Source organism: Pituophis catenifer, unplaced genomic scaffold (genome assembly GCF_029215685.1).
Source record: "Pituophis catenifer annectens isolate HBS135680 unplaced genomic scaffold, rPitCat1.0.hap2 SCAF_3, whole genome shotgun sequence".
Lineage (NCBI taxonomy): Eukaryota > Metazoa > Chordata > Lepidosauria > Squamata > Colubridae > Pituophis > Pituophis catenifer.
This window is the reverse complement of record NW_027256883.1, coordinates 109,475,498-109,547,586: the sequence shown is the minus strand read 5'-3', so window position 1 is coordinate 109,547,586 and position 72,089 is coordinate 109,475,498. Positions and strand designations below refer to the sequence as shown.

The window sequence follows — 72,089 nt, the reverse complement described above, 5'->3', positions numbered from 1 at the left end:
TGTGACTCAGAGCCTAAATATATTAGGGCATTGAGGGTTATTTTTCTGTTGCTGTTGTTGTCAAGGCACTTTCTTTTTTACTTTTCTGGGCTCTCAGCCTTGCCTGTCATTTTGTGCCAGCTGCAGCTGGCAGATGTATGCTGTGCCTTCCAATAGTGGCCTCATATGCAGCCAGTGGCCAAGACTGGGAGTTCCTTAGGAATTTGGAAATTCTGGGAAGTCAACATTTCAACGCACCTGGCGAGTCTCTAATGGGTTTAGAAAAGCAGATCTAAGACTTAGCAAAGGGGTCCTAATATTCTTATAATTCCTTACCAAAATTCTAGGAATAGGAGGGAAATGGTTAATCAGACACAGCTGTGTTTACATTTGCTAGTTCCAAATTAGAATATTGTGCCCAGTCAGACTGCATTGATATTTCTTATGCTTTAAGTAAACAGCAATACTACTTAAAGTAAAACTAGCATTTTTTTCTATGTAAAAAGCTACACATTCAATTTAGCTGCCTGGGTTTTGGTGGGGGGGTAATTGGGGTTATTACAAGAGCAAACATCCCTTTTTATGAAAATGTGATTATCATTTACATTTATTTTCTGCCTTTCCTTTGAAATTTTTATTATAAATTTATTTAAAATATTTATAAAACCACCCCTCTCACAATTTGTGTCTCTGGGAAGCATACAAAAAATCAAAAGGGAATATTATTATTATTATTATTATTATTATTATTATTATTATTAGTTAATCTTTAGTGAGATTCACAGCCTTTGAGGCTGGTTAATAGCTCAGCAGCTCGAGTCCTAACCAAGGACCTAGGAACTGTTGTTGTTGTTGTTGTTGTTGTTGTTGTTGTTGTTGTTATTGTTATTATTATTATTATTATTATTATTATTATTATTATTTAAGAATAATCGAGATGGAAGAAGGGAGGTTACCAAAGCTAGCGCTAATGGAGCAGATTATCTCAAGTAATAAAAATAATTGGTTATCAAGAGTTCTGAAGCAGGTATCTAGCTCTGGTATTCCTTTAAATTGGCACCAGTACGATCATAGGCAGATCCGAAATTGGATTGCAGAGATTTAAGGACATAAGTGCACAATCGGATATTGCACAGGTGACAGCAGTAAAAGTTTGCCCTGGTTATCGGCCAATAAACAAATTTTTAAAATAGAAAAATATTTTAACTGTGCCTTTGTTTCCCGTCATAAGGAGATATTTTACCAAATTGAGATTAGACCAACTTCAAACAAACATGCTTTGGGATAGGTATAAGGATATCCCTGTAAGTGAAAGAGTCTGTTTATGTGGGAAGGGGGAAGTTGAAACAATGTCCCATGTAATTTTTGACTGCCCCTTGTACTCAGATCTGAAGGAACATCAGCTGGGCAGGATCTTTTATGCCAGCACCCCTAAGTCTAAAGAGTGCTTCTTGCAACATTGTTTGGTAGGTTCAAACTTGCAGCTGGTGAAATGGATTGCCAAATTTGCTGTAAAATTGATGGAAAAAAGGACAAAGCTGGTGCAGCAGAATGTTGTAGATTGCAGGAAAGATCACTTGATTTAATAATGTAATTCTAATAGTAGTTTTAAGACTGATTGGGTAGATGCAGGGATGACATTGTAATATAATTTTAATCATATTTAATTTGTATTTTAAATTATTGTATTTTATTCTGATTTCATTCTAATTTTATTATAATTTTACTCTAATTTTATTTTAAATTGTGTTTTATTTCTATTCCAATTTCATTTTAAAATGTTTCTACCTAACTTTTGTAATAATTTTTTCTGGAGCGCTGCACTTTGATATGGCCCAAGGGCTAATCAATAAATAAAGATTGGCTATACAATCTTTGGTTGGAAGGGGCTGCAGACCTAGAGGCCACAGGAAAATGTGTGTGCAGAGGGAAGGAGACCAGCAGAGACACAGCAGAGACACAGAGAAGAGTCAGCCTGAAGTTGGACTGGAGCAGGCCAGAATGGCAATTAAGCTGGTGGATCCAGAAGCAAGAACTGCCCCAGAGCCCAGAGGCCTAGGCAGAGAAGTAGGTGGCCCAGATCAGAGACCAATGGTGTGATGGAGGGGGCCTCTTAACCTTATCTCTTTTACAATCTACTAGAACAAATGAGCCTCACGAGCAGTTTACACTAAACTGTTTTTATTTACATAAAATAAAACAAGGTCTATTCAAAAAGAATATTAGATGTCATTCTCTTTCTTAAGTGTCCTGTTAGCTCTCTGGTGCAATCGCTCTATGCGATTGGAGTTCGGGCTTTTCTTCCTCAGAAGGAAGAGGCTTTAGTGACTTCAGCTCTGCCTCTGATCCCGAAGAGAAAAAATGTCTGCTGGCAAGCATCTCCTTTTATACTGTCACAGTGACAGTTAGGGGAGGGCATAGAAAAGCCCGGGAGATTCAAAGCCAGGAGCTGCTCTCTGATTGGCTTATTTAATTGTCTAAACCAAAGGCCATTAATAGGCACAGCAACTGTGAGGGAATTTTTCTCTCACAAATGGGAAGGAGTGCAAGGCTCAGAGACCAGAGACAGGTTTGGAGACCTCCAGTAAGGCAGACCAGAGCTGGTGATGGCAGAACAGCTGACAGAGCCAGGGTTAGGCTAAGCCAGGCTGGGGCTGCAAACTCTGAAATTCCAACAAATACAGGGACCAGCAAAAAATTTAAGGGTGAGGCCAGACTCTCTGAAGAAGAACCCTGGTGGCAAAAAGCCTCCTCTAGGACTGAAAGGGAGAAGCTTATAAGGGAGTTGGGATGGGTGGGTACAGGAGTCCAGGGATCTCAAGGTGACAGTGGGTTGATCCCTAGAGTGAGCATAGAGGTTACCCAGGTACTCGGCTATTCTATGTTTGCTTCCCACTTGCCTGGGTATAAGACAGGCAGGGTAGGAGTGGTTCCCTCACTGACTGGCAAGTGGGAGAAACCATCTTGTGTTGAAAGGGTATATTTAGTAACTATACTAAATATATACTACATTATATACTACAACTGGGGGTTGTAGAGACGGAGGACTCTTGGCAGCGCTAAGACCTACTTCAGCTTGGCACCTCACTGGCACCCTGCCATCAACTACTGGGGGTAGAAGAGGAAATAGGCAATTGGCTTATACAGGATAGAGACAGGGGTGGGTCCTAAAATTTTTTACTACCGTTCTGTGGGCGTGGCTTATTTTGTGGGCGTGGCTTGGTGGGATAATGTGACTGGGTGGGCGTGGCTTATTTTTTTTTTTACTTTTAAAAGCATTTTTTTCTACAACCTTAAGAGGTTGCAGAAAAAAATGCTTTTAAAAGCCTCTGACGATCAGGCAACTCAACTGGGATCGCCAGAGGCTTTTAAAGGCATTTTTTTCCTACAACCTCTTCGGCCAAAGAGGTTGCAGGAAAAAAATGCTTTTAAAAGCCTCTGACGATCAGGCAACTCAGCTGGGATCGCCAGAGGCTTTTAAAGGCATTTTTTTTCCTACAACCTCTTCGGCCAAAGAGGTTGCAGGAAAAAAATGCTTTTAGAAGCCTCTGACGACCAGGCAACTCAGCTGGGATCACCAGAGGCTTTTAAAGGCATTTTTTTTACAACCTCTTCGGCCGAAGAGGTTGTAGAAAAAATGCTTTTAAAAGCCTCTGATGATCCCAGCTGAGCCGCACGATCATCAGAGGCTTTTTTTTTACTTTTAAAAGCATTTTTTTGGCCGAAGAGGTTGTAGAAAAAATGCTTTTAAAAGTTAAAAAAAAAACAGCCTCTGATGAAGTGGGCAGGATAAGTGAGTGGCGACCGGTCCGGGGACCAGTTCGGGGGTGTGGCCAGCCAATGTTATTACCAGTTCTCTGAACTACTACAAATTTTTACTACCGGTTCTTGCGAACTGGTGTGAACCGGGAGCAACCCACCACTGGTAAAAGTCCACCTTATTGGGTGTAGGAAGCAACCAATTCATGTGGTTATAGGTAGAGGTAGAAACAGGAGCAAGAAAGTAGGTCCCTGATACTTAATACTGGTGGTATGTTCTAGCCCTCCAAGCTCATGCCCATGCACAGCAGACATTCAGACACCTGGGTCTTTGACTGCTGCTAATGAATACTAGGTTGGTCAACAATAAGGCATTCCTCATTTGTGACCTTATTGGAGAAGAACACATGTACCCGGCATGCATCACTGATACCTGACTGACACCAGAGGGGGGTGTTCCCCTCTCAGAGATGTATCTGACTGGATTTAAGGTTTGGCACTAGCCAGGCCCCAGAGTAGGGTAGCAAGGTATAGCAATAATCATTTGGCAATGTCTTTGGGCCTTTAGGGACTATACTCCCCAAGTTTCCAGGTGTGAGATTCTGTTCCTGAAGTTTGGTTTGCAGGATCAGTTGGGCTGCATTCCTCCTACATAGTCTCTCAGTGCCTGAATTACTGGAAGTCATCTCAGGGTTGGTAGTGGAGTTCCACAGGCTTAGATCCTGGGGAACGTCCATCTTTCCAAGCTTATTGGTCTGTAGTTCCTCAGTCCATTTTTTCCCTTTTTTGAAGTTTAGAACCACATCAGTTCTTTTCCAGTTGTCTAGTTTTGAAAGATATGGTTCAGTGGTTCTGAAATTCCATCTGCCAGCTCCTTCAAAACCCCAGAATATAATCCATCTGGTCCTGGTGATTTAAATTCATCTAGATTGGATAGGTGTTGTAGTGACATTTTCTTGTTTATTTTGAGTTGTATTCCTAATATGTTTTTATAGTACTACTAGCTGGATACCCATGCTTCGCCAAGAAACTACGTGATTGGGCTTGATAAATGGACACTTACAGCTTGAAAATTAATAAGTAGTTACGATCGGCCTCTCCTCTCCCCTTCATTCCCTCAGCCTTGCCCCACAGAACCCTATCATATCCTATCCCCTTCTCTCCCTCAGCCTTGCTCCACAGAAGCCTCCCCTATCCTATCCCCTGGTTGCTGTTGTGAAATTAAAACTGAAAGTGAAACTCCTCTCTTCTGCTTGTGTTCTGCATTTGGAAGAGATTTCTTTTCAGGTGGGGAGGGGGAATAGAACTCCTTAGCATCAGAGCATGGAAAAGATTTCTTTTCAGGTGGGGAGGGGTAGTAGAACTCCTTAGCATCAGAGAGCTGTTTGGAAAGCAAAACAGTATTTGCTGTGTGAGCAAGAAGAAGACAGGAAGGAGCCTGGCCATGGCTTAGCTCAAGTGTTCTGTATTAAAGCTGCTTCCTGCTGTGAAAGTAAAACTGAAAGTGAAACTCCTCTCCTCTGCTTGTGTTTTGCATTTGGAACAGATTACTTTTCAGGTGGCGAGGGGGAGTAGAACTCCTTAGCATCAGAGCGTGTTAATCATAATATAGGAAATACTAATGCTCTGATGGTCATTTCAAAAAATTTCAAAAAAACCTATAGTTAGGTTGGTCTATTTTTTTCTTTTGCATAAAGAGAGATGCAAAGAATGAGTTAAACAGTTCCGCTTTCTCTCTGCTGCCCATTACCTGTTTACTATCTTCTCCCATTAGTGGACGGGTCGTTTCCTTGACTTTTTTAATGGTTCTTGTTTTGGCATTTTCTGTCTTCTTTCTTTGTTTTTTAGAAAAAATTATAGCCATTTTTCCATTAGCAGATTTTCTAGTCCACTTCTCTTATTGATGTCTTTCAAAATTTTCTTCATTTATTGGGTGTTGCTCTGAGGCAGTATTTCTCAAACTTTAAAATGTGTGGACTTCAACTCATAAAATTCCCCAGCCAGCCTCCTCTCCATTATTTCTAAACATTGAGTTACAACCTATACAGGAAATACTACATAATGCAACTTTTAAAAACCGCAAAAACAAGGAACTGTGCTATTGCCTGAAGATACATACTGTAGAGCAAGAACTATGGGCATGAAAATATGTTCCACTTGACCCAGAAGGCATGTGGCAGAACCAGTTATTTGAAATACTATACACAGGATGTAAAAGTAACCAAAGGACTTAACCAAAGAATTAACTTTGTTTTGTGTATGTTTTTCAATTCAAATTTTCGAGTTGTAAGAAGTTGTTATATGTATGATAATGGTTTGATTCCATTTTTCAGCATTATTTGAAGATCCTTTATTTAGCAGCTATCGAGTCTTGTATGTGTGCATGCTCATGTGCCTTCAAGTCAGTGTTGACTATTAAAGTCCCTGCAGTTTTATTATTTGTTTGTTTATTAAAGGTTTTTTTTCAAATAACTCAAGGCAGTGAACATATCCAACACACTTGATTCTTCCTATTTTTCCCACAACAACAATCCTGTGAGGTGGGTTAGGCTGAGAGAGAGTAAATGGCCCAAGATCATCCAACTGGATTTCATGGCTAAGGCAAATCTAGAACTCAGGTCTCTGGCTTTCTAGCCTGGTGCCTTAACCACTAGCCAAACTGACTCTCATCTATTAGTATATAGTATGACTTAGGGGTTCCAGATATACTCCTGAGCAGCTCTGGTTACACTATAAATGTCATGTTTTCATAAATCAACTCATGTCAGGTTGATTTATCAAAACTGTACAGCTATATTCACCCACTATTCTTCGCCAAGTTGGAGACCAGTGCTGACAAATGACTGATATCTTGAGTAGCTTTGCATTTTCATTTACCCATAAATGGGGAGAATAGCATGAGATTTTGGTTTTGGAATGTATTGTAATGTACTTACACTCTAAGGATTACAATTATTGGGGCCTAGCAAAAGTTTGATTTCACAGAGGGCCATAATCAGAGTGACATCAAGAACAAAAAGCTGTATGAACAAGACAATTACAGAAAAACATATACTGTATCTAGCTACCTTTGTATAAGAAATAAAACAATGGTCATTTTAATACATTTATGTTATTGAAACACATTACCTGTACTTTAATTTTTTTTTATATTGTAAATTCTCCTTATCAGTCCAATTACAGTATGTGTCATAATGGTAATCTAGTAAACATATACACAGTGAAACTATTTCATGCATGAAAGATTTTGATAGCAGTACTTTTCTAAAATGTAATTGGTGGCCAGTAAATAAACTACAATGTACTCTGCAATCGAACATATCTTGAAACTACACAGAAGCAGTAAAAGAAAGTCAGATAAATCTGAAAGCAATCGCACACCAGAGTCCAATTACCATGTCTGTATATTTTCTTAAAACTCATATTCTCTCTAAAAACATGTATTTATTATTCAAACTTATTAATTTAAGTTTATTAATTAATCAAGTTTATTAAATTAATAAATTTAAGTTTATTATTAATTTATTAATCAAATTCTGCAGCAATTCCAGGAGTCTCTGCCATACACAAAACAAGAATATGCATAAAATATAAAACCTACACATGGAACAAATAAAACCTCCAAACATAGGGCATGGCATCAGGCCCCAAAGTATTTTTCAGAATGCAGACTATGATGGTAATCCTTTGCGTGAATTTCCACACAAGCTGGGCCCCCGCATTAGGATGTAGGTGCACAAAGAACTGAATGTACATACTACACAACCATGTATCGAAAGGTTCTGCTCCTGTGTTGAATCACTCTGTGCACATAACTGCAATCGGGAGGAGGATGTCATTTGAATGATGTTAATGGAGGGGCAGAAATTTTATCCGAAGAGTTCAAAGAAGATCAATTGGATTGTACATGTTTGCACTTTGGAGGGAACAGAAATTATCTATAAAGGGCCATTTGCAGTTTTTTTAATAGTCAAGAAAAAATAATCTTGGACTAAAGCTGAAAAACCTTGAATAAATGCTAGTTTATAAAATGTCACTGGTGAATGATTCCATTGGAAATGTTTGCTCATTTCCCTGTTTTGCTAAATATTGGTTCAGAACACTGTAGATTTATACCAGTTCAGAAAGAATGAGCTGTATTTCTTGAAAGAGTAAAGTCATCCACACCCATTTACCTCTTTCATTTGTAAGTACACAACAGAGCTGGAGTGATAAATTTTAAAAAGACAACTTAAATAAATTTTTGGGTCTATTTTTAGTCAATCTACATCTGGCCAAGTTTATTTTTAGAATTTAACTGGCCTAATTGGAGGAGGTGGAGATAGGAATGGGATTGTGAAGGAGACATTTCTAGAAAATATTCTAAAGGAATGCTGTTGAGAGAAAAGATTTTCCATTACATATTTTAATTTCAGTTAAAGAGACGAGAGTGGAAAAGAACACTGGTGTGAAAACATGAGAATGCCTTTTCCCAGCCTTTCTAGCATAGATTTTAAAATCTTCAGAATAAAAAATATTTTTCTTAAGAATAATTTTATGCTACAAAAGTAGAGTTTTATGTCAGACAAAACTTAGTACAACAGCTGAAGTCAGAAATTGTACTTATGATCTGGAAGAAAGGCCACTTTGTAGGGAGCTCATTCTATTTGCATAATATAAAGGATCATTTCAAATTAGGACATTACATTGGAGGAAAATGTTAACTATATATAGCTCCATTAAGTAATAATTAACCATGTATCAAGCATTAATGTCAGTATATTGCCAAATATATAATCCAATTTGTTGTAGCGTGGGAATAACGAGAGGCACAAGCAAGCTAGTGACAACAGCTCTTTAATTCAGGGTGAGACTTCAGCAAAAGAACACAGGCAACAGCCTTCCTTATATACTTTTCAGAGGCGACCAAGAACCAATCAGAATTCACTTTACATTTGAATTTCCCGCACAAAATAGATACATACATAACACCCCTTCACTCCCAGAAGGCACTTATCCTATCTATTTACATATTTACATACAAAATCACGCAGGTGACCAGGGCGTGTCTTAATCCTGGTTGACCTGCGCAGTTCAGTTGTTGGCAAGGCATCGAGCCAGTCGGAGGGACCTCCCATCTCTCCCGGCTTCGCCAATGGAACCTCCTGGATTTCTCCGGAGGTGTGGCTATCTCCGGCTGGGAGTGTCAACTCGCTGGGGCGGCGCTGGAACTCTGGGTTGCCAGATAAGTATTCCGGCTTACTCAGGCTTGAGGTAGCTGTGTCAGGAAGACTTTGATAGTTAGGACAAGAGTTTTCGTTTGGTAAATGTTTACGCAATTGATCTATGTGTCTCCTCCAGATTTTACCATGCCCTATATCAACTGTGTAAGACTTTGGACCGGTGATTCCTACTATGGTTCCCTCTACCCATAAGGGCCCATTGGTGTAGCTTCTAGCAAAAACTGGTGTTCCTACTTGGAATCGTTTTAGTCCTCCCCCTTCCCCCGTGAAGCTATCGGAGGAGTTATTGGGATGCAGTCGGTCAAGAATGCATCTTAGCTTTCGGCCCATTAAGAGCTCGGCTGGGCTGCGGCCCGAGGTGGGGCACGGGGTGGCGTGCTGCACCGCTAAGAACTCATCTATTCTAGCCTGCCAGTCCCCTGCATTAAGCCGGGAAAGAGCTTCTTTGGCCGTTCTTACAAATCTCTCTACAAGGCCATTCGAAGCCGGATGAAAAGGAGCAGATAATGCATGTTTTATGCCTAATTCGGCCAGGTAGCCCTCAAATTGAGTTGCCGTGAATTGGGGCCCATTGTCGGATACCAGAGTGTCCGGCAATCTGTGTGTTGCGAATAGTTTTCTGAGTACTTTGATTACGGCCTCAGAAGTGGTAGATGGCATCAAGGCAATTTCGAGCCACTTAGAATATGCATCTACAATAATAAGAAAGTTCTGGCCGTGGAACAGGCCAGCGAAATCAATGTGAATCCTCCCCCATGGCCCCTTTGGTTTTTCCCATTCCCGAACGGGAGCTATGGGAGGATCTGGGCGGGACTCCTGGCAGGGCCTGCACTTCCCCACCCACTCAGTAACATCTTGGTCGAGATGTGGCCACCAAACATAACTACGAGCTAAGCCTTTCATGCGAACAATACCAGGGTGTCCCTCATGCAACATTTCTAGAACTCTGTGCCTTAACCGCGAAGGAATGACCACCCTGTCTCCCCACAACAAACAACCCCCCAACATTGACAGTTCATTTTTTTTTGTTAAAGTACAATTGAAAGTCACCACCGTCCACCTTGGTAGGCCAACCCCTCGTTACCCAGCCCATTACAGTGCGCAAGACAGAGTCTCTGGCAGAAACCCTCGCCACCTCGTTTGAGGAGATGGGGCCCGGGGAAACAATGTCAAGAAGTAAAACCGGGGCTTCCGGAGTCGGGTTGTCCAACAATTCGGGCAAGGGGCATCGGCTGAGGGCATCAGCATGTCCTAAGGTTTTGCCCGGCCGGTGGAGCAGTCTGTAAGAATAAGTGGCTAAGAAAATGGACCATCTGGTCATCCGGGGGGAAAGAGCAGCCAGGGTCAGTTTATCTCCAGCCAAAAGTCCCAAAAGAGGCTGGTGGTCCGTAATGAGTTCAAAGGTGCGACCAAACAAATACTCGTGAAATTTTTTGACCCCAGCTACAGCCGCTAATGCCTCCCTATCTAGCTGGCTATAGTTCCTTTCAGCACTAGACAAAGTGCGAGAGTAATAGGCGATGGGCGCCTCTAACCCATTCGGCAGTCTATGGCTTAAAACCGTGCCTACGCCAAAGGGGGAAGCATCACAGACCAACACTAGGGGTAGTTCAGCATTGTATTGAATAAGGAAACTGTCCTCAGACAAAAGTCTCTTTACTGCGTTGAATGCAGCCGCTTCTTGTTTGCCCCAAACCCACGGAACGTTTTTTCCAAGGAGCCTGTGCAGGGGCTCCGCAACGGTGGCTTTGTGTTTTAAAAACATCGTATAGAAATTGAGAAGGCCCAGGAAGGCCTGCAGTTCGGACTTCGATTTGGGGGTGGGCGCGCTTCGGATGGCCCTGACTTTACTTTCTGTGGGGTGAATGCCTGTGCCGTCGATTCGGTAGCCTAAGAATTCCACTGATGGAACTGCTATTTTGCATTTTGCTCGTTTGAGTTTAAGTCCCGCTTCTCTGAATCTGCTTAGGACTTGTCTAACCCTCTGGCCTAACTGAGTCTCGTCTTGGCCACTAATCAAAACGTCGTCAAAATACAGGACGACACCCGGGAGGCCTTGTAGAAGGCGCTCCATTGTGCTCTGAAAGAGCCCAGGGGCGATGCTGACCCCAAACTGAAGTCTGGTGCATTTAAAGGCACCTCTGTGAGTTACTATTGTCTGTGATTCTGCCGTAGCGTCATCTACTGGCAGTTGTTGGTACGCCTGCGCAAGGTCTAGTTTTGCGAATAGCTTGCCAGGCCCGAGGGAGTGCAGTAGATGGTGGACTATCGGAACCGGATAGGCGCTCTGTTGCAACGCCTTGTTAATCGAACACTTATAGTCGGCGCAAATTCTAAGTGAGCCGTCCGATTTGACTGGCGTGACTATCGGGGTTTCCCACTTAGCGTGATCTATGGGAATTAGCACCCCTTGCTTAATGAGCTTGTCGAGCTCCGCATCAATTTTGGGCTTTAAAGCAAAGGGCACTCGTCTTGCTTTCAGTCTGATTGGCGCTACGTTGGGGTCTAAATTAAAGGATATTGGGGTCCCCACGTACTTGCCTAGAGTCTCTTCGAAAACGTCCCGAAACTCGTGGAGAAGGGTTTCTTTGAGGGATGATCTGCTGATGCTGTGAACGCCCGTGAAGCCCATGCCGAGGGCTCGGAACCATTTCATGCCCAGTAGACTTGGTAGGGGCTTGCTGACGACGGTCAGGGGCAGCTCTTTCTGGAACTCGCCGTAGGTGACCCGGAACATGCCTACGCCTTCAACGGGAACTCGGTTTCCCTGATAGTCAAGGAGGCGGATTTTCTGATGGGACAGCTGGGTTTTCTGGAATTTGGGCAGGAGCGCCTTGAGTGTTGTCCAGGACATGATCGATAACGTAGACCCGGTGTCGATTTCCATTTCGCACGGTCTGCCATCGATTTCTACTTTCGTGTAGACTTTCTCATCGTCGGTTGTGCTGGCTTGGCCGATTCTCGTGCTGTAGGTTTCCCGCTTTTGAGGTTCGCGCTGTTTTCTTGCGCCATCATCTTTGATTGGCTGTTTTGAATGAGCCGGCTCTGGTTGGTCGCGGTAGTCACGTGGCTTTCGACTACGCGGAAATTGAGCTCTGCAAACTCGTGCTAGGTGGCCTTTCCTGTCGCAATGCCTGCAAATGGCTTCTCTGTATTTGCACGAATGTCTCTCGTGATCCCCGCCGCAGCTAGGACAGTTCTCGTGGCGGCGGCTTTGTTCGCTCAATTTCTTTTCTGTATGGAAGACGTCCTCGTCCGACTCTTCCTCTGTGCTGGTTTGCACCTCTTCTCTGTGAACGGCCTGTCTTTGCTTGAACTTGGTCGCTGCAGCGCTTCCGAAGCTTTCGTTGATGCCTCGTGTGCTCGGGCTTTGTCTAGCGCGCCGGCTAGCGTTAGGTCTGGCTTGGCTAGAAGAAGCCTTTGTAAACGGGTATCTCGAACCCCGCAAATCAATTGTTCAAGCAGTGTGTCGTCTAAATCTCTGTAGCATTGCGGCTTTTCGAAGCGCGGCCACATAAGCGCTGACCGGCTCTCCTTCTTTTTGAACTCGTTGCCGGAGTTCGTAGCGCTGTACAAATTTGGACGGAACTGGAGCGTAGTGAGCTCTCAGGTTGGCCTGTAGGACGTCCCAGGGAACCGTCTGGACTGGGGTTGGCTCGCAGAGGGATTCGGCCATCTCGAATACGTCTGGCCCGCAGTGGCTTAAGAACAGGGCCCTTTTTCTGTTCGCCGAGAGCCCTTGCATTTCGCTCGCTTCCAAGGAGCACTCGAACCTGGTCAGATACGATCCCCACTTCTCTCGGGTTGGGTCAAAGGGTTTTGGCAGAATGTAGGCAGATATGCCGTGTCTCCGTGTTCGCTAGTCACCCTGGCTGAAACTCAGAGCTCTTTTTGAAATGCTTCTTGTGGCCCCTATCCCACCTTCGTCGCCAATGTTGTAGCGCGGGAATAACGAGAGGCACAAGCAAGCTAGTGACAACAGCTCTTTAATTCAGGGTGAGACTTCAGCAAAAGAACACAGGCAACAACCTTCCTTATATACTTTTCAGAGGCGACCAAGAACCAATCAGAATTCACTTTACATTTGAATTTCCCGCACAAAATAGATACATACATAACACAATTCTCATTTAATGTCATGATAAAATGATGTATAGCTTTGTGTCATATATTTGTGTCTGAAAAGTGCAGATTGAGAGATCCTTCAAAATAGGCCTAAAGATTCAGGAAGATCTTCAGGAAAGCAGTGGGTAAATATAGCAGAAAGAATATTATTAATAAGGTATCAGATGGTGGAATGTGGAATAGTTGAGGTAATGGTACTTTGATAGAAATACATACTATATATCAGATGCATGAAAACTGGCCTGGTGGAATTGGAGAAGCTTCCATTACTCATGAAACAAATGGGAACATTTATTCTTGGGAATTATCACAGAGACTGAATGTTCAAGATTGACCTCCAGCTTCAGTTTTTCTAAAATATAAAGCTAACTAATTCATGGCAGTGGCTGCCACAACACTGACAGGGTCAACAGATTCCGCCCACCCATGTTTTTGTGCTTGCTTCAGAAATATAAAGCATTTTATAACAATGATAGTTATTTCACAGCCAAGCTATCCCAAGGTGTTCAGTGGTTTATTTAAGATTGTTTTTCCCTGGGATGGGTGAAGTGAAGGCAATATTTTGTGGCCAAAGGGGAAGATTAGGAATGTTAGGGTATGATGGGGCTGTTGCAAGCTACAAGTGAGATTTGGGCTATAGTTCTGTTCAGAGACCAAAGCCTCTTTAAACTAACACAAAGATTAAAAAGACTTTGCCTTTAGCCAAAGCACATGTGCTATAATTAATCTCACCGTTATAGCAAAGGAAGCCACTAGTAAGGTATACTCCTTCCCCTATTTCCTGTTTTCTTTCAGAGACTCAGAATCATCTGGTATAGTTCTTATTATATACTATATAGTCACTGTTTTAGATTATATGTGAAAAATCTTTTCTCTGCTCTTTCTTTTTCATCCAGCTCCTGATCTCCAACTGCTCTTTGTCAAGTTTCTACTCTCTACTATTCCACTCTGAATTTCTTCCAACCCAGATTTCTTCCCTTAGATTTATCTTTCTGCCCTCCCTCAAATTTAAACAAATACTTTTGCCTATATCTAAGAAAGCCTTTGGTGATATATCAAAACCCACCTGGACTACTGTACTGTATCAAAACCTGCCTGGACTACTGTAATGCTCTCTACATGGGGCTCCCCTTGAAGAGCACCCAGAGGCTCCAACTGGTCCAGAATTCGGCCGCGCGGGTGATTGTGGGAGCGACGTGGCGCTCCCATGTAACACCTCTCCTGTGCGAGCTGCACTGGCTCCCGGTGGTCTTCCGGGTGCGCTTCAAGGTATTGGTTACCATCTTTAGAGCGCTCCATGGCTTAGGACCTGAGTATCTACGAGACCGCCTTCTGCCACCGGTAGCCTCCCACCGGCCAGTATGCTCCCACAGAGAGGGGCTCCTCAGGATGCCGTCGGTCAAACAATGTTGATTGGCGGCCCCCAGGGGGAGAGCCTTCTCTGTGGGGGCACCTGCCCTTTGGAACAACCTGCCCCCGGAGATACGAAGGATCCTGGATCTATGCACCTTCCACCGTGCCCATTCTATTCCAGCAAGCCGGGCTGGCGTAGCTCTTTTAATTGTTTTTAATTCGTTTTTTTAAAAAGGGTTGTTTTTTTTTAATATGGGCCAAATATGGGCCAAATTTGTTTAATATACTTTTAAATTGTTTTAAATTTTATATTTTTATGTTTTTATTTTTGGCTGTACACCGCCCTGAGTCCTTCAGGAGAAAGGTGGTATATAAATTTAAATAATAAAAATAATAATAATAAATAATAATTAAAAAAAACAGAAGAGAAAATCAAACTCAGACTCTATTGCTGATCCATTCATTCCAAGGAACCTGACTATTCATGAGCTAGACAGCAGATCACAAAAACAATTCTAGAGGATAAGTTGATCACAGACACAGTCTGACTTTCTCATTAGGTAAAACTGTCCCATTTCTGGGTGGATCATTATTACCAAAATGAAAAAAATATTGATAACTTCATAATCCAGAGAAAATATTATTTTGCAAACAGCTCTAACATTTGTACTGTGTGTTACTGATAAATTAGAACCTAAAGAGGCAAATGCTGTTCAAAGAATCCATTTCCTTAAAAGTAAATATAGGGGTTTCATGAGGGGAAATGGAAAGCTTTCTCTGCTTTCCATTTTGATCTCCCCCAGGTGCAGGAAGAACTTACATTGGGGCAAGAGTATACATCTTTGTATTTTTATCAGGAACAAAAAAGTGCTCAAGAAGTAATTAGTTTCTGGGAAATAAGGGGCGAGGGAATATTACCAAGAAAAAATAGCCCCAGATCTCTACAAATGTTGGCATCATAAAAGTATGCACTGAATATCAACAGTTTAGATATTCTTAGCTGCCTTCAGTGAAAGCCATCCTTAAATAACAGTTACCACATTCATAGTAACCAAAATCAGGCTTTTGCAGGACAACTTAAGTATGACTAAGTTGATAGTAGTCTTGAAATTTCCCCTTTTGAGCTGTGTATCAGGTAGTTCAGGGACGAGTGAGTCACACAGGTGGAGTTTGGAGCACAAGGCTAGACTAGCATCTACCACAAATGTCTTTTTAGGCAGAGATGTTCTAAACACAATGTTTTCTTGTTGCCATTACATGCCCCTACCACACTACGAAGTAGTACTGTGTGGAGCCTGACCAGATGCAAAAGAAGATCAGCATTCTATAACTTAAATGAGATTCTGATCAGATCCTAGGACGTTCTCAAAGCATCCGATTTGAAGCAACTGTTATAAACCCAAAAACCCTGACCTTTCACATAGGCCAAATTATATTTCCACAATTCCTACATTTGTGCACACACACAAAATTGTAAAGTTTGTAAACTCAAGATCTTTTATAGGTTTGAGCCTAGATACAAACGCATTGCATTCAAGCACTCAATCCTCACTCAACCATTTATGAGGGTTGTTTTATTGGGGGAAGCGGGATGCCTTTCGTTTTGTGACGCGCTCCTCACGAGTTGTTGTTTTATAAGGCGAAAAGGACACGAGGCTTGCCTTCCCCTTCATAACTGGGCTGCTGGGTGGGACGTGGGGTAATGGGGAAACTGATGCCAGGAGGCCGAGCACACGAGCCTGGCATCCTGGTCGACTGAAAGGGGGCGACGCCACCCCGCGCGAGGCACGAGAAAGGCGCTGCTCTGTTCGGGGACGGGTTCCAGAGCCGGGCGGGGAGGAAGCGTCGCCCCAGGAGCCCCGGTCCCGCCCAGGTACGACCAAGGAAAGGGGCGTGGAGGCCCAGGCGGCTGACAGCCCGCGGAAATGCGGAGGCTCCCGTGGCCATCGTGTGCGGAGCAGATTTCCCTCCCTGCTTTTTGCCGGAAGATTAGAAATTTGTTAGCCGGCTGGAGAAATGGAGACGCCGGTAAGTTTTGCTTTCAGTTCTCATCCGCTTTCCTTTGCCCTACTTAAACTAAACTAAAATCCGTATTGATCTGAGTTCCAGCCGGTTCAAACAGACCAATCTTCCCCCGCTGTTTTCTCTCTTAGGCACTTTCTCCCGTTCATTCCGACTGAAGCGCCTAGCCAGACGCTCCTAAAACGTACTTATTTGGAAACAACGCCGATTGCTCAATTCATTATTTACGCTAACTAATTCGTTTTATAAAAGTCGGCCGTGGCCAATTCGTGCCTTCGGATCAGACGAGCCGCTTGGAAGCCTGAATCGGTTGGGGTTTCGCCTGCCTAGTGGGCTGCCCACAGCTGGATTCGGGTTCCCGGAAATCCCGCGCGCCCTCGGTGGCAGAGAGTTCTCACTGGCTGTCGATTCTCGACAGCGGAGGAGGAGAAAACCTTGTAACTTTCCTTGTAATTAATTACCAAACAATGTCACTATGATCCCCTGACGTAAGTGGATTTAATTCAAAAAATCAAAAATATTGCCAACTGCGCTTCAGCAGCTGGTAGAAGCCACCGTCCAAGGACAGAGGCAGTTTGCTACGGAGCAGAGATAACTTTGCCTTCACCCCAACAATTGTTGGTCTTCTATCAGCCACTTGTTTAGCAGCTGTTGGAAAGCAAGTGCTGGACAAGGTGAGCTGTTAGTGCTATTAAGCAAGGCAGTTCTTGTGACTTTGATAAGTTCTATAGCTTTAAACAATGATATTGACATATCAAGGCTAGGACCAGGAAAGAAGACCATCTGTGACTATTTTCTGGGTGAAAACCAATGTGCGCTGCAGAGTGACCTATTCCAGTCCTCTTAGCCAGGCAGTGCCAGGCCCAGAAAGAGCAAGCATTTCCAGGGCTTTTCCTGGAATCCTGAAACAAGGTCTACTTGTCTTGGTGACTACAATAAACAAGGTTAAAATATAAAAATAAAATAAAATACTGTATTGTTTTTCCATGGTTAGGAAGCGAGACTGGTCCTTTTTTAATCCTATACTATAAGCAATATCAGTTTGTCCTGCATTAGTTAGTTGCAAATCCCCATTTTATCTAGAAACGTATTTTCTTTGTAAACCTGCAATAAATGAAAAAGCACCATCATTACTTTTGTTTCATCACCACTGCATTTGTAATAGATTATAATGCAAATTATCTCTGATAACCTGGGCAAGGTGTGACAGATTCTCCACTCAGAATCTTTTTGGTGGCAACAGGATAGATATGAGATGCTGTTGAGTTCTAGAAACTAAAAATGCACAAACTGAATAGGAACTGGGCAACTGTGAATAGGATGAAGAGACATCCAGATCATGCACACTGAGTATACACACATATACACACGAGTATCCTGTGTCCTTGGATATGTTATGTTTATGCCTTCAAGTTCACTCCTGGAAAAGTATCTAAATTTTCTTGGCAGGAATTTAGAAGTGATTTGCCATTGCCTCCTCCCTAAGGCTTACAGAATGTGTCTGGCCTCCAGTCACCCAACTGGTTTTGGACCTAAAATGGAACTAGAACTCCCAGTCTCCCAATTTCTAACATACTGATGCCTTAACCACCACGGTACACCAAATTTGCTTTCTGGCTATATGATTTCAAACCCTTGTGTCACCAATAAAAATGGGTGGAGTTTTGATCTCATGATTCTAGCTATCATCTTGATATATTTTACCCTTCCTCTGCAAACATAGAGGAAAGGATGGTCTATGCTTTGGTTGTAATTGCTGTTGCATCAATTTGTTCATCTTGTTGCCCAGTTCCCAACAGATTTTCCCTGAGGGAAAATTACTCATCCTGATGCAGAATTCAGAGGAAATATGTTGAAGTTTCCTTGATCATCTGAGAATCCAACAAATTTCCCTGTGCTGGGAATTGGGCTGGTTATTAATTTTCCGTGCATCCATGGCTTGGATGCACCAACTTTTATATAAACATTAAATACATACATGCTTTAAATTAGGACCCAGCATGCTTTGGAAATTAATTCAGAAATTCGTTGGAAGTTGTATAAGAATAGCATTTCCCTGCTATTTATTCAAGCAGGCCAGCTATGAAGCCCAACTTCTGACTCTTTTTCCAAGAATATATACCCTAGAAGCTTCTGTGAGGGAGGTCTTTTAAGGGTCAAGATCATAGCCATAATTCCACCTATGTTTATGTGCAATGCATGTAAAAAGGGGCAGGTTTTTGACTTTGTAGTTGTGGCCTGGCTACTATTCTGACCTTTTTTAAAACTACCCCCCTCCCCCCCCCCCACGATGCTGCCGGCACAGCCTTATATATTAAGTTAGAAAGAAACTGCAGTGCTCCGCAATTCTGCTCACATGAATAATTCATAACTGGATTTCCTAGTCTCTGTTTCCTCCCATAATCATAACTAACATACAGATGCTAATTTGACTGGAGCAATAGTAGTTATAATGTTTATTTTTTACCATTAAGAACAGGAAGAAACTCTCTCATTTTGTCATCTGCCAAACTAGTAAACACGCACCAAAAAAAGTGATTAGGAAAAAATGCAGATTTTTGCTCCTATTTCCCCCTCCCCCCTTCTTTTTCCTGGTAGATCTAATAGCTTCAGGTGTAGAACATTCATTTGGAAAAAGATGCAGAGGGCATAGGGTTAATTTCTTCCTCAGCTGCTGCCATAAGACAGCTCAAGTGTTCTTAAATGTTTAAAAAGGCATCTGAAATCCAATCCAATAGTGTTTAGTTTGAGATATTCCAGGATGTTCAACGGAAGGGCTCCATCAAAATATTTTTATTGCTTTTCACATCAGTGGGGAGGAAGGGAACAAATGGTAGAAATGAATGAAGGTAATACATTATTGGTACATGCTTACCTAAACGTCCTGTCAGCCTGGATCTTCTGGAGCTATAATGACAAGGTCAGGGTAATTCTGCAGCCAAGCCTTCAAAAAGGACCTGGAGAATATGAAGTTCACTTGTTGAGGTTAAGCCAAAGGAAAAGTGGGAGGAACCATCCAGTGATCTGAGGCTTTGAGTGCTCTGAAGTTGTTGAGGGATATGATCATTTTCTTCTGCTGCAATTTGGATTATGGACAGAGAACTGTAAACAATTCCATTGAAAATTAAAGTTGAAATTAGGAATTAAAAAAAGCTTGCAAAGGAAGCTTACAAGGAAATGCCAAATTGAGTGGATAATATAGGACCACAGGTGGCACGCACAGCCATATCAGTGGGCATGTCGGCTCAGCTCTAGCGCGCATGCGCACGCCAGCCAGCTGATTTTCAGGTCTTCTGGGCCCACCAGAAGTAGGGAAACAGGCTGTTTCCTGCCTCCGGAGGGCCTGTCGGGGGTGGGGAAGGCCCGTTTTTCTTTCTTAGCTGGTTCCAGATCCTCTCTATGCATCTGCAGAGGGCGAAAACAGCCTTTCCCACTCCCTCGGAGGCCCTCCAGAGGCCTGAAAGGGCCCATTTCCCAACTCTCGGTGGGACAGGAAGTGACATTTTTTGCTGTCCCCAGCCTCCAGAGACTCCTAGAGAGGCTCTGGAGGCTGGGGACAGCAAAAAAGTCACTTCCTGTCCCACCGAGAGTTGGAAAATGGGCCCTTTCAGGCCTCCAAGGGAGTGGGAAAGGCTGTTTTCATATTCCCAGATGCATAAAGAGGATCTGGAGCCAGGTAACAAAGAAAAATGGGCCTACCGGGCCATTGTGGGGTGTTTGTGTTTGCATACACATGTACAGGGCAGGGCGCATAGAATTATGGGTGTGGGCACGCATGCGCATGAACCTCCCCTGCCCCCCCTTCCTGGCACATGATGGCAAAAAGGTTAGCCATCACTGATATAGGACCTTGATATTGGATTTTATATTTCTCTAGTTACAGTTCTTTTTAACAAACTGTTCTATTTGTGTTTAGCCTTGGAAGCAAATGCATGTTTTAAAATCTTTCATAAAGGCTGCTGTTGGTCTTCTGTTAACTTTGCCCTTTTTTGAACCATATCCTTTTAACACACTCAATCTTATCTCAAGCCATTCTTCTTTAAAGAGAGAAGCAAGAGTCAAACTAGACATTCAAATGCAAATAAAATGCACCCACATTTTAGAATATGTTCCTTTTGAACAGTTTCTCCCCTCAACCCACAACCCCCCAGGAAACAAAACCATCTCCTTGTTATTGAATTTTTGGAGAACAATAATCACATGGCTCTTCAGAAAGGCATTTGGAAATGAAATCATGCTATCTCGAATTGATTGATTGTAGGGTCCTAAGATTGACAGACAAGGAGTTGGAAAACATTTTTTTGTTTTGATAAGGTTTATTATCTTAGCTCTGCTTTTTAGTTCAGTCTATCTCCTAAGATGTAATTATCTGCCCCTACCAAGTATCACTACTGTAAGCTCTGGCTTGCCTACAGTATGAAGTATGAATTCAGGTCCAATCTTATGCATAAAATTAAGGGATCATGTTTTCTGGATACTCTTCTATAAAACATCTTGATTCGTGCCCTGCTGGAAACATAACGATTATCCACACATTCTGTACCTGTGGTTGAAAATATTGGTCAATAACCTAGAGGTTTAGGATAGTTCTCTGCCATTAAAGCTAATACTTTATTAAGTAGATTACTAATTTGCAGAGGCAAGACCAAGTGTCTACCCCTTAGAAGCTTGGCTATAGAGTTTGTTTGCTTTATGGCAGTCAGCCATGATAAATAATTCAATGAAGGGTGTAAGCTGTAATCCTTTCCAACAAAACAATGATAAAAACACCTTTCTGAAAGATAAATATTAAACATTAGCTTTGGGAAATTATCACTGTATTTCAGTTTTCCATTGTTTAAACAAGATTCTGAAGCAAGTGGTATTTTGTCAACTTTTACTGGTAGCTGTTTTGGAGGTCAGTTAATTATTTAGATTCAAGATGAGCTGGCTTTTTTTTTTTCTGTTGCAAACTTTTTCAGCTTCTGATGGGCTGAAGGAAGCAACAGAAATAGAAAAATAGGAATAGAATTATAGGCCTGGAAGGGACCTTGGAAGTCTTCTACTTCAACCCCTTGCCCAAGGCAGGAGACCTTATTCATCCTGGACAAATAGTTGTCCAGTCTTTTTCTCCACCAATAGAGCACCCACATTTCCGGGAATCAAGCTGTTCCACTGAATAATTGTTCTCACTGTTAAGGAATGTCTCCTTAGTTCCAGCTTGGGTCTTCCTTTGATGAGCTTCCAACCATTGCTTCTTGTCATGCTTTGGAGAATAAATTGACCCCTCTTCCCCATGACAGCCCTTCAAGTATTGGAGGACTGTGTTGGCTTTTTTGGCAGCCGTAGCACACTGCAAGCTCATAATTAAGCGATGGTCCAGCAGATACCCTCTCACCAGCACAATTGTTGAGCCAGATACTGCCTATTCTGTACCTGTGCATTTGGTTTTCCCTGCCTAAGTGCAGGACCTAAATTGCTGGATATGCTTGATATAAATGATTTTAATGCCTGAGTTAAAGCCAAAAATGTGTTGGGACCCTCATTTTTTAAAAAAAATATTTTTTCCCCAAATAGCTTGTTCCCTCCTAAACTACGTACAGGAAAGTGACAAACAACTTTTTTATCAGAAATCTAAACTATTTTCTTACAAGGATTTTGAAATTAAGCAAAAGCTACATAAACTTGGTCAGGTACCACCTATTGCCCATCCCTATTTAGATACATTCCAATAGATCTAAAACAGGGAATACTTAAAAAGAAAATATTTATAGTTGAAGCCAGAGTATTTAAAACATGATCAGCCACAGTTATGCATCCTTTATATAAATAGATTCTTTGGATGCCAGTTGGCTTGGTAATTTTCTAAAATGAGATAAATAAAAAAGAAGTTAAAAGGAAAATCAAGCAGATCAAACCCTTTGCAGACTGCTCATGGGTTAAATCCACATTTTTAAAAAAGCTAAAATGTACAAATCCCACCAAGGTCAAAAACATAATAAAGGCAAGGCCCTTCTAATCCTTGGCAAATTCAATGTTATAGTGTAGATTTGATCATTTCTGTGTGAGAAACGATACCCATGAACACAATTTAAGAAAAGTTGAAAAACTACAAGCTCAAATAGGACGGTTGAGGAGGACCTATTGGTCTCAGGAGACATCTACCATTGGGTGAAAAAAATCATTCAGGCATATCCAATTATATTCAAATCTTGCCACTGTGACTAGATCACTTCTCCAAACTTGACAACACCTGGGTTTAACTAAAACCAGGGCTTATTCAATTCTCTGCCCTGCATTTCCTCTGGCACAAGTGAATTCCCGCATACATAGTTTACTTCTTTGTTGGTGGAAATATGCAACATAAATCATCATGAGCAGTTCAGAAATTGGAAATTGTAAGTTTTCAGGAGGCAGAGCTTGGAGATTGTAGCAGATTTTTGGAAGAGATAACAGGTAGTTCTCAAATTCCATGAGCAGAATAAGTTATGCAAGCTATGCAATTTTATTTTGCCAAACATATAAAACAACTTAGATCATTGTACAATTCTGGGCCAAGAAAAAACTGGAGTATTAGGAACAAAACATAACAATTTGGGGCAATAAACTCCCCTACCTGTTCCTGGGCATGAACATGGACATAGCTGGCAGCTATCATTGTCACCCTGAAATATCAACTTCCACCTAAATCAGCACCTTGGTTTCTCAGGTTACTAGTACAAAAATCAGGTAAGTAGAAGGCTAGATTGCAAGAGGAGGAATTCTTGAACATAAGTTGGATATACTATGAAGGATTTTTTGAGATGCATGAGAAATCCTACTTCATGGGAGTAGATGCAGTGAAAACAGTCACTTCCTTGTATACACACGTGGCAGCATCAGTGGTGGGTTGCTACCGGTTCACCCCAGAGCGGGCCAACCGATAGCGGCGGTGACGGCAGGAGGCTCCGCCTACCCACTCGGACGTCTCTGTGCATGCACAGAAGCTTCTGCGCATGCGTAGAAGTGTCGCACAAGCGAGTGAGCGCCCACGAGCGAACCGGTAGCAACCAAAATTGAAACCCACTACTGGACAGCATGGCATTAATTTTCTAAACTGTGCAACATCTGTACCAAAAACAGCCAAACAATGAACAGTATTACAAAATAAATATTCTTTGGCACAGAAATACATTATCATGTAATATTGCCGATTGTTTACCATTTATGGTGTTTTAAATTCTTTATGCGTAGCAAGACTATGCAACTCAGAGTTGATTGATGATTCTACAGTATGGAAAATAAAAAAATATGTTGCAGGATTGAAATAGGAACAAATAAGTAACTTGATATGAGCACTTTTATCAAACTTTTTGAACAAAGTTGACTGGATTCACCTGACTTGAATTCTACTGCTGGGGCAAATTATAGGGAACTAACTTGGACAAACTGTCATGTTTATATGAATTATTTTCAGCTTAATATTGAGGATGCAGGTTATATTAGAAGATGAAGGCCACCAAAAGGAAAATTGGCCAGATTGATCTGGCCTTAGATTAAAGTAAATGAACAGAGTTGAGTTTAGAATGTGGTCTTTCCTGTTTAAAGTAGTCAGTTATAAGGCTTTTTTTTTTTTGTGGAGGGTGGGGAGAGTGGTGTGTCTGAACATGGAAGTCTTCTATAATTATACCTATTTGAAATGTTCCATTCTGGATAAGGTTATCCCGATAGCTTTGCTGCTGTAGATGCATTTAAATAAAATTGATTATCTGGAGCCATTTCAATTTCATCCTGGAGTTTCATCCTGGATACACTCCTGAGACAGCTTGAGCTAATTTAAGACTTATGCTGGAAATTAGAAGAGGGGAGTATATAATTGTTATTTTCCCCAGATCTTTCATTGGTTTTTAGTATCACAGTTCATTGTATTATTCTGGATCATCTGGAGGGGTTGGTTCTTGAGAGCAATTTTTCAAGGTTTCACTTCTTCTATTCAGGGTGTGCCTAGAAAGTTGTTGATCTATGTATCTCAGAGAGTTCTACCCTATTACCCAATAATATGATAGTTTACATGGAACAAATTGAAATTAATAATTACTGTTTATGGGCAGTTGTTTACAGATTCAGAATAAAAAAAAATGTTTGTACCTGTATAATACAATTCTATATTTTTTTTTTATTGTAAAGAATACAATCATTATCATTAATAAGGTGATTGACACATCAGATCTACTAGGTGAGTAAATACATGCTGTAATCCAACTGTGAGAAATATTGGTCAGAATATTTCCTTAATTAAAAAAGATTTAAATGTTTGGCTGTGAGGTATCAGGTGAGAGGAAAGAAATAGAACAAAGCTAACATTTGGCTGAACAAGGATAACTAGAAGGAAGTCAGAATGAAAAGCCCCTATGCTCATTCTCCATATTCTTTGAACGATTTTCCAAACTTTCCCTTCTAAGCAACAGTTTCTAAACTTGTTTTGTCTTGGCAAGTGATCATAACATAAGGACTTCTCTACCCCCACTTTATTTTTCCTTTGGCATTTCCGAATGAGCTGAAGAAGCAATTTAGGTTAGAGAAGGAGGCTGTTGTGCTTCAGGCAAAGAAAACATTCAAGACACAACGGGAAGAGGTTCCGTTCTTGGCTTTGCCTAAAACTTCCTGAGCAACCTCAAGAAACTCACATGTTCTCTATGCCTTGATTTCCAGCTGCATTGGGGGGGGGGGGTAGTATTGAGTGGCTGTGATGAGGCTTCCTTTGTCTATTTAGATAGTCATGCAGTTCTTAATGACCTCAAGTAACATCCAGTTGCAGAACAGGATGATCAGGCCAGTGATTTAGGCTAACATTGGCTATGCTAGGCTCTTCCCCCCTCTCCTGATTGCTACCAACAATTGTCCCTAAAGGAACTTCCTAGAATGAATTTTTTAAAAAACGATTTGTTGTGATTTTTGTGTTGCTCATTAGCTGTTTTGATGGAATTTGTATCCTAAATAGTGAAAAACACATGGAAGCTATATGGCTGACCACACTGTTGTTCAAAAACCAAAGAAACCTCCAAACCATTTCTAACCCACATATATGGTATAGTGACACCTACTTTGGGACTTTCAGTTCCCTTAAAAGGTTGAATATAGCACTTTGCAAGCCAAAGGCCACATTTGTCTGCTTTAATTATCAGGGTTAATAAATCCTTTATTTCCCATCAAAAAGGTATTAAAGCACTAACATGTGGGAAATATATCATCAATCTGTTTTGTATTGACTCTAGCTGCTGAGTTTCAATTATTCCAGTTATTTACCATCTTTCTTCTTTTCCGGAAGTATTGTCTCTAATTCCTTTTTCCCAATCATTAACATTTGAATTATTCATCTTAATTTACATTATTATCAAAATTAATAATGTTGTTAAAGTACTTATTTCCACATTTCCATCTGCTGAGATTTATCACAAACAAGTTCTATTCATTCTTTTTTACAATAATAATCGCTTACATGATTTCAACATTGTTATTTTCTTTACAATTGAATTTTAAATATTCATCTTAATTTACATTGTTATCAAAATTAATAATGTTATCAAATTACTTATTTTCACATTTATGTCTGCTGAGATTTAATATAAACAAATGCTATTCACTCATCTTTTTGATATAATCATTTATAGTAATTTTTCACCATATCTTATTATTTCAACTTCTGGCATATTATTCTTTTTACATACTTCTTTATCATTTCATATTCAATGCTTTCACCTAAATAACATCACAGTATATCCTATAATTCTTCTCTCTTACCGATACAATAACAATTTAAATTCAATACTATCAAAACCACTATTTGTTATTTTGTCTACTTTCCCATTCCCATTCATTAATCTACCTTATTATATATATTTACTAATATTTACCTCATCGTCATTCATCTTTAACTATCATCTCTCAATCTTTTCCCATTTTCTAATAGTTTTTTGCTCGACCCTTTATCTCGCTCTAACTTCTCAATTCTCTTTTTTTTTTCTTTTTATATATGTTACATTTCATCTTCTGGCTTCCTTTTATCTTTTTTTGTTGTACTTTTTGAGCATCCCTCACCAAGATTTTCTCTTGTCTCTCCCAGATATTTCCCTTTTTCCCTTTTAACTGTTTCTTTTTTAGGGGGAATTTTCTTCTTTTCCTCTCTACTCTTTTTACATTCCCAGAAATTTCTATAATATTATCTATCTGATTTTTATTTTTTAATATTTTCTCTTCAACATTATTAACTTCTTGCTTCTTGTGATCCTTATATTACTATTGTATGTCAATCGGACTTCCATTCTGTATAAGAATGTGCTTATTTTGCAGTTCTACTGATTGCCCTCCTGACAGATAGGTGGGGTTTTGAGGAATGGGGAGGCAGGATTCAGAAGAGCAAGGGGGATCAAAAGAAAAGTAGGACAGTCCTATTTTTCCTAGCCTTTGACCTGAGCATTTTTCATTGAGGCAGGAAGGAGATGAAATAAGCACAATTCATATTTGAACAGCATATTTGAACAGCATAACAATATATTTGATCTAATGTGATTCATAATTTATTTCTAATGATAGTATTAGGCTGATGCCCTATCTCAATACCTATTCTGATTTCTCTAAGGACGAGATTTGTTTTCTATATTCCTCAGACTATAAAAAACAAAGAAGGGGGAACAACACATCCTATATTATTGAGAAACAGAGAAAGCAGTTTAGCCTGTGAATTACCTCTGAAAGGAGAAAATAAATAGTACCTACTTATTTACTTGATACATCTGAACAATGCTTTACAGTCCAGTTATAGTAGATAAGACAACTTAATGCCTGGTTTAATCTTAGATTTATAATTTAGCGCAATTTATCTTCAGTTTTTAGTTCAATTTAAAGTTACAGTTTAAGTAATTTAGTCAAGGTAAAACCAGGGGTGGGTTCTAAATTTTTTTACTACCGGTTCTGTGGACGTGGCTTATTTTGTGGATGTGGCTTGGAGGTCATGTGACTAGGTGGGCGTGGCTAACTGGTCAGTCATTTCTGGAAGGTCCTCGCACTTACGACCAGTCCTCACACTTATGACCTGACTCATTTGTTTGCTTTTAACACTGATCAGCTGTAGGACGGCCCTTTGAAGCCCCGCAGCAAGAGTTTAAACAGTTTTTTTCCCTCTAGTCATCAGCTGGGACTCAGGAAGCAGCAATAGATTGGGGGTGGGACCAAATAAAAGGTAAGAATAACGTGGGTCGGTGGGGGGATGGGAGGGCGTGGGGGGAGAACTGGTTCGATGACGTCATATCGTCACCACTACCAGCTCGGCCGAACCGGACCGGACTGGGAGGAACCCACCACTGGGTAAAACATTTTATAGTGTACTTCACACAAAAGAAAAAAGAAATGTCAAAAAAATAACAAGAGGAATAGTTAAATGGTTTGATCAAGACAGACAAAGCTCTCCAAAATATTTGGAGGCTTGGGAATTCTATAAGGATCCCTCAGGTTTAAAACTGAAATTATTTGGGAGGCAAGAACAAAAAAAGTCAAGGTGACACTCCTAAAAATGGGCAGTTATAGATCACAAGATTATGGCTGCCATCTTGACTTTAGACCTCTTCCCTGTATTTACCCCTAACAATTATAGAAGTGTCCCCTGAGGCACTTTTTTACATTTACATACAAATGTATAAATAATATTAAGTCCAAGAAAATGTCAGAATGGTTAATGACCAAATAAACTAGCCAAAATGAAAAAATGGAAGCCACTCCCAAATTAAAAGAACAAAAAAGCATGTACAGGAAAAAACATTTTATATAGGCTGCTTGGGGATAGTCTGAAAGTGCCAATATTTTTTAAAAATAAAAACTGGCAAACCTATTTTTCAAGCAACTGGGTAGTAGAAAGACTGAGCACATAAATAATTTAATTGCAGAATTTTAAGAACCCGTCTTGCCTGTCCTGGAAATGGAAAGAGAACATCCCCTAGGACAGTGATGGCTAACCTTTTTGCCATCGCGTGCCAGGACAGGGGGGGGTGGGGGAGGGTCGCGCGTGCACGTGCCCACGTGCATGTGTGCGCAACCCCCTCCCCCCCCGCTCCTGGCACATGATGGCCTGGTAGGCCCGTTTTTCTTTCTTACCTGGTTCCAGATCCTCTCTGTGTATCTGGGAACAGCAAAAGCAGCCTTTCCCACTCCCTTGGAGGCCCTACAGAGGCTGAAAAGGCCCATTTCCCAATTCCCGGTGGGACAGGAAGTGACATTTTTTGCTGTCCCCAGCCTCCAGAACCTCTCTAGGAGTCTCTAGGAGCCTCTCTAGGAGTCTCTGGATGCTGGGGACAGGAAAAAAGGTCACTTCCTGTCTCACCGGGAGTGGGAAAATGGGCCCTTTGAGCCTCCGTAGGGCCTCCAAGGGAGTGGGAAAGGCTGTTTTCGCCGTTCCCAGATACACAGAGAGGATCTGGAGCCAGGTAAGAAAGAAAAACGGGCCTTCCCCACCCCGCCCCCAGGCCCTCCAGAGGCAGGAAACAGCCTGTTTCCCTACTTATGGTGGGCCCAGAATGCCCGAAAATCAGCTGGCCGGCACGCGCATGCGCCCCAGAGCTGAGCTGGCCTGCTCACTAATATGGCTCCGCGTGCGGCGTGCCACCTGTGGCACGCATGCCATAGGTTCGCCATCACGGCCCTAGGAGGATGCAGTACAGTATTATTGGAAAATATAAATTCAGAGCAGGGATTGGCTGACATTTTAAACACCGATTTACTGTTCAGGTGTTGAAAGTTATATGCATAAGGAGGCTTGAGGGAAAACCACTTTTTCTACCATTCACCTTGTCTGAATTTCTTTAGTATGTTACTTGATTATGTTAATCAAATAATACATTGTTTTCAATATTTATTGGAATTATTTGGAACAAAAGGTTAAGTCACGGTAGAATATTCATTTTAATTCTTGCAGTTCTTAATACAACAATTCTTCCTGACCAAGATAATTCCAGCTTTCTCCACCTTGGCATGTTTACTACTATATTCTTCCAAATTTATGAATAGTTACTTCTACAAATATCTTTATAATTTTTGTCAAATAAATTCTTAGATATTTAATCTTTCAATAATATTGAACTCTGCTATTTATAGCAAATGTTAAGAGGATCAAGTTTCATATTGCTATAGGTATTCCACTAATAATATTAAACAATCCTTTGAGTAAGCAAATATATATATGAAGATATATATGAGGACCCAGATTGTTGGGGGCAATATGCTGACACTGTAAACCGCTTAGACAGAGCTGTAAAGCACTATGAAGCGGTATATAAATCTAAGTGCTATAATTTTTATTCTTTATTTGCTCATTAAATGATTTTAATTAATTTTAACTATGATATTGTATATTTGTATATTTGTATTTTAATTCTGGCTGTACACCGCCCTGAGTCCTTCAGGAGAATGGGCGGTATAGAAATAAAATTATTATTATTATTATTATTATTATTATTATTATTATTATTATTAGTTAATCTTTAGTGAGATTCACAGCCTTTGAGGCTGGTTAATAGCTCAGCAGCTCGAGTCCTAACCAAGGACCTAGGAACTGTTAATGTATCATCGGAGGATGTAAGCTGTTCCGAGTAAGGTGGTTTTTTGTAGAGTCAAAATGTTCAAGTCCGGCAATTTTAGAATTTCTAAATAGCGGGGTAGCACTTTGGGTATTGCTCCAAGGGCTCCAATTACAATCGGGACAACACACGATTTCTTTTTCCACAGTCGCTCAACTTCAATTTGTAAGTCCCGGTACTTTGTGATTTTTTCTTGCTGCTTATCTTCAATTCGTGCGTCACCAGGTATTGCAATGTCAATGAACCATACTTTTTTCTTTTCAACTATTGTTATGTCAGGTGTGTTGTGGACCAAGTGCCTGTCAGTCTGAATCCTAAAGTCCCACAAGATCTTGAGTTTCTCATTCTCTAAAACTTTCTCAATCTGATGTTCCCAGTGGTTTTTGCTGTACTCAAATCCAAACTTCTGGCACAATTTCCAGTGAATGATCTTAGCAACACGGTCATGGTGTTGTAGGTAGTCAGTTTGTGAAATTTTGCTATTATTATTATTATTATTATTATTATTATTATTATTATTATTATTATTATACTCCTCAAATTGTGTTCTTTAAGGAGGGGAAAAGAATCAAACCAAAATTATAGCCAAAATGTACTATGTGTAAGATCAATTTTATAAATTCTTAAACAAATGCCAAAGTAGAGCAAAGTAAATACATGGAATATTTGTGAAACTATAGAAAAAATATGGTCTTTTTCTAGGTTATAGATTGAGTAAAAGTCGAAACGTTTGGACATCAACATTTCTGTAATATATTTTTCAGAGCTTGCTCTTTTGTTGTTTTCTTTGATATGTGTGTAAAATATTGTAATTTCAATTATGGCAATTGGGGGAAGGATCATCATTCATACCTACTGTTATTGATAACATTATAGTAGTCTTACTAGATTAAACTGTGATCTATTTATCCCTGTATTTTTTTTCTAGCAGTAGCTAGCTATTTACCGGAGCAAATACCATTTTATTTTTTAACACTTTTGTTCTCCACAATTCTGCCTGACCCTATAACAAAAACTAAAGTCCTCCAAAGGTATGGGACTAGTATCCAGAATTCCAGTTTACATGGCCAATGACTATAAAGCATGAAAGCAACAGACTATAGAGATATACAGATGTTTTTCATTTGAGGCTTGAGGAGGCACTTTTTCCTGACATACAATTTTGTTTTTCAGCTTGAGCATGCAGAAAACCATCCTGTATATTTTGCAGGGGAAGCTGGCTGTACATAATACTGTCTTGAGAACTATTAGTATACATATTTTTCCTCTTCCTGAAGGTGCTTTTCCAGAGTTTTTAGGATTTACTCTGCTTTTTAAAAGGGGGGATGGAAATGGTGACAGAATAAAATGTTGTTCTTAGAGCAGTAGGCAAATAAATTAAATTTCAAATTTAAAAGCAATAAGACTGCCGAAAGCAAGAAGACTCTAAAAGCATAGTTTGATTCACTAGATCCACCAATCTATTGTGGAGTTAGTGGCTCTATTTGGCTGCAGTTGGGAGGCTAAAGAAACACTGGTGTATTTTGCTCCCTATTTCTTATAAATCAGACCATACTCTAAAAAGAGAAAAGAAGGGAAAGCTTCCCTTATTCCATAATTTATCATTTCCAAGCCTATTCTGCCTTCTTTTTGCACATCTCAAGTTACTGGTGTGTAGAACTGCATATATTAAACATTAATCAAGGAAGGTTCAATTCTCCTGAGAGAGGAAACCCACTTTTTCTAAATTGTAAATTGTGGCCCATTTTACTCTTGCATGCCAAATTTTTGTTATATTATTTCAAGAACTACAGACAAATAAACCTTCCTTTCATACTTCAGCCTGGCTTATATGAGGCATGTCCAAAAAAGTTAAATCATGGAACAGCTGCCATCTCTGAGGCTGAGTAATTATGGTAACTCCCCTCCTCCTTTTCATTGTGAGCATCTCCAATGCAGCTAATAGTTTGAGGGGAATTAAACAAAGCACAATTGAAGTAATTATTGTTCCTTTGGCAGACAATAAGGCCACTAACCTTGAAGTAGACCCCAGATATTTTCTTCAAGAACAGCAGATTTCAACTGTTTCTCAGCTCCTTTCTACTACCTGGAAGATACCACTTTTCTAAATTGTACCAGGCATCACTTGATGGTTAAACCATCTCCTGTCTTTAGATCCTTTTAACAAAACATTTGATTATCACCTTAACTGTCAACATTGAGAATAGCATGGACTTGCTGTTCTAAACTAGCTCATTTTTAGCAAATTTAAATCTTAATTCTGGTGGGTTATAACAGCACTGCCCATGATACCTATGTAAATACTGCAACTAAGTTTCTGATAAGCTGGTACTGGACTATCAGGAAGATCATCATCTGTCACAAGACTGACATCATCACTGAGGTTGGACTGTCAATGAAGGTTAGAGGAAAAATATTCTTGTGTCCTGAACGGAGTGATAAAAAAGATATGTAAAATCAGAGACTTGTTTGCTGACAATGACACAAATCAGTATCATCAGTAGATCCAGGAGTTTGATTTAGAATCACCTTAGATACAGGTAGGTGAAGTATCTCAGATGGCAGCAAGGCCTTTTTTGTTGCACCATTCTACAAATTAAAAATAATCCAGAGTTGCCATCTTTAAACATACTGCCATTTTAAAAAGAAAAATTGATGAACTAGCAACAGAACATCAATTTCAGCATTCCTCCATAACTGATTTTTTTCTAGAGTAAATTGAAACTACTGAATGTTTATGCCAGCTGCTTATCTATCCATTTCAGTCTTTCACCTCTGTAGATCTGATGATGATGTGCCAGATTGATATTGACTATTGATTTGATATTGACAAACAAGAGCCAAATCAAAAGAAATGCCTCTGCCTCCACAACTTTATTTTAAATAGAGATATTTTAATATATGAAAAAGGAAAATAATCTTTCAATGAACACTTTTGTTACCTATATTTATTTCTCCACATAATCATCACCATTTATCACACATCATCTGCCAACAGTGAATGAACTTCTTAAAACCATCATGAAAAAACTCTATACTTTGTCTGTTTGAGGAGGTCATTTCCATGTGTTCCAGATCTGTTACTTGAAACAGCAATTAAGAGTTCAGAAGCACAAAAAAGAACTTCTGCTGCAGCATGGCAATTTAAGGTGCTGCATCTAAAGACACACAAAAGGCAATTGCAAAGTTGAATTTTACCACGTAGTCCGGGCTTTATCATGTAACTTTTTCCAAAATAAACGAAATATCTTCATGGACATCTGAAATGGAATGGTCTGGCAAGATCTGATTGAATAGAAAAAGTGTGGAATTCTTTCTAGATTAATTTTTTAAAATGTTGCTATTTAAAGCAGAATTATAGAGGAAGGGGCCCTTCTTTTCATTCAACCTTCACTTGAAAGATTTTTCTTCTGGATTATCTGCCCTTAACCTAGTCACTCAGTTCTTCCTATTGCTTATAATGCTTATTGTCTCTGTAGATCTACTTTCAGCTCTATGTCTGATTATTTAATCCTACCATTTATCTTTTATTGATCATGTCAGGTTGTACCAAACACTTAATGTATATGTTAGGATAGTTTAGAGCAGTGTTGTTAGACTCATATTGCAGATGGAGGAATTGAAGTAGAGTGGCAGTAAATGACTGAGATAGCCCCAAGTTTATATAGGGATGATCTTTGAATTAGGATTTTCCTGATTTGTAATTCTGCCACGGTTATTAGAGTTCTCTCGTAACTCTATGTCATGCAAAGAAAGTTTTTAGCTATTATCATGGAAAAATATAGCCTGATCTGTGACATTTTAATCTGAATTTAATGGTGATGTAATTATGAGGGTATTTCCTATAGAATTTCATAACTTCCAGTTCAACTTTTCTATCATCCTCACAAACATTTCGTTAATAATATGATGGCTAGAATGTTGAATGGAGGCAGCGTGGGTTCAAGGGTGGCTGGGTTCACATTCAGCTGTAAGTAACTTGATCCATCTCTTCTAACCTAATTCATTAGAATATTGAGAGAATAATATGGAAAAGCTGTATATCCTTTCTTAAGGTCTTTGGCAAATATATAATTTGGATCACAACATATTTTGTCTTTACCAGCAGGTGCATTAACTGAAACATTTTCCCTTACTCATTTGTCCCATTTTTATGTTTCATCTTCTACCTTTGCAGAAATTGAAAAACTGAAGATGTTTGCATAACTTCAAAGACAAAATCCACAAAGAGTTCCCATTTAGGACAGCGGCAAAGGTCAAGGAAAGAAACTTTAATATTCTATCAGACCTGTTTCCAGTCTGCAAAAGTTGCCATGGAGCAGATCAGTAATTTTTTTCATTCCATCTGGTCTTTTATCTGCTTAAAACATCAGGAGGGCATCTATAACACAATCTGTCTTGCTGTATTAATGGGGTTACCTGTTCTTGTCCTCCTTGTTGGAATTTTCATCTGTTGCCATTGTTGTTTTTGTGGCCAGCAGCAAAGGAACAAAAATAGCCACAGCAGCAGTAGTCCAATCCAAGGGAAAAGAAGACATAATATTATGAAGAAGAAGAAAAAGAAAGAAGAAGATCTGTGGATTTCAGCCCAGCCCAAAGTGCTCCTGCTGGCAAAAAGACCATCATTGTTGGTTTAGAGGAATGCAGACGGACAAGAGTTACTTTCCTTTCGTATACAGGAATATTCCTATTGCTATCTCATAATGTGTTCAGCTCCAAGTCATAAAGCTGAGAACATGCCATTCTATCTTACTTCCACATGAAGGAAGTTAATTTTTAAGTTTAGGAATGTAGCTGTATTTTCAAGTTGGATATATGCAAGCTGCAACATTACACCAACGCAGAATGAATAGTGTGCATCCACTGAATGCATATTATTTCAGTGTACACCAAAGGTATATGCTTACATGAACTCAGTAGCAAATTGTATTCTACAAATAGGCACTTGTGCCCTTAGGATGCAGAATTAAAACTAGAACTTTTGCTTTGCCTAGCATAGCTTGCACTGAAAGCTTGTGTGCACTAGCAAGTAAGAAAGTAAGTAAGCAAACTCTGCTGTATACATGAAGGTATATATCATATATTACCATACACATTTACTTATACAATCTGATTGCACTGATATGTAAGCCAAGGTATTGAATTGGGTTATTTTTAAAAGAAATTGGGTTATTTTTAAAAGAAGGAGAAGACTATGACTAGTGATTATTTGCTAGTTTTGGAAGAAAATTGCTGAGTCAGTTGGGCCTTTGGTCTGAACATTTGGGCACACAAGAAATTGTTTTATTAACAAATGTCTCACATTCTTCTCCATGTCTGAACTAGTCAGAATTTTATAGGTTTTACACATTGCTTGCCATACCAATAATCTCTACTTTCATTCTTTAAAGGGTTAGGTTTTTAGGACTTCCAGCTATGCCGACAGCTTTAGATGTACCAAATTGGGGAATGGGGTAGGCTGAAGATCAGAAAGATGAGACATTAGTATTGCACAAGTAGTAGAAAAATAAACACCAATATCATATCAATCAACAGGATGAAAAATTTGGTGGGGGAGGGAACCCTACAATCTTGGAACAATGTATTATGACAAGGGAATAATAAATCTCTTGGTCAAGGCAATTGCAAATATATTTTTGCATTTTTGTTAAAAATCTATTACTCTGTGCTTAGATTAAGTGATGGGGTGACTTGTTACCAATATGCATTCTGTTCTTTATTTTTAGACTTGCATTCTAGAGTTACTCTAGAGATAATTAAAAGAAACCCACAACCTTTTTATTTAAAAATAAATTTATTTTAATAAATTGTGTTTCATTACATTTTGTGTCCAAATTTCTACTACTTACTAATTAAAGAAGAAAATGATTTGTTGTGTTATTTTTCTGACCACGGGGGAGTAATTGGCTCAAAAATAAAAACATAATCAAGTGTGCATTGTCTTAAATAATAAGACAACCACATGTGTAAAAACCCCTCTATTCTCACAAGAGTTGTGTCTGCATAACATGCCAAGGACTGCCAGATGCTTTCCTTCTCTCTGCACTCAAGATTTCATGATCTAATTCATCTCTGTCACACACACAAACTGAGGTTCTGCTCCCATAACCTATTTAGGATTATTGTATTGTAGAAGTTCAAAGGGGGAACTGTTGGCCCAGTCAGTAATTTCTGCAAACACACTTATCATCCAGGAGCTTACACAAATTCCACCCAGTCATATGGTAAAAAATAAGAGTATCTATAATCTATATATAGATAAGAGTATCTGTATTCCCCAAGTAGAATTCTTGTCAGGAGTGTGTACTGTGAAAACCATTGCTAAAGGAATTGGATTTGCAATTGCCTGGGTTAAACATGTGAGAATGGCCTTGCAATGCATTAATGGAGTATATATTAATATGCTATGAATTACCATATTGCCCTGAAGAACAGTATGCTAAGTCAACTAGCCAAATAATTGATTTTGATATTGTACTTATAATATCTTTTTGCATAAAATGTAACTTCAAAAGTATAAAGTAAAAATATTGTGCTAATTTTTATACTGTTAAGAGTGGAAAGAACTCTGAATGACAATTATAGGTTCTATTCTAAAAAATTAGAAATTTCCCTTGTTTGATTCAGTAGGTTTTCCCCATTTGGGCTGCAGAAATCTAATCCAAAATTAAATGTCAGCAAAGAGATACAAAAGACTTGGCTGTCAATGGATTTTACCCAAGCGGTATAAGCCCAGGTCTGGTAACCCTATCTGCTTTAAGTGCCACATGTAAATTGTCCCCCACGCTCACTTATTATGTTACCTCCTCTTTTTCTCTGAAACTAATCTACTCATCTACAACATTATTTCTCATGAAATATTTATGATAATGCCAACACAGTATTGCCACTATAATCTGTGCCACTAATTTAATGTAACACTTCTTGTGCCTGATATGCCCCTTTTCTAGCATAGATCTCTGTTCAAGCTTCAAGAGAAGCTTGGAGAAGTTGTGTAGGTAAGCAATGACCATCTCCTTTGGAATTTATTCTTTAATGACTGTATCAATTTTAGTCTTTTATATAAGAAATATAAGATATGCAAGGATATTGTCATTTAAACTGATTGAATGATGTATATCCAATTGTTGCACGTCACAGTGGAAGCCTTGGGTATACCAGTAATTGACACTTCCACAGTAGTAGTAATAGATCTATTACTACTGTAAAAAATTTAAATCTCATCAGTTTAATGATAAATCTAGGTAAATTACAATAGGGTTGTAGTAAGGTAGCCCTTGAGATATGACCATAGTGGAGCCTGCCCACTATGGGCGCATGTTGTAATCATCATTGGGCGAAGAATCTCACCTAATGATGCCGCCATCCCTGCTCTTCCCAGTGAGTCATTAAATGAACTCCAGGGTCTTTAGGTGAAAAATGGGGTGCCTCAGGGGTCGGATAGGCCCTTGGAGGCCTAGTACAGGCCTAGGCCCACCTGTCCTAGCCTCCGAAAGTCACCTCCATTCTCCAAGATACTCTGTGCTTCACCTCCTGCCCCTTGGCTCCCACTCCCATTGGGTCTCCCCCGCCCCAGGCTTTAAGCCTGATTCCTACCCCACCAGGCCAAACACCCTCCTCCACACCTTTTGAAAAGCACTGAAGCCATCCAGATTCCAGAGCACTAAAATGAATGAATTCTTTGTGCAGCTTCATGCCATGGTTCCAGAAGCAGCCACCATTTTATCCACAAAATGGCAGATGCATTTGGATCACTGCTATGTGGCCTGGGGAAAAACTGCTTTCTTCTGCTGCCTTAACCAAGTCTACTCTCAGCACTTCAGAAACTTTCTGCAGTATCCAGAAACTTTTCCAACACTGTGCAGACCCTAGTAAGGTAGCAAAACACAACAGTTTGTCTGGCATCATTCTGGCCCTGCCCACAAATGGTTGCCGCACAAAGTCTTTGCACAAAGAGTCAGCATTAAATGGTAGAGTGTTATTCTTCCTTCATATCTGTGATAGTTCTTGCTGGTTAGTTCTTGCTGGATTGAAAAACTCAAGCTTTTCCTGCCACTTTTCACCCACCACATTGTCACACATATGCTATCCAGTGGGCTCTAATGTGGCAAAAGCAGCCAACAATATTGGAAGAGCACTGTTTTATAACACACAGTAGTGGCAATGTAGTTTTACCTATAAAGTATAACTAAATCTAAGGTCAATATTATATCTCTTAGATAGTGCTAATAGCATATGAAATACAAAGTACCAGAAAAGCACCCAATTTAAGAGCAAGCAATTAATTAATTTTAAAATGTATTGGCCACCCATTTTACCTTGAGGTAATTCTGGATCAATAATATTTTGGTAGTGATAATAAAAAGACATCTGAGAAAAAATCATATAGATAAAATATTTCAGGAGGGCATTTTTTTGTATAGGGGAAATAATATTTCATGACCTATGTTCTACTTGAAATAAGTTTCAGAATTAAACCTACGTTTTCTAATAGTAGAAAGGCAGATTCGCCAATGAAAGGGCAAAAATTGATCTTCCAAACAATACTTGCATGGTTTTATTCCAGTTAGAAATGGAAACAACTCAGATGGATTTTTTTTCCTGAAAGGAATACTGGAGTTCCTCATTTCAACTTGCTGATGAACAGATGAAAAGCAAAGAGGGTGGGTTTTTTATGTTTGTTTTTTGTCTCATACAGAAACTTTCTTTTCTTGGAAGACAAGTTCAAATAGGACCTGAGACTCTGAAAATGTTAATATTCAGGTTAAATCACAATAAATCCCTTATTGAAAACCCAACTGATAGAACATTATTTCTTAAATCAGCCTTCAGTTTTGCAAAACTGAATCACCCAATGAGGCGGACAAGCTGACTTAATGCCCTTGCCTACTTGGCCTTGGGTTCTCAAAACTTGTGAAGGCAACTGAGTAGCATAAGTCACCTTGCTGTCAAGTAGAGAGGGATAATGAAGACTGGAACAGGGCTCTCAACCTTAGCAGTGTCAAGCAGCCATTATGGTCACAGGCAGCTTTAATAGTCACAGGGAGCTTAACCAGACCAGCACCTCCACCACTTGAGAATGTATGAGAATCTGGGGCTTTTTTCTATAAGTAATGCAGACACGTAATGTGAGTAATACAGATGTAATGCATATTTTGTGCTGTTCCCAACAAATCAAACCAGAAAATATTTGTAAGAAAGACTTGGATTAACTGATATGATTATATTTATATTAAAATGAGCACAAAAGGCCTGACACACTATTACATGATCGTGCATTGCTGTGTGTGGTTGGCAAATACAGCACTTCCAGAAGACTTTTAAACATTAGTCTCCTTCCTCTTCACAGCCAGAGATCTCCGTTTTCTACTCAAGACTGCCTCAAAGCTATGTGAACGTGGACGGATCTTCATTTCAGCATAAGGGATAGAATATAAATGGCCTTTCCATGGCTCCCAGTTAATTCCCTGGAAAGAAAAAATAGAATATTAATGAGCTTGTTAGATCAAGTTTTTCAATCTATAAACAAATGTGCAAAATTTTATAGTGATAATACAAATATATACATACATCAATATTCAACTATTATTAAGGTTTTGTGGGTTTTGCATATGTATTTTCTGTGCAAAAATCTTTTAAGACAGACTGATACATTGTCTCATTTGATCCAGTAATAACTATAATTACATGGCACTTTACATAAATTACTTTGTGATTAGGGATGTGCAGGCCTTCCACCACATCTCTCAGTATCTCTTAATGAAGCAGCATCTTTGCTTACAGTCATACAGTCCCAGGAAAGTGCATATTTGAGATAGGTGGATAAAAATGGCAAATCCAGTCCAAACATCTGGTTTACTGTGCAATGAGCCATAATAATAACACTCAATGCATATGAAAGCCACCACCAGCTAAAGAACTGGCAGCTGTTATTTCATTTTTGGGTACATAATAATAGGACCTTCACAGTCTGAGCATCTTAACCTTCAGTATCTTCTAACAAGTGGCATGCAGGGATCAAACTGAAAAGGCTTGACTGTCAACTACAATATATCTTGTATGATATTACAGACATCTTTTTGACTTTGAGGGATAAAATTCATGATTGAAATACAGCAAAGAAAGGTGATGTGGTTTAGTGGCTAAGATGTTAGATTATGATGGGAAAGGCCAAGTTTGAAAATTTAACAAGCAAATGATTGTACATTCAGAAGTATCTCAAAAAACTGAAGCATCTAAAGCAAATGAAGATCACTAGACTGGAAAAGTCTGGCTTGAATGTAGTTAAACAGTGTGACATAATAGCTAAAAGTATTAATGTACTTCAGTTGGGATTAACAGAAGCAGAGTGTTCAGGTCACTCAGAATATTTATTTTTGTTTGATTTTAATCAGGACATGTTTGAGATGCTGTATCTACTTCTGAACACATTTTAAAAAGAACTTTCATAAACTAGAATATTTCTTGGAAAAGCAACCAGGATGGTGAAAAAGCTGGAAATAAAGGAATGGAATTAAACCCATGAGGAATGGATGAAAGAACTGAAATAGTTTACAGAGTCTTATATTTTAGCAAAAAAATATAATTGCTAACAGACCCAATCTCTTGCTTCAGAAAAACAAGGTTTACAACAATGGAAAACAATCAAAAAGAGGTGGATTTGATAACGTTATAATAAAATTTCTAACAGTAAAAGCAGCTCAAGATTGCAACAAGTACCCTAAAAATGGGATGAAGAGTTTCACTGCAATATTTAAGCAGAGGCTGGACAGTCATTGGAAATATTACAGTAGTAGATTTCACACTGAAAAGAGTTTAACAGGATCATGGTCTCTCAACCTTAACAACTTTAAGATGTGCGGAATTCAACTCCCAGAATTCTCTAACCAGCATGCTAGGTGGGAAATTCTGGGAATTGAGGTCGACATATCTTAAGTTGCCAAGGCTGAGAAACAATGGACTAGATGACTTTTAAGACATGTTCAGAGTTTATGAGCTTCCATAATAGAAGCTCATTATCTCTTTCTCCAATAAATGTGTTATTATATATGCTAATCAAGAAGCACTAGATCCGAATGTGTCATGCACTGGTCATGCCCACACCCAGTTTAGCGAAGAGGGGGAAAGTTCTGATATGTTACATGACAATGTGAGTTTGACACCCATGCACTAGATCAATCTTCTTCCACCGTCTACAGGAAAGATGTTTTTCTTCTATTAAATAGTTATTGAATGTGTATAATTATTACGGTTGATTTTTTAAAAATTAAATTTGTATTCATATCACCCATGCAAATAAAAATAGATCTGAAAAAATGTCTTATTTTTAAATCTTAATTTATTAGCCATATCTTAAAAGAGGCATTCCCTCCTATGTAAAAAAAAAAAAAAAAAAAATGGAGGAATGACCTTTAAGATGTTGCTAGATATTTACACACTTATTTTAATGAAAAAAACTCTTTACAATATTTTTAGAATCTGCTACCAGATTAACTGGAATCAATATGAACAATGAAGTTTATTAAATAGAGTCATTGATTCTTTTTTTAAAAAAAATGCATAAAGGCTGCAGCCTTAAAAATAAGGATTCTTTGTATTATTTCAAAATCAAATAATAGTAGAAAAGTACTCTTCTCCTTTCATAATAATGATTAAGATGGTCTAAACCACTGATGGCTAACCTTTTTGCCAACCTGTGCCAAAGGCAGGGGGAACACAGGGGGAGTCACGTGCGTGCGGGCCCACACCCATAATTTAATGCGCCCCACCACCCCCCGCATATGCGCATGCGACCCCACACGCTCCCTTGCTTTTGGCACATGATGGCACGGTGGGCCTGGTAGGCCTGTTTTTCGCCCTCCCCAGGCTCCAGAGGCTTTCTTGGAGCCTGGGGAGGGTGAAAAATGGGCTTCCCCGCCCCCCTGGAGGCCCTCCAGAGGCCGGAAACAGCCTGTTTCCCGACTTTCTGATGGGCCCGGAAGGCCAAAAAAACAGCTGGCCGGTGCATGCATGCACGCCGGAGCTGTGCTAGGCCAACACTCGCATGCCCACTGATATGGCTCTGTGTGCCACCTGTGGCACACGTGCCATAGGTTCACCATCACGGGTCTAAACAGTGGCTATCACAAGGAGAAGTATTAACAGTAATTTGTGTATTCTTGAAATGGGTCACGTATAATCTAGAAAGATATGTACCAGACTCACCTCACTGTGCTTGTGTTCACCATACTTCCCATTGAGATTAGCCAGGTGGCAGTTCTTATACCACCAGCCACCATGGTGAGTTATAGCGCAGTTGGTAATAGCTATATCGTTGTCCCTGTCTATGGTTGTAAATTTTCTACCATTATGGTAAGTCATGGCATCCCCTTAGGAGAGAAAGGGAGCATTAGAATCATAATATTTCTGACTTTAGAAATCCTTTGATCACTGACATGAGTGGGCAGAAATGCAATTAAATACCTTTCAATGCCTCCACACACAGGCACAGAAACATGCAAGCAATTAATCAAAGAACAGATATAAAATCTTGCTTTTTAGCAAGCATAATTTAATATGAGTTAATCCTGGGTTTCTCAGAGCATGATCCATAAGCACAAATGTTCAGCAATCACCTCACCTGCTGCCCCCAGGCTCCAATCAAGATTTTTTTCCCAATTTGGGAGCAATGGGAAAATATTTGAATAAGATGATTTAGAGTTAGGGTTAGGTTTTAGAAAAATGATTGACTTTAAATTAAAGGGTTTCAACTTGAAAAAAGTAATGGGGGGGGGAAGAAAAATTGACCAAGATTAGAGATTAGGGCGAATGGTAATATTGGTTATATATCAGAAGAAACAGAAGGAAAATAAAATAAAAAATTAGAGAAAGAATATTATGGCAAAAAATGAAATATATAAATTGTGTTGGAGAAAACTAAAAGCTGTATAAATTTTGACCTGGCCAATACTCTATTCAGAAAAAAATGTTTGTTTATTTGCGTGTGTTTGTTTTGAAAAAAAATAAACTTTTATTTAAAAAAAGGTTTTTTTCCAAATTTATCTTATTAAGAATAATTCACCAAGAAGCTGGCATGCTGCAAAGCAAAGTACCGGCATCTTTATGCAGAATAACTATAAATACATGTATGTGCCTTAGGCTAAATAGTATAAAGCAATGTACCAAGTTGGTATCTTTATGCAGAATATCTATAAATACGCATACACATCTTAAGTTGAATGGTGCTGACAGGGAATGGCTTAGCCTCAAAACGTGTCTCAGCACCAAGTTTCTTTACTCCACCAGATATCATCAAGCTGACAACATGAAAGTTTTTCCCAGTTTTAAAATTTCGGAAAATAAAATAACTGCAGCCCTTATTGAGGCAATAAAAAAACCAATGTGCCTTCAGCAGAATTTCTCAGCTTCAGAAATTGGCTTTTCCTCATCTGATTCCTTTTTCCTTTCCTGATTCCTCAGAAATTGGACAGCTGGATAAAATTTCAAAGGGTGTTTTTTTTTTTTGTACACTGTCTCCTTTGAACCAGAGAAAGGAATGGACAAGAGTGGGGAGGAAGCCAAAAAAGGTGTATGCATGTTTGTGAGTAAAGGAATGTAAATATATTTCTTGACCTTGGCTAAATTATTTTATTTCTCAGTGAAAATGTTATGGTTTCAAATACTTTAATTTGCTTATTGTTGTTCAAACTTTGAAACTGTTTTTCAGGCAGACAAAAGGAAGTATAGATATTTCCCAGATAAGTCAGTTCTGTGATTGACTATAATTTTTCTTAATTATATTAAATGGAACAGGAGATACCATCATACTATGTAAGCAGCATGAAAGGACATGCTGCTGAGTGGTGAATGTTTGTTGTATATTTTTTTAATTTTAATTTTGTGGCTGGCCTTTCTCATTTGTGCATGCATAATTCTCTTACAGAAGCTACTTGCTAAAGCATCCCTGATACACATTTCCAAAGTGTCCTTGAAGGAAGCCCTGAAAAATTGGTTGCTGCCCAGATGGATGTGAGATTTTGCTTTTTCACTATCCGTTCCCACTTGTCCCTTTAATATCTCACCCCCATTTGGGTTTTTTGTATTTTATTTTTTATTTGAAATTTAATAAAGTTTTATTTAAAAAATAAAAGAAATATTTACCAGCAGTGCCTCTGTAGTTTCCCAAAGACAGCTTGTATCGATCTCTGCTGGAGCCCACCTGGAAGAAATCATAGGTGGCATAGGCTGACTCGTTGTGAGTCCGTAAATCCACCCTCAACTCATAGGGAAGGTGGGCAGACCTGGTGAGATTATGCAGTTTTTCTAGACCTGCAAGAAACATTCCAGAGTCAGATTTAAGATAGGCTGCCAAACAAACTTGTCAGACCTGTCCCAGCTTGGGCGTTCAGGAAAGAAAGACCCTCGATTCCATTTGTAGTGAAAGGTATACTGATGCCAAGTGGTTTTAGCATAGGATTTCCCACTTAGTCCTGCTAATTTTCCTTTCTCCCAAGCCCTCCCCACCTTGATCATCTTGGAGGTGTCCAATAAGGTTCAAATTAGATGTTTTGCTAACAGCTCCACATTTTGACACCTCTTTGGCCTGGCATTCCACATTCCATTCCCAAGCTTATGTCTTTGAATCTCTCAAGCTCTCAAGCTCTCATCCTGTCATCCCTCTCCCTATATACCCCTGCTCCTCCCTCCCTCTTTTATGGCAGGATGCCATCGAAACAAAACAGGGCTGAAGTGATGCAATAGCAGACCTGACAAAAGTATTATATTCAAGGCATTTTTAAATCAAGTAAGATTTCTCCCATAAGAAATGGAGTTATTTTTATAGAATAAACAAATATTATACAATAATTTCACTGCATATCACTTTATATCAGTTCATTAATAGAAATACTTCAGTTTCCCATTCTAAGAATGTGTGTGTATGTAAGGGGGGGGAGATATTAACTCTTTCAAGTAGATAATAAAACTGATTTATCATTTATATATTCATTTATATGCTCTCTAGCAAAGTTTATGATTATGAACTACAAATGCCATTTAGTAGTAGGAAACTTTAAAAACTATAAACTGAACATTAAAGCAACATCAGGCCCAAGCCCAGAGGTGATGCAGCATAATCCTATCAGTTTCAGTCCTTTATTTGCTTATTCCCAATGGATAGAGTCTTGCCAAACTAAAACTATAACCACCTAACCTACTAGATATATCCTGAGAGATTCTAGGATGTGGCTACCCTGAACCTTTTCTCTCTGTATTGAATGAGTCAAAACTCTTCCCCACTGCTCCTGCAGGTGCACATTCCATCACAGTCCACCACCACCACAACTCTATTCCCATTTAGCTAATGATTTTCAAGCAAAGTTATGACTCTCTATAGCTCTCTGTAGCAGGGCTGTCAAACTCCCAGCCTGAGGGCCGGATGCGTCACGTGCTGGCCATGCCTACGCCCAGTTTAGCAAAGGGGGGGAATAGGTCTCGATATGTCACGTTACGCCACCATGACATGCGTTTGACACCCCTGCCCTATAGCATTGCAAAGCATGACCTATGGTGCTGGGTCCTTATATATTGTATAGCCAGATAGTACTAAATGCAATGGGTTTTTTTTTAAGTAAAACTCTTAGAATCTGAGCCTACTTTGGCACACTATAGGTAATCTTCCCAACTTTTTCATTATGATTAACTTACAATCAGAATTAAGCTCGGAATTTTGGTCATAAGTCTTTGTAGTTGTTAAGTTGGTCACCACATAATTTGATTTGATTTTTCAACTGGTTTTACAAGAGTTGTTTAGTGAATACATGGCTGTTAAGTAAACCGCATAGTTTTTACGCAAATCCAGCATATCTAATGGGTGTTATTTGCTTTTTACTGTCAAAAAACGGCATAACAAGTCACAAATTATGGTCGCGTGATCACAGAATGCTGGAACTAGTTATAAATTTGAGCTGTTTGAAATGTGCCTGAAATGCCATCATGTGACTGCAAGGGAGCATGCAACTGTCGTAATTTCAATTTCAAAGGTCATAGGTCGTAACCTTTTTTGAGACCATCAAAACTTTGAATGGATGTTAAGCAGTTGGTTGTTAAGTGAAGACTTCCTGTAGTATTGAGACTCTAAGAACTTGGGCCATGGAAGGAGCAGTGTGGAGATTCAATACCCATCCTCAGAAAAGTAGAATCCTTTAATTAGTATTTTTGCATTAATAGTGGTTCTTCTAAAAAGCCTATACATCCATCTTGAATGATATTCAAAAAACAATAGTACCCAGCCAAAATTCTCCAGAAGAACTTCCAAAACCTTCAATATAATTCTTCCATCTCTTAGAGAAATCCAGCTGCCCTGTGGACCTCCGCTGAATCATCTGCAAAAGCAGGCAGAAGCATATGAAAATTGGTTTACTGAATGTTAATTCTACATATAGAGTATTAAATATAGAAGAAAAATTGAAGGTAAGTCAGTTCATAATCCAGTAGATATAAATAGACTAGAATAAGCTATAGAATGTTACACATGAAATTCTCCCTGAATTTGAGAGTTCCAGATAATACTATTTCATTTATGGAGCAATCATGGTATCAAGTAAGCTATCCATTTTTATTTCTCCTTTGATATCCAACTCTTCAAACATTTAAGTTACACAGTTTTAGATCATATCTTCCCCCTAATTTTTCATTTCCATATTTCATGGCTATAAAAGCACACACATACACTGACCCACAACAAACAAGGTATTCTTGTGTGGTCTCATTAAGATTATTTGTCTGTGTAGAGAACTAATTAACATACTCTTTTGTGTACCAAAAGCTTTTAAAGTGAGAAAAAAGAGAACTGCACCCGTTTCAAAATTCAAAGTATGTTTGTGTGTATAATAGACCCCATTCACACATACACACAGAGACTCCATATTAAACTATGAAACAGGAAGAATATGAGGTAAGACAGAAGGTCAGCAATGGAGACTCATGACTAACAATGGATTGTCTGTACTTAGAATCAAAGTCTTCAGAGGTTTCAAGATGGTTGCAATATCAGCACTGTGATAAGCATGGAGGAAAAATGGCAAACTCAGTACAGGTAGGCCTCGTTTAGTGACTGCCTCAGACAGCAACCATTCACAGTTATGACAGTGATGAAGAAATAACTTTGCACCCAATCCTTGTGTTTATGACCTTTGCAGGTCTGTATGGCAAAGCAAAGCTGAAGTAAGATCATAAGCACAGTTGCAGTTTCACTTAGTAATTGCTTTGCTTAGCAGCCAAGTTGCTGATCCCAATTGTGGTTGCTAAACAAAGACTACCTATACCGGGAATAGCTAAAATTAATAATGTTTTGAAAGTAATGAAAACAACACTCACTATCCAACCCCCTCCATCAGTTGTCATATCACAATATACTTCAAGGGGTCTGTTGCTGTCACCATTCAGGTAGATGGTATATAGGCCGCTGATAGAATTACCATTTTGCTGGGTTTGGCTGCAATCCGCAGGGTAGGGATAATGCAAACTGACTTCAGGAGCAAAACAAATAAGAGCTGACATTATTAAATTTAAAGATGAAGATAAAAATGCAGAAAAGTCTTTGAATAACCTAGTGGCAAAAAAAGCTGAGGCCAAACCATCTAAGCCACTAAGACATTTGGATACATTTCATTAACAGCAGAGAAAAAGAAAAGAAACACTAAGAAAGCAAGGCATGAAGCTGTGCAAATGCAAGTCTAAACTATTAAACACTGATAAGACTTCTATTTCCCAGGCAACATTTCATTGCTTCTTTCTTTCTTTCTTTAATTCATATGTCACCCAAATCCCAGCAATTTAGGAACATTTTTGCATACAACTGCATTTTAGGATCATGTCATTGCATTTGTCACCTGTCAATAATCTTGTATTTCTCCATCTTCTCCATTTTTTTCACTATTTTGTAGATTAGATAGAAAGAGAAATCTAGCTTCCTTTGAGAAAAAAGAAAGGAAAAGCAGTTTCCTAATAACATTCTGTAAAGTATACTTCAGAATCCTGTTGTCCCTTTTGAAATTCCTTTATCCGTTACTGAGACCCTAACAGCTTTCTGCACATGGCCACCTGAATTGGCCTCTCTGCTCTTTGTTGTCTAATATATCTTCTGAACAACATGACTGCTTGAAAGATGTTACTTGATCATTGAGAGTTGTATGTGCTTTCCTACTTATAAGTGTGCTATTTTTTAAAATGTATCTTCTTTTAACTGTAAGCTTCCTTTTGATTCTCCAAACAGGGAAAGACACTTGGCTAAATTTCAAATAACAAAACTGTCATTTATTCAGTTTAATATTCTATTCCATTCCATTCCACTCTACTTCACACCACTCCACTCCATTCCATTCCATTCTGAATTGGTGAACTGAACTGGACTCTTCTTCCACTATATTTTCCTATATTTAGTGGCACAAATAGTGGCATTTAATATGGTCTTTGCATCTCATGTGTTTTACAAAAAGAATTTTCAAAGTATAAATATGAAGAAATTAAAATACTTTTTTCTGACCATTGACCATTTACCATTGCTCTTTATTTGATCTATTTAAAACAAGCATATGTCACAATTGCCTTGAATCATTATTTACCAATTTAGGGACAGCAGCCACACTTACATTCCGTAAAATTAAAACTGAACAATAGGAATATGGCACTTGGAATTACTACCAAATCTATAGAAATCTCCCAATGCTGACATTTTTGAAACTACTAACCTTCATTCTATTTCTGAATAACTACTGCTCTTTAAATTTGATGATTATGTCTTTTACCAATTTTGGACTGTTTTCAGACTAGTTTATTAGATCAATAATATTCCCACATGAGAAACAGGAGTTCTAACTTACAAAATCAAAATGCAAACATTGCTTAGTTTATTCTAAGCCCAAAAGTCTTTTTGTATTTGTTATGATATCCTCAAATACATGGTTATAAATATAACTATTCTTTTTTGTTATTGTGGTCTTCAGTTGCATATTTTCGTACTAATGTTCCATTTCCAAACCATCTTTTACCATAAATTCTTGCTCCAGACAAAACTCATCCCAGTTCAAATTCATTCCAGGTTCCTTCTCCTTTTAAGGACAAGTTACATATATAGCACCAAAATATTACAATACAAGAGTTCACAAGGCTTACTTGTAGAAAAAGTGGCAGTCACAGTTCGACTCCTCTGGTCTCCCTTAAAGGCTGTAATGTATATGGTGTACTTAGTACCACGGCTCAAGTTTTCTAGAACAAACTTTTGATCATTTGCTCCAAGCTGCACTTCCTGTCACAAAGAAGAAAGAGACTGAAATTATATTTAACTAATACATTAACCCTCCATTCCTATGAGCTGCTTTCCCCCAAAGCTCAGTGATGAATAGGAAATTACATGACTGGCTAAGATCACTGGGGACAGCAGATGACAAAAAATGTATGCTGTTCTTTAACTATGTGAAACATTAAAATGCAGACAGTATGTGAATAGAACAGGATGCATTTATATTCTCATTTACACAGGGGACTTTTTTATTTCCTGAATCACAAATGCTCTTCAACCATTTTGTGAAGCCTATCAATCTTTAGGGTTTTAGCTCCCTGCTGCATTTTTGAATGCACAGTTTTTATCACGATTGCTTGTCTCATTTTTAGGTGTCTTTTTGATAGTGTAATAAAACATTGTGTGGCTAACACAATAACATTTAACACTGAATATAAGGCAAAAACTTCTCCTCATACTTTGTGATCTAGTATTTAAGGCACCAGCCCAGAAAGCCGGAGATTGTGAGTTCTAGTCCTGCCTTAGTCATAAAAAACAGCCAGGCAATCTTGAGCCAGTTACTGTCTCTCAGCTCAACTCACTTCACAAAGTTGTTATTGTGGGAAAAATAGGAGAGAGAAGAGTGTTGGATATGTAGTACCACACCAAAAGGGCTGCTAGAGTCCAGATTCTTCTACCCCCTTTCTACAGGTACCCAGGCTCTTCCTGCTATAGTCACTCACCAGGTGTCTCAATGTCCATTGTTCTGGACATGAGTCTGCTCTGATCTCCTTCACAGGCACCTCCACTCGTCCAGCTCAGGTCACCTCCACTGTCCACTGGGGTGTCTGGAGCCCTTCTGAGCACTGGCCTGCTCACATGTCTGGGTCAGCTTGCCTCTGCCATCTGCTGGTACATCTGACCCCTCCCCCCCCCCCGTCACAGGCTCCTCTGTCCATTCGCCTCTGTCATGTCTGGAGCTCCCTCTGGTCACTTACCCACTTATCTGGGCCCATTCACCTCTGCCGTCTTCTCTCCCCTTTCCAGCCAAATCTCTCACCAAAAGTCCTTCCACCAAAACAGACAGAGCCCCCTTTTCTTCTTTCCCCGCCTCTTTCTCTCTCATGGAAACTTCAGGGTTATTTTAACTAAAAATTCTAATTCCTCAATTTCTAACTTTGTCTGAGATAAATGCGCCCCCCCCCCCCCCCGGCTGCCTCACCTTTCAGGATTCCAGCCAACTCTCTCACCAAAAGTCTTTCCACCAAAAACCTGACAGAAACACGCACCCTCTCTCCTTTTCCCGCCACTTCCTCCTTCAGCTGAAGATCCAGAGCTCCAGGCCTCCCTCCGCTACAAATATGTTTGCCACCTTGAGTTATTTGTAAAACTAATAAAGGCAGGAGATAGATAGATAGATAGATAGATAGATAGATAGATAGATAGATAGATAGATAGATAGACAGACAGACAGACAGACAGACAGACAGACAGACAGACAGACAGACAGACAGACAGACAGACAACCATGAAGGCATGGCAAGAACCATGTTTAGCCTTTCTGTACCACACCTACGCTTTTTTCTGTATCTGGGATATCAGCATCCTCCACAGACACAGTGTGAATTTCTGCAGAGAGGGCCCTGTAGCATATGCATGTCTGTGGGATGGAATGTGCACCTGCAGGAGCAATGGTGGCGGGGTTAGCAGAGTTTTCCCAGAGAGATGCCTGGATTAAGAGACTGCACAGTTGCAAACTGGATGGGGAGAGGAGAACAGATTCAGGAGAGCCACACCCTAGAATCTCTCAGGATATATCTAGTAGGTTAGAAGGTTATAGCTTTAGTTGGCAAGATTCTGTCCATTAAGTGTAAATAAGTAAAGGATTGAACTTGATTGGATTTCACTATGTTTCTGAGTTTGAACCTGACATCTGTGCCTCCAGGTCAGTTTTTGACTCCTGCAGATTAACTGGATTAATCCCTGCAGTTTTCCTGGCAAAGTTTTCAGAAGTGACTTGCCTGCTTCCTAGAGCTGAGAGAGGGGGACTGGCCAATGCCTAATATGGGACTAGAACTTACAGTCTCCCTGTAGTCATATACCTTGCATGTAAGATCCTCCTTGCAGATTTTTGCAGCTGACATAAAAATCCAACTTACTGTTTATTCTTTTCTTGCATTAGTGCCCAGCACGGGAAGAACAGTTGTGTTTTCCAATGTGCTGGGCCTTTTCATGATCCATTATTTGCTGATAATTATAGCTTAGTTTCTATAAGCCATTACTTGACTGCTATTGTAAGAATGCCTGAATTCAACTTTCATCTTCTATATTATTTTCCTGCCCTATAATTTGTTTTTATTTTGAAGTAATTGTAATAGTTATTTGTTTTTATTTTGAAGTAATTATAATAGTTACGGTATTTGTTTTTATTTTGAAGTAATTATAATAATTCTAATTGTGAACAATTATTGAAATAATCATATTATTTTATCAAGTTTTGGGCCATAGGATGTGGCTGTACCAGGTTCAGTTGCATATTCTTTTGGTTTTAGTGTGAGTTGCGTAGAACTATAGAACAAGGTGACATAAAAACATATGTACAAAAGAAGGCAAAACAAGACATTAGAATCAGGCTCAATTTATGGCAAATCTAGATGTGTTGTTGTGACTGTTGTCTGAAATGATCTAAGCAAGTCTGCCATGTGCTAATAGCTGGGTTGACCAATTTCACATATGGTGCATTTAGCAGGTTTACCTTACTGGTGCCAACAGGATGTTGATAGGTGAGAAGATAGCCACTGATTTGAGCATCTGGGGGCATCCAAGTGACTACTCCACTGGACTGTGTCACATCTGATATACGGATATTCTTTGGTGGATCAATATCTAGACAAAGCAGTGACCAGCATGAAAATACTCAGAAAGCTTATGAGAATTCAAAAAATTATATGCATATTCTGTGTTGCCTGTGTTGTTGAGTGGAACAAATTCTTCTTTGTTCTATGTATCTTCTTCTTTTCCCTGAGCAGTTATGTTTTAAAATACTTGTTGTCACTGCTGCCCTGGTTTGTCTCAGAAGAAGCAAACTATGGTATGGTAAAAAATTGCCTTTTGGAGAGTACATATCTGTGTCCATGTAGTTTTCTGAACAACAATGAAGCAATACTTTGTTACTGTCCATTTCCAGAATATTTTTTCAATTCCAGAATTTCCTGGCAACTCATCTCACAAATCACTGTCTTAATTTGTCCCACGTTGAAACTATACAGGTGGCACCATTCAGTGACCTTATTGCCAAGGCAGGATAAGGCTGAGTCATCAACACAATTTACTAGTATATTGACATTTTTTTCTGCCAACGTAGAGACTGGAAGTTAGCATATTAATACAGCCATTTGGATGTGTGCTAAGAAACAGAGTAGTTAGGGAAGAATCAACCCCAGAATATGTAGCTGAGGAGAAAATTTATGGACATGCCTAGGAGATATTGAAGGAGGTACTGAGAGCCAGCAGTAATATCTTGGAACCCAGCTATTACTTTTTTCTTTCATTCAAGATATAAGGGTTTAGAATACATATTAGGATACATATTTTATGTATACTGGCATGGCCCTTTTTATATTGAAGAATGACCAACCAGCTCTATCACCCTGTAAAATATTGTAGTCCTCAATTCTATGCATGTTATCTAAGAATTTCAGGAAATAGAGTGATATATAATTTACAGTAAGCATATATTTTTGCACTATAAGGGGCCAAATCGAAGATCTCATGGATAAATGTCTTTGGAGGGACATAAAAGAAAAGAGGCAGTGATATATGCAAGGGAGATAGAGCACAGTTCTGTAAGAAACTTTCTAATGCCCCAAAATGATGAGGCTGAAGGCTGGAGATCTATGACACAAATCTACCAAGTGATCTTTTATTTCAATTCTACTATCATTCTCTACAAGCTTTCAAATTATACATTTCCACTCCTACCCTTTCTTGAACATGTAGCAAAGATAGCAGAACCTAATTGGATATTTATAAATTTACTCCCTATTTAATCCCAGGGAGAAAGGAATACTTATAGAATAATTGACTGTCAGTCAACAGAGGGTGCTGCAGGACTCCGTATATATGCTAGGTTTGTCCCTAGCATTTCCTAAGCAGCCCTGTTCATGCAACTGTGTAACTGGAAAATATAGTACAACTTGTACTGGAATACATAAGGAAAATAGCAATAGCAATAGCACTTACATTTATATGCCACTTCACAGTGCTTTACAGCCCTCTCTAAGCGGTTTACAGAGTCAGCATATTGCCCACAACAGTCTGGCTCCTCATTTTACCGACCTCAGAAGGATGGAAGGCTGAGTCAACCTTGAGCCGGTGAGTAAATAGTATAGTATAGAACTCATCACCTCTGGTAGCAGTATGATTATATCACTGTCATTTTCAAAGGACACCCAAGGTGCTTTTCCAAGAGGCAACTGGACTTTCTGTTTTTTCTTTGAAGATGTTTCGCTTCTTGGATGAGAAGCAAAACGTCTTCAAAGAAAAAACAGAAAGTCCAGTTGCCTCTTGAAAAAGCACCTTTGGGACAAGCATTACCTGGATGACTGAGAATCTCCATAGACATTCAAAGGGCACTCTTTCATTAAACTTATGTTATTCAGAACCTCTGCAGAATATTTTTATAGGTTAAGAAATGCAGTTATCCACTCCCACCACCCTACTCAAGTTTACCTGTCATCATTTTTGTGCTTGCCCTTTTGCTCTGCTGGCTTCCCTTCACTGCCCAGATGTGGAGAACATATTCCATGCCTGGTTTCAGGTTTGTCAAAGTAGTCTTGATGTTATCCTTCCCTACGGGTACCTCTCTGGTTTCTCCATCAGCAGATGTATAGCTGAGGATGTTCTGTTCTACAGGTGCCCAGGCCTTGTTCCAAGACACAGCGGCTGAGTTTTCTGTCACCTGGTCTGTTTTCAGATTGGTGGGGCCATCTATTTCTGTGAACCAAGGAACAGTTTATTGCATTTTTTCCTCAGTAACATTGGATTATATTTTCTTTTTTAAAGTCCTCCATTTTCTTAAAATGATCTGTCAATCTTTACTGAAGAGACCATATGGCCATGTATAAATTTAAGATAACTTTTAACAACTAAATATCAGCATTATACACTATGCTTGTTCCTTGATGTCTGAAAATTTAAATTTATGGATTACTAAAAAAGGAAGCAAGAATCTGGGAAAACCATTTATTTATTGTTTCTGAATAGTTTTGTCAGAATTGTTGTCATATTCAGCTTCAACAAAGGCAGGAAGTGTTATATATATATAACTCTGCCATCTTGTTCTTAACATGCCTGATATAACCATTACTGAAAAGAGGAAAGTGTGGTTCATTGATGTTGCTAAATCACATGGTGCTAGGAGTCAAGAAAAACAATTCAAAATACTGGGACTTGCAGATTGAAATAATGCTTATGGAAAAAGAAATCTAGTGCACTGAGTAGAATTAAATCGCAAGGACTCATGAAGATTTCACAATTTCATATCTATGGAATACCTGTTTCAGCTTCTGTGCTTGCCCTTCTGCTCTGCTCAGTTCCCTTGACAGCCCAGATGTGGATAGTGTACTCCATGCCAGGTTTCAAGCCCACAAGAGTAGTGGTTCTCTTGTCCTTGTCAATGGATATTTGTCTGGTATCACCACCAACTAAGTTGTAGCTCACTACATAACCATCAATGGGAGCCTGGGCTCCATTCCAAGAAATGGTTGCTGTGTTTTCTGTTACTCGGTCTGTTACTAAATGTGTTGGGCCATCAATGTCTAGGAAGGAATTAGAAATTTAAATTAGGACAGTGATTCTGACAAGTTTTTCATTGTCCACCATTTTTCAAGGCTAATTCAGAACGTTTTGATGCTTGGGGGTATACAATCCACGTGGCACCCTTTCATCCCACCAGTTACAAAGGGCATAAGCCAGCCTGAGAAGATTTGATACCTGGGGCTAGCACAAAGAAACCTTCCCATGGAGGTTCCCATGTGCTGCTCACATGGATCATTTCTGTCTCATCTGTTCTTTTAAGAGCAATCAGAATCACCACTTTTTTTGTAATCTGCTGGTTTCTTCACCTAATACAGATTTAAATGATAATAACAACATCTGTCCACAAGCTCCTGTCAGAATCACATCCATCATGTTTTGTTTTAGAAAATCTGTGTTGCCTTCTCAAGTATACTGGCTGACTTGTAATGGTATACTTCTCTTTCCCCCATTCAGATCTTTTCACTGAGAGTCATTGCAGCCTCAAGGTCATCCCTTATTGTTTTGTATCTTGTTTTCCCTCTTTTGCAGTAGCAAAGAATCTTTGCCCAGATTTTCCCAGAGACTGGGTGGGGTAGGTAGGAGGTATCATACTTCTGGAACTGAGATGTAGCTTTCTCTGCTTGCTCCTTCAAATATATACACCATTTATGATCATGATTCCCCACATCAAGACAATCCAGTCTTAATCTGAGTTTTAGCAAAACTAGTTCTCTTCCCATTTCTAGCATTGAAGTTACTCCTTCGGGAGTTCACTTGCTTAAAAATAGATGTTATTACACAGGGGATTATATTCAGGGTCTTCAGCTGGACATCTTGCTACAGCAAGACAGCTCTGCCACATTTAAAACTTCAAACTAGCCTAATTCCTGGGAATCCCCAAAGAACCAGTATTTTGTATTCCACGTATTTCAATCATATTTGTTTCTGGCATATTTGCTCAAACCCCCCTTCCTCCTATGATGCATTCATTTCTTCATAAAAACTGTTTTCTTATCAGCTGATAACCTCAGTTCTTCCAAAGGTCTGAAAAGTAGAAATGCTCTCTTAATCCAACTCTTTCTTGGAAAGAGATCCTGGTGCCTTGTGAAAGGGATTTAGAAAGTCTTATTGCTTAGGTCAGCATAGAAGAAATATGCTTTCACTTGATAGCATGTTTGTTAGACTTCTTCAATCAAATGGCTGCAGTGTGGTAGAGCTTAGTGTCTATGGGCAGTGTAAGAACTGTAAGCACTTCAAGGTAAGACAGACTAGGAAACCAAAGTCATGTAGGCTAATACCACTGTTACTATAAAGATATAGTAACATAATTTTGCATGTCTGAATGTGCTTTCCCACCCTCTCTTCAACTTGGCAAGAACTAGGAAAAATTTTGTCTGAGACATTTTTTCACGTCACATTTCTTCCCCAGACACAGAGTATCTAACCATTGCCTTGGTAGCAGCTTTTCTTCCTTCTGCTCAAGGTCATTCCTTCTTCAATTTACAAGAACAGGAGTGAAGCTGCTGTGTTTATTCCAAACTGCTCTTACCTGCATATAATTGATGGAGGGAGGAGAAGAAATTCCAGTTGAATGTGAACAAGTATTCTGCCTCTTTCCCCTGGGAGCACCAATGTGGTTTACCATCACCACCATCTAGTTTCATGGTGAGTTCCCTCAAATTACTAATAATTACTTAGATTTCTGTATAATTTGGGGTCATTTTAGACAAGTTATGTGGAGTCTGCTATTCTGAGAGCAACTCTTTTGTGTGGTTAGAGTAACATTCAAATGACCTAACCACTTGGCAAAGGTTGTCTGTGTGGTCTTTTCACAGAATTGGCCTAAAGCATCTTGTGGCAGGCTAGTTCCATGATCAGATGGAACTGTGCTGATCCCTTGCTCCTCAGGAGTTGGATCATATTTTCCTGTCTCGTATGTAAAATCATGCTTGGGCAACTAGAGGTCTTTCTCACCAATGTGTTAGCATTATATACTGCGTGTTGGTAGAAAGCAATACCAGCATAAAATTTGCCAATCCCTACCATGGATCTATCATGTCTCTTCTGAGTCCCTGTCAGATAGTATTATTCTAATTTATGAGGGTGCCATAATAAAGGCAAGGTGATTGGCTTTCTCCTCTGGCTTTGTTGCCACCTCCCCACTTCAGCAAATCATCAGCCAGCAGATAAAACATGTCAGCCTGAGCACTCTGATAGCAATGATGGACTTCAGGATTTTATCTTTAAATGAGCTGCTTTGGAAGAGTAATTAAAACTGGCAAATACAGAGAAAGTAACAAATGAGCAGCAAAAGCTCAGTTTGACATTCCTCATTGTTTTTGGGACACTGCAGTAAAGAGGAGGAGAACTAGTGTATCTACCTTTGTTCTCTCCTACTTGTTCAAATCCTGGAGTGAAGTTGGTATCAGAAATAGACAGGACTTGCTAATGTCCAATATAAAAGGCACTCCAGAAACAAAACTACTTGTGGGGAGACTAGATACTGAGAGGAGAATTGTTGCAATGGTTAGTGATCAAAAGTTCGGGGCATGCCTTTATCTCCCAACTCTCCCCAAACACTTATAAGGCCTAGCTTTCAAGATAACGGCTGACAAATCATTACAGAGTTTACCATCTTGAAGCTTTGGTGCAATGGTTCCAATAATCTCTTTTTCATATAGTGATACATGTGATGCTTTTCAGATTACCTTGCTGGTTTGCAGGAGTGTGTCATGAGAGAACCTATTTCTTTTAAATAAAGGACTGGTTTTAGAGAGCTCCTTCCTGGTTCTTACATGGTTGCAAATATCTCAAGAAAAACTTTGTTTGCTTATGAAAACAACTCCCCCATGCTTTGCCTGCTTTTCTCATTGCTGCTTCCTCTCAGCTGTGCCTTAGAAGCTGTTTTTTATCCCCAAGCAGGGGATAAAAAACCAGCAAACTAACTTGCTGAAGCTGACCAGACTAAGGACGCTAGCCAGATGAATATCTAGTAGGCAGATTTTTCCCCCCGATTTTCCTCCCCAAGAACTAATCTGCATCTTATACTCAGGTGCGTCTTATACTCCGAAAAATATGGTAAATGAAATTCTATGTTAACAGACAAAGGCAACTTCATCTCTCTTGCTGGTCTATACTAGCAAAGGTAAAAGTTTCCCCTGTCCAGGTGTGTCCAACTCTAGGGGAAATTCATCTCATCTCTGTTTCTTAGCTGAGGGAGACAGTGCATCTGAAGATACTTCCATGGTCATGTAGCCAGCATGACTATACAACACCAAAATGCACAGAACATTGTTACCTTCCCACCATAGTTCCCATAGTTACCAAAGTGGTAACTATTTATCTATTCACATTTGCATGCTTTCGAACTGCTAAGTGGGCTGGAGCTTGGGCAAATAATGGGAGCTCACCCCATCATGCAGCATTCAGATCTTGAACCCGGCTGCCAGCTGACAAGCTCAGCATCTTTAACTGCTGAGCCATCGCACTCCCTGGCCTATATATAGCACATCACCTTTAAGATGTTGCTTAGAGAAAAGTAAGGCTTTTCAATCTTATGTAGTTCTTAATAAATTTATCTTACTCTCTAAATATAAGGAATGTCTCTTAACATTCATTGATAGCTGGGCAAGGCTTAATCTGCAACCAAGACAACAATACCATGAACATTTTCTAATTGGGGCCTGATGCTACTTAATTATTTGGTATCCTTTTAGCATTCTGCATGTTCTTAGAACCACATCTTCTAATAAGACTTCTGCCAAATTCAAATCTCCAGTCAAAGGGACATTTTCTGATCAAGCCATTTTCAATGTATCAACCAACAATAACTAGCAAAGTTCACTTATACCAATAGTGTCATTTGTTTGGGTTATACAATTAGAAGCAAGACTGCATTGGCAAAACTGCAACTCCAGCAGTCTGCCCTCTGACTGATGTCATGCTATGCAATTCATTCTTGGACGATTCTGAAGCCAAATTTGTGGTCTTCTTTACTCCAAAGCCAGGAGTTTGGTGGTAGCCATCCCACACAGAAGCAAAACATGAACCAACCAAAAGTTACAAATGTATAAACATCACTGAGCACACAACATCCTGATGTTTTAATCTGAAATAGTCAAAGGAGCCTGGGCTAATCTCTGATACATTTTTAAATGGTTTCCAAAGGCTGGAAAGCCAAAAGAGTGGTCATCATGACAACCCTACTCCCAGATTTTCAGACTAGTAACTGAAGACATAGCAATAGGGAATTTGACCTGCTAACACAGATGCATTTTCCTCTTCATGCATTTATTTTAATCATTAGCATAGAGCCTGCACTGAATATAACCCTACAATGACTTTTGGTATGAGGCTTTCTGTGGGGAAGTTTCAATATAGAATTCAGGGCCAATGAACTCTGAAGTGGGGAAGTTTCTCCCTGAGGTATGTAACAGAAATTAAGGGGCAGATTGTCAGAAAGCTTACAATAGTCCAATTATGAAGTAACTGGGTCATGAATGACCATGTGAAGGTCATCCGGTCGAGGAAAGGGCACCACAAGATGGATCTGTGCAAAAACCTTCCTGATCATAGAGTTGCACTCTAATCTCAAATGGTATTGTCCCAAAGCCCTTCTACCTGAAAATTCTGGGATCTAGAAAATTAGAATCATTTATATAAGTCCTACTCAATATATATTATGAATTTATACATGTTCCATACATGTCAAGACTCTGCAGACCAACCAAACAACTCACAGAGGTTGGGACCAGAGTTAACTGGGATAATCCCCTCTCTTCCTGGCATGCCTATTGTTTCTTCCTGGACACTAGCTTTCAGTAAAGTGTGATTGGATGATCTAGCTGTATGGCCGATTGCTGCGATAGCTGTGAAGACCAATAGTGATTGTGCTGTGATATTGTGTAAGAATGTCATAATGCTACAAACAAAGCTTTCTGTTTATACCTGTCCAACCATGTACAGAAGATGGCTTCCCTTCAGCCTCATTCCTCACAGATATGACAGTGATCTTATATTTGGTTCCTGGCTTCAAGCCTATGGAAAGAAGAAACAGGGGGGAAATGATAAAATGGTCTGAAACATATTGTCCTTTTCTTTCCTTTTCTTTCAAGATTTAATGGGACAAGTTTTAAATTACATTTTTTACATTTCTTAGATAATATGTCCAGAGTAATACTTTGATATCATATTTGAGGAAGAATAAAATTTCACTTTGGTTCTACATTATTGCACTCAAAACAATTATATCACCTTTCAACTGTTTCTGAGCTCAAGGAAGCCATTAATGTAATGCTTTAATGTTTTGTATCAGATTCTATGAAAAAAATTGTTTTGTTAAGTCTATGGCTGCATCTGCAGTTTTCATCATAGGCTTTGTTGCATAACCCACTTTATAGCCGCACAAGACAGACCTTTATTGTAGCAATACCACAACTATTGAAATGTTTCCATTCTAGTGAGTTTTAAATTGTCTAAGACTATTTGCATTCTAATAGAGCACTGAGAGGTTTTTTAGGCTGCAGTATTTTCTCAGAGTCAGCTTCTTTTGAAGCAGGTCATAAAAGGCATCTGGAATTTTATAAAATGTATGTTTTGTTTACTGATATACAGATTGAGTAGAACTGATGCTCGCAGGCACAGTGCCTACAGATGGTATACGAGACATATTAAGGACAGAAAATTGTGGGTTCCCTTGATTTTTCTTTCCTACCCTTCCATCAAACATTACCAGCTAGCAAAAAAATATCCATTGGTCACCCTGTAATCATGGGTTGCGTCTGGAGAAGCCACTTTTGACAATTGATTAGTCCAGTAGTTTAATGGAAATGTTGTCTAGGGGTAACCTAAATTTCAGCTGATAAATTTCATCTGGAGACAGGTTTAGTGCTACTCTGAAATAGTATTAAACTTATGTTCAGACAAAGGGAGCAGGAATAGGTAGAGTTATGACTTTAGCAACAAAGACCAAAATGGTCTTTCTCCCCATTTTATCCTGCACCTTCTGCCATAATAAGTCAACTAAGTCCAACAATAATATCATCATCACATCCCAAGTCCTTGGTAAAGACCTGATAGGTAAACAAAAATGTCAAACCCAGTCTGAACATCTGGCTGACTGTGCAATGATTAATCATCATCATCATCCATTTTAAGATTGCTGGTAGCAACCTGTATCAACCATTAGCACCAATCAATGACATTTGTGATACATTTTTAAATGTTCAGTTGACTGAGTTTCATGTTTAATGAAAAGAGATAGCACCAACAATAACAACAACAATAATAGCAATAACAATATACTTGGAACAACTTCCATCCTGCGATAAATATCTGTAACACCATCAAACATCCAGATTTGGTAAGGACTCAATAGGTGGACAGAGATGCCAAACCCAGACTGAACATCTGGCTGACTGTGCAATGATTAATCATCATCATCATCATCATCATCATCATCATCATCATCATATATTTTAAGAAGATACTTGGTTGATACCTAGGATGCTGGCAGCAACCCGTATCAACCATTAGCACCAGTCAATGGTATTTGTGACACATTTTAAATGTCCAGTTGACTAAGTTTCGTGTTTAATGAATAAAAGAGATAATAATAATAGAGAAAGTCATAGAAAATGAAGAAGTTAAATTGCTCTGGGACTTTAGAATTCAAACAGACAGATAGATACCTGTCACATAACACCTCAGACTTAACAATTGTCGATAAGAAAGACAAAAAAAGTATGGATAGTGGATGTGGCAGTGCCTGAGACAGTAGAAGAGAAGAGAAAGAATTGGAAAAAATAACAAAATACAAAGGAAGACCAATGAAAAACAGAAAAGAAGCATCGGAAGACAAAACAGTACATGGCCAGTGCATTTTAAAAAATAGCAGGGAAAGCAGATAATAACAAGACCTGGCAATAGCTAAGAGCAGGAAAGCTGAAAAAAGAGACAGAGAGACTAATTCTGGCGGCACAAGACCAAGCCTTAAGAAATGTATACAAAGCCAGAATTGAGAAGTCAACAATGCTGCTTCTGCAAAGAAGCTGAAGAAATAGTGGATCATTGCAGGTAGCTGCTGCAAGAAGATAGCTGACTACAAACAACAGCATGACAAAGTAGCAACAATGGGGCATTGGAAGATCTGCAAGAAATACTTGCAAGCAAGAATTGATGAGACTATAAAAAAGAGAAAACAATAGAGAATGAAAACTAAAGTGCTCTGGGACTTTAGAATTCAAACAAACACATAACATGCCAGACTTTACAATTGTCAATAAGAAAAACAAAAATGTCTGGTTAGTGGACATGGCAGTACCTGTAGACAGCAGAATAAAAGAGAACAAACAGAGAAGATAATAAAATACAAAAACCTGCAAATAGGAATAGAAATAGCAAAAAAAAGAAATAGAATAGAAATAGCAAAAAACAAAAAAAAACAAAAAACAAAGGGAGTACCAACAGTAATAGGGTGCAAACCCAAAACAACTGGAGCACCTCTTGAATACCCATCGGCATTCACAAATTCATCATCACTCAATTGCAAAAGACAGCTTTACTCAGGATAGCTTACATCCTATGACAATACCTTCAACATCATAAAACATCAACATCTGCCTATCCCAGGTCCTTGCGAAGGACTTGGTAGGTAGGAAAAAAATCCCAAATCCAGTCTGAATACCTTGCTGACTGTGCAACAAACCATAATAAGATTAAAACCATTAACACCATAATAAGATTAACACCAGACCAACAATCAAGAAGTAGACAATGCCCCAATCAAGGGACTAATAACACAGACAAACAAGCTAATAGTAAACAACAGTCTAATCGAGGAACCACCAAGACCATTCCCACCAATACTGACAGGGCAAGCCACTACTATATAAAAATAAGAGCAAACTCTGTTCCCTTCTAGCACTGATGATGTTAGCTAATCATTACCTAATAATCATTTGGTAATGAAACATCTCCAAGAAAACAAACTCAGAGGGAATCAAGGACCTCACAATTAGTTAGATGCTGTTCAGACAGATCCAGATCTCCAAGCTGGCAGAGACCAGGTGGTCAGTGAAGCACTTCGTATTGAGCTCACAGAAAAACTGTCACAGATTATTGTTTGCTTAAAGGGAAAAAAGGACCTAAGAATTGGAATAGCTAAGAAGGATTCTAAGCTTTCTGAGGTACAGGATGGTGATGACATGAAGACATCATGAGGATATGGCAGAAAAAAAGAGGCTGTTAGGGCATGTTTGTGGTTGCAAACTGAAAAGCCTGTTATAACATTCTACCCAGCCATCATTGTGCCAACATATCAATGTTAACAAAGACAGGTTTTGCATTCCATAATTATCTTATGTTTTTAAAATACATTAGCAATCATTAGGGGAGAAATTCTGCAGTTATCCTTTGGTTCTAAAATAAAGTAAAAGAGAAAATAATATTTCCAAATTGGACAGAAAGGAGGAAACATAGACTTCGATTCTCAAAAGCATTTAGAAACTGCTTCTTTGGAAACCAATTATGTGTCAGGGCTTCTGGTTGTCTGCTGAAGTGGTCATCTATGTTCTGTGCTTTAACCTATATAAAATATTGTAAGCTTCTAATGCAGGAGTAGGCAAAGTGGAGCACACCTTTTAGAGTCCACCTGACTGACTGCCATATGTGGACTTCCACTCCCCAGCCAACCATCTTAAAGTTGCCAAGGTGGAGAAACACTGGTCTAAAGCCCTTGCTGGAGGCTTCCTTTCCAAAGAAATTGACCTCTATCTCAGAAATGGAAAGCACATAACAAGATGGTAAAATATAAATAGACGAGAACCCTAACTCTGAAAACAGAAACTTTTTTTTCATTCCTGCAATTGCTCAGCCAACTTTTTGGTACCAAATGAACAGATTAATTGCCCTTATTCTGGATAAGCACACATTGATTGCTTACCTGTGATGATGTATCTGCTCTTCACATCATTACTTTTGGGAACCACTACTTCCTTCTCCTCTCCAGACAAAGAACTGAACCTCAGTTTGTAGTAATCCACTTCTGTTGCTGGATTTTCCCATTCCACTTCCAATGAGTTCTCAGTCTCCTCCGTCACCCAGATATGCCCAATTGCAGAAACGGCTAAAACGAACATTGACAAAGAGGACTCCAAGACTACAACAACCAAGCTTTTTTGTGCAGAGTGTTGATTATAAGGACATTTTTAACATGAAGAATTATGTAATCACTTAGCTATGGTAAACAAAGGATGCATTTATACTTGCAGCTTTCCCAAAAATCTACTAGTGATTTTTGCACAAAGCAAAAATCTAATTTTTGTATTAGCCTACAACTAACACAAATAAATGTTGGTATTAATCTACAGCATGGCAGTCATTTTCTAAAAGTCCATAAGCACTTTGCATTGGTGTAGCAACCAACCAAACTTTTCCCCAAACCATGTTTACTCTCCTTGAATATATCTCTATAATTATAATTATGTTTATTTCCATTTTCCCTCTTGGATCCTTTTAGATATTGATACTATTGTACAAATAAATCTTTCTTCAATATAAAAAAACACATAGTTTTAGGATAAACTTATTTTAGGATAATTTAGGGTCATGTCAGGATTTGAGTTAGTCCTCCTTCTTAGGAAGATCACAACACAACATAATGAGGACCAAAGACCATCTTAAGGTAGCATCAGTTTATAGACAGACAAAAAACGCTTTATTACAGGCCAGAGCTTAAAATAAAATATAGAAACAAAAAGCAGTAATTCAGTATAAAATAAAATAAAAACACACATTTATATATAAGTTTAAAAGAAAATATGATATAATAGGAAAGTTTTCCTAAAAGTAAATTTGGTATCAATAACAGTAATTAAATGATTGGGTTATATTATGCCTCTTACCCATAATATTAGAAAGTTTTAATATTTAATTCTTAGAGACATAGGTATCTGAAGGGAATTAAGATGGTGGCCACAACTATATAATCAAAGCCTTGACCCTTTTTTATGTTCATTGATCCTCACTTATTTGGCCCCCTAGCTTAAGTCAGAGGGCTACAACCAACTAGTGGCAAATAGTTGGACTGGAAGACCTGCAAGGTCCCTTCCAATTCTATTATTCTGTAAATTTAGCTAAGCCTGCCTACCATCAAAGATAGTCTTTCATGCAGGAGCATCCACAGGAGGGAATGTGAAGCCTGAAGTAGTATTAATATTTTATATATGCAAAGAAATACATCTCACTGAATGCATCCTATTGAACTGATTAGGATTAATATTCATTAATCATATATGCCTATTATGATTAGAGAAAAGGGGCGGGGCTTTGGTGATGTGGACATGGACACCATCTTGATTTTTTTTTAACCATCACCCCTTTCAGACACACCTATCTATAGGCAAAGTAGACAGAACCGCCTCACTGTGAGCATATAACTTCCCCAAACCTTCTTCAGAACCATACACACACATTACATTCACACAAATGGACATACTGTGCATATTACCCCAAATCCTCACTATGACAAGTAGGATTTAAAATAGTATTCACTAATATTAATGATTTAATAAATCAATATTAATTATTTTAATGCCTGGTTGCAGCACCAGAGGATCCTGGAGTGAGAATTGATCCTTTCTTCCTCAAAAGCACCCAGTAGGATTATATTTTATGAGACAATAAAAAAGCCTGCATACAGTTCATGACAAATTCACTTTTTAAAACACTGACTGAGAACATGAGTTTTGGGCAGAGGAAGTTTCATCCCTCCCTTTTCCTGAGATTCTCCCCTCATCCCCAAAAATAGGCTTCCATACATACAACAGGTATCAAAACAATTCATGATCATCAGTGGGAACTTTGTCTAAATGTTACTGGATGGAAGGAAAGGCTTCATTTCTGATCTTTAATTATCAGTTTTTGCCTTTTTCTAAACCCTGAGATAGGAGAAGGGACCTTGGAAAACGTGCAGTTGGAAAACAGCTTTCAAACCAGAGGTGGGTTTCAGCAGGTTCTGACCAGTTCTGGAGAACCGGTAGTGGAAATTTTGAGTAGTTCGGAGAACCGGTAGTAAAAATTCTGACTGGCCCGCCCCCATCTATTCTCTGCCTCCCGAGTCCCAGCTGATCGGGAAGAAATGGGGATTTTGCAGTAACCTTCCCTTGAATTGGGGAGGGAATGGAGATTTTACAGTATCCCTCCCCTGCCATGCCCACCAAGCCATGCCCACATCACCAAGCCAAACTCACAGAACCGGAAGTAAAAATTTTTGAAACCCACCACTGTTTCAAACCTTCAGGGAAACTAATTTAGGCCATGGACAGAGGTGGGTTTCAGCAGGTTCTGACCAGTTCTGGAGAACCGGTAGTGGAAATTTTGAGTAGTTCGGAGAACCAGTAAATACCATCTCTGTCTGGCCCCGCCCCCATCTATTCTCTGCCTCCCGAGTCCCAGCTGATCGGGAAGAAATGGGGATTTTGCAGTAACCTACCCCTGGAATGGGGAGGGAATGGAGATTTTACAGTATCCCTCCCCTGCCATGCCCACCAAGCCATGCCACGCCCGCCAAGCCACGCCCACAGAACCAGCAGTAAAAAAAATTGAATCCCACCACTGGCCATGGATATTTACTCCTTATGTAATTCTTGGCTGTGGCTCTGGTCATGAAAAAAGCTACCCCAAACTCTGGAGAAATCTTGAGGGAACTGGTTCCAGATGGAATATTAGCACCATCTGCTACAGTATTCAATTAGTGTTAATTCTTGTCTTTAAACAGTTATTTTTCAGAGGGAACCTGCCACTGACATGGCATAGATATGCACATGATTTCCCCCCACCCCACCCCAAAAAGGAGAGAAAAACATAGTGGCATGAAATGTGACTCCGGTTAGAGGGGCTGTACCTTCTGACCTCATTTTGGCTATGGAGGTAACCAAAGAAAGAAACAAATGAAGAAGATAAATTAAGTAAGCAGATAAAAACATTGCAAAGAGAGTTAAAATTAAGCTGATCCCTATCAGCTACTTCCCTTTTTTTTTGTAGGACACTAGAATCCAACTTGGGACAAAATATTAGAAATAGCTACCATTCAGACATTTGTTCATTCAAATAACCATATTTCATATAGGGACCATTTCCTTAAGAAACAATATTTGCATTATTAGTTTTTCAAAGCCTTAGCCTTCTGTTGATGTGAAGTCCCTGCAGGTTCAAAGATAATGGAAAGAAAATGGCAGTGTCCTACCTGTGCTACCTTGCAGGAGTTCTGGTTCACTGAAGACTTCCTTCTTTACATTGCGAAGTGTGATTACATATTCTGTGCCAGGAATCAGACCCCGAATCTCATAATTTGTCTGATCTTTGGGCACCCGTATTTCTTTCATCAAGGTCTCTTCCCCAACAGGAAAGTAGCTGATGAGGTAGTAGTCCACATCTATTATCTTATCCCAGCCAATGGTTAGGGAATTTTCGGTGGTTTTAAGGAGATGGACATTCCATGGGGCAAGCACTATTGGGAAATAATGGGAAGATTTTAAAATAATGCAGCCTGTGAGTCGAGCAAGGCATATCATGTTTCATTTTATCTTTATAATTTGCTTAGCAATGGGTAGGCCACAGCATCTCATTTTTTTATAATTAGTGGCACAAGTGTTGACAATAAATATTTGCTGACATTGTTTTTCATGCATTAAGCAGCAGTGTCCAATTCTGAATATTCAAAATTTGAATATTTTCATCAGATGATGAAGTGCAGATCTGGAACCTAATAAAATCTACCCATTTTAGGTTGTATTATCTTACATTGACTTCCTTTTTTTCAAACAAAATGTTTGATCAACTGCAAGGAGCCCAGAGGTAACTTACAGTAACTGTAGAAAACAAAAAGAAATATTGTAAATTTCTGTTATCTTTCTTTAAGGATATAAGAACTGTCTCTTTTTTGCATTTTGTCTTTCTATGACTATCCAAGTAAAGACAACAAACACTCTTTCATCAGAATGGCGGTTAAAATCCTTGACAGTTCAATAAATATTTATATGCAGTATAAAAGTCCATTATGTTACTTCATTTATCATTATAAAATTTAGAAAAGTAAGTAGATTAGAAATGTATGAACCTCACTGGAAGAGAAACTGGCATTCTTGAAGTACTCAGCTGCATTCCTTGAAATGAGGGATAATGTACTTCATATTCACAAATCCTATGGCAAATTAAGAAGAGCTCCCAATTCAGTACAACAGAAATTGGAGAGCACTTTCTGGCAGATTATATTCCTAGTAAATAATAGCAGCTGTAATAAATATTCTGTTCAATATATAAGAGTTGCTTCAGGTACCCTGAAAACAAATTTCAACAGCATACAAAATGGGTCTTTCCAGTTATAGCGCCACATGTATAGTACCATTTAAGTGAGAACAAAACAATGAGCCACAAACTAGGAAACCCTGTAGTCTAACAATGTGCATGAATAAATCAGAATAAGTCAGACAGTTCTCAATATGTATGCTTTAACTTATTGTATGCTACTCATACATACAACATACCATAATGGATTTTGTTTAGTTGTAATATTTTAAAAAGATGGAAAGATTTCTGGAAAACTAGAAAATAATTTTTTCAAAACCTTCCCATAAAAGTATTTGACTGAAAAACAAATTAAGTTTGAGAGGAGATAACAGGAGAAGTTGCTTGAGGCCCATGCATGGAGAGGGCTCTGCCCAAAATATAATTCAGTTTTTGAAATAATACAATGAATTCAAGACACTAATCAGTGAAAAAAGTTATTCAGTATTTTGAACTTTTCTAGGCCCTCTCATATTGACTTAATTGATAAAAAGAAAGACAAAAAGAAAAAAGGTGTCCTGACCTTGCATGCAATGAGGACGAAGGCAGTGGTGGGTTGCCCCCAGTTTGGACCAGTTCGCAAGAACCGGTAGTAAAACTGGCGGGAGGCCCCGTGCACCACCCCAGATGTTGTCATCAGTGATCTGCGCATGTGCAGATGCGATCCCATTGCGAAACAGTAGTAAAGGTAAGTAGAACCCACCTCTGGACAAATGTAATTCTGCTCCCCCCCCCCCCAGACGGGGTGTATTGAAAAAGCAATGGCCGTTCAATGAAATCTTCATTTGAAGGTCCTTCAGCATTGCATGGACAGCTAGGGAAAGGCTCTTACCTTTAGAGCAGTCTAGCTCTGTGAAACCATCCTTACAATAACACTCGCCACTGTCACAGTATCCATTGCCACTGCAGTCATTAGGGCACCTCTTCTCACTGCAGTCATCTCCAATGAACTCCTGATAACACTGGCATATCCCATGGATACAGACCCCATTTCCACTGCAGTTCTCAGGACACAGGAGTTGACTGCAGTCATCACCAGCGTAGCGGGCATTGCAAACACACCGGCCATCAATGCAGCGCCCATTACCACTGCAATTTCCTGGGCACGTGGGTTGGGAACAGTCCTGCCCTTCCCAGCCTTCCTCGCAGTTGCAGCTGCAGATCTCTTGGATGAAAGTGCCATGGCCACTGCAGGATGACACCCCTGTTCAGGAAGACGTCCAGAACATAGGAGAAAAAATGGAAGACAAAGAAACAAAGTTGGGCAGCAAGATCCCAACTCACTTGAAAAGAATAATGAACACTGACACCTTGTTTACATGCGTAAGCTCCAGTTTTAAGCAAAAAACATCTTGAGCTAAATCCTGTCTTTTTACCCCTAAGCCAACATGTGCAATACTGCTGCTTTGCTTTTAAGGATAATAATATGATGATGAATGAATTTTCATTGGGTATAGGCAGGGTGAATCTACATAAGAAAACCCTGTGAAATAGTTTACAGAACTTCAATAGTCTTGAAGTCCACTATGCTAAATCTGGGTCCCCATCTATGGATGACAAGCAAACCAGTGTTTGGTGGGTGATATAAGGCAAGTGTCAGACACATGATAGGGAACAATATACAGTCAACAGGCTACACAACTAGCTTCCTTACCTTGTCCTCTTCCACAACATTTTTGAGGGTTACAGATCCTTTTCAGATGTGCCACTTCTAGTTCTAAATTTTCCAGTCTTTCCAGCAAAGCTTTAACCTGTTCAAGGACTTCACAGTCTCTTTTAGGAGTTTGCAGCCGAATGTTATGCCTAAGTATAATGTTTTGCTCCTCGCCCTCATCTATTTCGCCATTAGTGAACAACATGTGATTGTTGTCTTGGAGAGGCCCCGGATCTGGTTCCACTTTGAACTGAAAGGACTCAGGCACCTTAATCTTGTATGAGTGACTAAAGCTGATCTTCTGGCTTTGGTCAGAGCAGTTTTCGGGCTGAGCAGGCAGTTGTGTCAGGACCTCCAGGAAGGAGCAGTGCATCAGAATCCCCAGGAAAATAATCCACATGGCCATTGTGCTTCTGTAAATACAAGAATAGAAAGGCTCAACTGGGGAAATAAGAAGGGAAGATGAGGTAAACAATATAAAAGTATTTTCTAGATATTATAAAGAGTGCAGGAAAAATATTCCTGGCAATCTTGACTGGGGAATTGATCAAGAGCTGATCTAGCCATAGAAGAGACTTGTTGGGCATTGGTTATCCCTACAGAATGCGCTTTGGCAATCCCTTGCTTCTTGCATAATAAATTCATACATAAATACATACCCATTCCTTTACACCATGTAACCTATGCTTCTCTGTTGTTTGGAAAAATAGATTACTATGTGTAGGAAGTAGGTATGGGAAGAAGTCTTTTTTAAATGCTTTCAAGGGAGCATTTAATCATGCATGTGCCACTGAGCTTGAATTATAGTTTGGCTCAAGGTTCAAGTTTTTTCTGTTTGCCAAAAGTATGAAAAGTGATACATAAACCATCAGAAGTTTACTAAGTTAATTAAGACCCTTCTGAGCAAGGCTTTCTGACTTGTAGGGGGAGATTTATGAGGTGAAGCCTTATCAGGCAAAGTAATTTTGTGTTCATGCTATGAGTTTCTGCGTGGATTGGAGGTGCAATATACACATCAAGGAGCAACAAGTAAACCTTCTGGAGGAATCAGGCAACCAAGTTAGAAAAAGGAACTCAGGAGGAAGGATGTATGTATGAATGAGGAGCATGCAAATGAGGAAGAAGGATCTGTAGAATGGAGTGCCTAGACAAACAGCTGTAGTTGGAAAAGACAGATCAGGAGTAATAACATAAGGAAGCATGACCAAGGAGATAGCTTTCCAAGAAGCTTAGGGCTTGTTTCCACCCTCCTCCCTAAGCTTCAAGCAGAAGTCAAAGTACAGGTGGTCCTTGGGTTATAACATCAATTGCAGTGGTGAAATTCATTTTTTTTTACTACTGGTTCTGTGGGCCTGGCTTGGTAGGCGTGGTGTGGCTTGGTGGGCGTGGCAGGGGAAGGATACTGCAAAATCTCCATTCCCACCCCACTCCAGGGGAAAGGATACTGCAAAATCCCCATTCCCACCTTACTCTAGGGCCAGCCAGAAGTGGTATTTGCCAGTTCTCTGAACTGCTCAAAATTTCTGTTACCGGTTCTCCAGAACCTGTCAGAACCTGCTGGATTTCACCCCTGATCAATTGGGACCAGAATTTCCATTGCCAAATGATGCTGTCATAAAGCACAATATCATAAAGCACATGACCACATCACTTAGCAATGACAACCCTGGCAGTGCCGGTTGCTGCTATAACCCTGGGTCGATACGTGGGAAGAGCTGGGAGTCCAAGGCAAGCAGGCCGTGCTACAGACAAGACCTGCAGAATGTGGGTGTGGTACTGTGTGTGTGTGTGTGCGCGCCGGCGCGCTATAGGCAAGTGCTACAGAGTGTGGGAAGACAAAAAAGTGAGCAATTTCTGACTTCCTGTTGACTTTGCTTATGGGATGGTAAGAACTGACAGACTCCAGAATGAAATCAATGTGCAATTGTTTAAAACCAACCAATGCAAATACTAAAATGACACTATTATTTTCTATCTTACCTTAAAATGAT

The 72,089-nt window shown here is 39.3% G+C and overlaps 2 protein-coding genes across 2 annotated transcripts; one reads left to right on the top strand and one right to left on the bottom strand.

Moving 5' to 3' along the window:
* Window positions 1–16,325: 16,325 nt before the first annotated feature.
* KIAA0040 (KIAA0040 ortholog) lies at window positions 16,326–35,821 on the top strand. Its single transcript, XM_070939225.1, has 2 exons — window positions 16,326–16,466; window positions 34,221–35,821. The coding sequence occupies exon 2, from the start codon at window positions 34,357–34,359 to the stop codon at window positions 34,678–34,680; it is 324 nt and encodes a 107-aa protein (XP_070795326.1). The 5' UTR covers window positions 16,326–16,466; window positions 34,221–34,356; the 3' UTR covers window positions 34,681–35,821.
* A 3,518-nt stretch (window positions 35,822–39,339) lies between these two features.
* TNN (tenascin N) lies at window positions 39,340–70,504 on the bottom strand. The gene is made up of 14 exons (XM_070939224.1): window positions 70,099–70,504; window positions 69,277–69,648; window positions 67,345–67,608; window positions 64,042–64,224; window positions 60,048–60,137; window positions 54,857–55,120; window positions 54,033–54,296; window positions 52,057–52,187; window positions 49,196–49,328; window positions 47,399–47,550; window positions 46,308–46,404; window positions 44,183–44,350; window positions 42,248–42,411; window positions 39,340–39,510 (listed from the first exon to the last, which is right to left on the bottom strand). Exons 1-14 carry the CDS (start codon window positions 70,502–70,504, stop codon window positions 39,364–39,366), a joined length of 2,835 nt encoding a protein of 944 aa, XP_070795325.1. The 3' UTR covers window positions 39,340–39,363.
* Window positions 70,505–72,089: the final 1,585 nt, after the last annotated feature.

Coding starts and splice junctions, on each gene's coding strand:
- KIAA0040 (XM_070939225.1), top strand. CDS start 34,357: ATGGAGCAGATCAGTAATTTTTTTCATTCCATCTGGTCTTTTATCTGC.
- TNN (XM_070939224.1), bottom strand. CDS start 70,504: ATGGCCATGTGGATTATTTTCCTGGGGATTCTGATGCACTGCTCCTTC. Junction 64,225..67,344: donor ACTCCTGCAAGGTAGCACAG/GTAGGACACTGC, acceptor TGTTCGTTTTAG/CCGTTTCTGCAATTGGGCAT. Junction 49,329..52,056: donor ATCCTGTTGGCACCAGTAAG/GTAAACCTGCTA, acceptor TCTTTGTGACAG/GAAGTGCAGCTTGGAGCAAA.